The sequence below is a fragment of the Gracilinanus agilis genome, chromosome 2 (genome assembly GCF_016433145.1).
Source record: "Gracilinanus agilis isolate LMUSP501 chromosome 2, AgileGrace, whole genome shotgun sequence".
Classification (NCBI taxonomy): domain Eukaryota; kingdom Metazoa; phylum Chordata; class Mammalia; order Didelphimorphia; family Didelphidae; genus Gracilinanus; species Gracilinanus agilis.
Window position 1 is genome coordinate 661,463,500 of NC_058131.1, and position 72,089 is coordinate 661,535,588.

A 72,089-nucleotide genomic window follows, 5' to 3' on the forward strand; every position below is an offset into this window, starting at 1 on the left:
CTGCAAATGCCCTTCAGAGTAGTGTTAGTGGTGGTTTGGGCAATAGTATATGGCCTGGAGCAGAATAGTAATTTAAGAGTCATAAATTTGGCAGTTTTTCTTCCCTTTCTGAATAGCCAAATAGATGGTGCAAAAGTCAATAGCATAGGGCAGCTGGGTAGCTCAGTGGATTGAGAGCCAGGCCTAGAGACGGGAGGTCCTAGGTTCAAATCCGGCCTCAGACACTTCCCAGCTGTGTGACCCTGGGCAAGTCACTTGACCCCCGTTGCCCACCCTTACCACTCTTCCACCTATGAGCTAATACACAGAAGTTAAGGGTTTAAAAACCAAAAAAAAAAAAAAAAAAAAAAAAAAAAAAAAAAAAAGTCAATAGCATAGTTAATACTCTTTCATCTCAGAACTGTCTTGGAATAGTTTGTATTAGATTGAATTGAGGACCTGTGATATAAAGGATGGTAGTGTAAGAGTCTTTTAGTATTATTATTCTTTTTCCTCTTAGTCTTCCCAAATAGATCAGAGTGGATGGATTGCTGATATTATGGTCCTTTGTCATTTCTCATAAAGTCTACCTTGTTATAAAGTCTTTCCATTAATCTTGTTTTGCTTTAATTTCATTTGTATCTTTTATTGCACTTAAAGTAGTTTTAGAGGGGAACTGATTTCAGATGGAGTCTTTCATGTCTATCTTTTCCTCCCAAGATTTTCAAGAAAGGATTTATCATAAGTGAGCTTATTTTTGTTCAGTCATTCAATTGTGTCTGATTCTTTGTCATCCCCTGGACCATAGATATCTATGAAGTTTTGTTGGCCAAGATACTGGAGTGGTTTACCATCTCCTTTTCCAGTGGAGTTAGTGGATCTTTTTTATCAGGTAATAAAAGAAAGATTAAGTGAATTGCTCAGAGTCACACAGCTAGTAAATAACTGGGTTTGGATTTAATCTTGGGTCTTCCTGACTGTAGGCCAAGCACTCCAGCCTTTGAACCATTTAGCTGTCTCCCTTAAGTGAGCAATTCGTGATCTATGAATGCATTTTGTAATGCATATAATATATTTTGTATGCAATGAATTATTGTTACTACTATTAGAGAATTAACTAGTACTAAATATCACCTCTGTTAAATATATTTCATTGTTCTTCAATAGTTAACACAATTTTTTCCCAAAAGGTTATGAGTTTTTTCTCTATCACAAAGTCTGAAAAAGATGATCACTTTCAATATCTCCAGTAGTGATTCCCAACCTTTTTGCAATAGTAATACTCTATCATTGTTAGTTCTGTTTTGTGACATACACTTTTATGTTATTTAATACATATTCAAATTTTTAGTTTTAGAGAATTAAAATTCATTTTCTCTGACAATTAAATAAAATAGTTGGAGATACCATTGTAAAACCTTATCTAAAATGAAATGTCAAAATTTCAAATGATATATTTGAATAATTTGTGATTTCTTATTATTTACTTTTATTTTCCTTAAAATCGAGGCATAAAGACATGTTGCTTAACTTGGGTGGGGATAAGGTAAGGGGATATGTGCTTACATATTTTGTTCTTTTATATTTCTAAAGACTGAGACTATTTAAAAAATAAATTTGCTTATTTCATTGTCCACTCATTTTCTTTTGCTCTTTATTCTTAATTTTTAAAAAAATTACTGTGATTTAATTGACATAGTGAATTTTCTACTTTCAATGAGGAAACCAGCTGCCAATGAAGATCAGAACCCGGTCTGCAATTTACAATCTTAGGGTGTTTCCTGGAGTTTTTGAGAAATTAAGACTTGCCAGAGGTCACAAATCTAGTCTGTGGCAGAAGTATTTGAACCCTGGTCTTCCTAACTTTGAGGCCAGCATTTTATCCACTATGGTCTACTTCTCTTAGCTTCTAAAACAAATTGAAGATTCAAGTGAAGGTTAACTCTGCAGGTAAGCAATAATTAAACACCAAAAAAAAAAAAAAAAAAAACAAAACCCACAACTGAACAGAACAATAAACAAAAAAGTCTTTTTGGTTAACTGGAAACTCATAGCACCTTATTGACACAAAACATTAATGTTTTACTTATATGAAACACACTTTTAAAAGATCGAAAGATGTTGAGATACTGTACTGACCCTGAGATTTTGGAGGGATTCCAAGTATTCTTCTGTTTGATTTTTTTAAAAAAAGGAAAGAGAGAAGAAAAGAAAAGAAGAAAAAGCATGGTATGTACATATACTTCTACCTAGTAGAGGAATAATTCTGTCCTAGATGAAAATCTAGTCATATTGCTTATTGCTAGCTAAGCTCAAGTTTTGGGGCTTTGGTGCTCTATTTCAGGGATTTAACAGTTATAAATATAATAATGATGAATCCCCAAGTTCCTATTTGTTCTGAATTTTTCAGAATGCCTTTTCAGCATTCCTTTCCTTGCAACCGTATCTCTTTTCAGCTTTGCTTTTCTCTTCTTTAAGATCATGATCATAATTGCTGAATAATTTTATTTCTCAATTTCATCCATCTTTTATTTAATCTCGTTGGGTTCCATATTACTTTGAAGGCATAATCCAATTTATTGTTTGGGGGGGAAATGATATCTTTTCCTCAGGATACGAAAAAGGAAGGGGAGTTTTCTGAAGCAGAGAAGCAGACCAGCAACAGTAAGACTGGCTCATGTCTGATTGTTTTGACAGGAGAGGGGATTTGTTTGGATCATGCAGAACTGACATGAAATGTAAAATATCTAATGAGGATTTGTACAAACTTTATGTTCTGATGGGGTTCAGGGATCAGTCATCCAGAAGATTGGAACAATTTTTATAAGTTGTTACTAAATCTTCTTAGAAATTTGTTTTTACCAGATATGAATGTTTTGTGTTTAGCATTTTGTCTGTGTAGAGGCACCTAAGTAGCACAGTGGATATAGTACTGGGCCTGGGTCAATAAGACTTATCTTCCTGAGTTGAAATCTGGTCTCAGGTACTTCCTAACTGTGTGACCCTGGCCAAGTCACTTCACCCTGTTAGTTTTCTCAGCTGTGAAATGAGATGGAGAAGAAAATGGCAAATCCCTCCAGTATCTTTTGTCACGAAAACCTCAGATGAGTTCATAAAGAGTTGAACCACGACAGAAGGAAATAAATATTCATTCCACTACTGATTCATGTATATATTGACTATCTTTCTATTCTCTGTTTTGCAGAAATCCTAGACATCAGTTTAATCCTAAACTTTAATTCATTTGTGATTGATCGCTGGGATAGGGACCAGAGGAGTCAGAATGAGTGAGATGCTTACAGAACATCTAAATAAATAGACAAATGCAAATTAAAACAACCTTGTGGTACCACCTTATATATCCATTAAGCTACGAAGGATGGCAAAAGATTTTGGGAAACATTTTTGCAGGAGCTATGGGAAGAAATGAACAATAATTCCCTGCTGGTGGAATTGTAGATCAAATAAACTAAAAGTTGGAATCATGCAAGAAAAGTAACACAATTTTTCATACCATTTGATGCAGATGCCAATACTGGGAGTATATACTATGGAGGTTATTGCTACTAAGAAAAAACCTAGGGAGCAGCTGGGTAGCTCAGTGGATTGAGAGCCAGGCCTAGAGATGGGAGTCCTAGGTTCAAATCTGGCCTCAGACACTTCCCAGCTGTGTGACCCTGGGCAAGTCACTTGACCCCCATTGCCTACCATTACCAATACACAGTATTGACTCCAAGAAAGAAGGTAAGGGTTTTAAAAAAAAAAAGAAAAAAAAAAGAAAAAGCCTATGTGTAAAAAAATGATCATAACATCATCATTTGTGACAACCAAAAACATGAAAATAAAGTGTGTGCACAACGAATGAAGAATAAATGGTAGAATATGAATAATAAAGGAATGAGAACATTAATTAATTAATAGAATTTTAACTTAAAATTAAAGGAAATGAAAAATATGAAATGTCAAAATAATGAATTCAGAGAAACATGGGGAAACACGTGATGGTATGAAGTGAAGAAGATGGAGTAGAAAAAAATGATATATGTAAAGATTGCAACAGTGTAAGCAGTCAGCAATTAGAGACAACAACACCGTTCAAATATAGTGGCCCATAGTAATGCTGCACTATTGAAGTTAAAGGGTACATGCCTTGTTTTGGGTAATAGTAAAAATGTGTTTTTTTCCCCCCCAGAACTGTACTTTATAAGGGGATTTCTTTGAGCACTTGTTGAGAAGTGTCTGTTGTATCCAAAAAAAAAGATAGATTTAATGAAAAAATTGTAAATGGGAAGTTTGGGAGGGGTATATGTTTTGGGTAGAAGAAGCTAGACACATAAAAAGAAGCAATAGAATGGCTCTTCTTTATCATAGTTTTCTTTTTCTAATTTTTTTTTTAAACCCTTGCCTTCTGCCTTAGAATCAATACTATGTATTGGTTCCAAGTCAAAAGAGCAGTAAGGGCTAGAGCTAGGAACACACCTGGGTTTAGGTGTAACCTCTGACATTTACTTAATTGTAGACTTAGACTTGCCCAGGGTCACACATCTGGGAATTGGCTGAGGCCAGATTTGAATCCATGTGCTCCCATCTCCATTCCTGTTGCTTTATCCCCTGAGCCACCTAGCTGTACCACCCTGCTTGGTTTTAAAATCCTTCTGTATCTGGTTCTACCTTTCCTGTCAAACTTTATTTCCTGCTACTGCCGAATATGTAATCTATTCTCCAATCAGCCCAGTTTTCAAACTCTTTGAATTAGGAAGGCTCTGTTGTGTAGTAGAGAATGTGCCAGAGTAGGATTCAGGAAGACCTGAGTTCAAGTTTAGCCTCTGATTTAGGTGTTTGATCATGGTCAAGGCACCTCTGAAACCTCATTTGCTTTATCTATAAAATGGGCATAGTAATTCCTGCAGTACTTATCTTAAAGTCAAATATCTATGTAAACTGATATCCCACAGAAATGATAAGATTATTCTAATGTCTGTTTTTGGAACCATGTGGTTCTCTAGGGGGATCTAGCAGATATGGAGGCTTCCTGTTTAGGGAAATGAGTCTCAGTCTATGTGTATAGTCTTTCTCCTCTCCATATTTTTCCTATCTCTGGATTTCTCCATCCCTCTTCCCCCCTTTTAAAGGTGAGGTCTGCCAGTGTAGCTCAGATATTACCTTTTTAGCAATCATTGACTGAGCAGGTATTAACCTGTGAACTTCATCCAGATGAGCTTAACTGAGTGGTCTTCAGGACACTTTGTTAAAGACAACAACAAAGGATTTGTAAATGCCAAAACAAAGGTTTCATCTGCTCTAATTTAAAAAAAAAATTATCAAGGAGTTACTCCTGACCAGAAATTAACCCTCTCCTGGGGAAATAAGGAGACGTAAGAGGAATTGATTTATTTCTCACTACTCCCCAATACGTAGTTTTCTGGGCCAGTAAGTATAATTCTCCTCACTATCTTCTTTTTTAGGAAGGCAATGTGCCATAATGGATAGTGTCCAGGAATTGGAATCAGGAGCACCTGGGTTCAGATCTAGTCTCTGACATTTACTAAGTCATAGTTGGAAGTTACCTAATGGACCTCACTTTGCAATTAATGTTTCCTTTGTAAATTTTTTTAATCTCATTTAAGACAGTAAGTATATATCTTTTGGCAACGATTCTTAACCTGAGACCTGTACGCTTGCTTTAAAAGATATTTTGTTAACTGTATTTCAGTAGAATTGGCTTTCTTTGTAATCCTATTTTATTCTCTGCACTTAAAAACACTGTCCTGAGAAGGGGTGGATAGGCTTCACAGCCTTCTAAAGGAGACTCTGGTCCCCTCAAAAATTCAAGAACTCCTAGGCTGGAGTGAACTTTGCCCTAAAGCTATAGGTTCTGAGTTATCTGTGATGTTTGCATTACTTTTAAAGTCAAGTTTATTCCAAGAGCCATGAATGGGATGTCAAAGTTGAACGCTGCTGCTCCATAGAAATAAAATTTATAGCAATCCTTTAAAATTAGGTTGCACTTGGGTAATCACTGAGGGATAGTGGGACAATTCATGCATAAGGGAGAGTTGTTTATATTTGTTAAAATCAATTAGGAGATTAGAATACTTTTGGGTTCTCATCCCAAAGAGACATCCTGGTTTCCAGAGCAACTTCTATCAGCTCCTTCCTGAAGGAGGCAAAGGGCTGATTCTTTGGGAATTTCTCTAGGTCTCTAGATTGGATGAAAATGAACACTACAACAGAAAGGAATCCTGGACATTTAATAATCTGTCCATCGATTATGAATTATGTAAAATATTTTTGGACCTTTTTAGATTATTGACCTTTGCCATTCTCCCTTTGGGATAACAAATTCAATAAATGATTGGTGTTGGCTGTGTCTATACACATTTGCATTTATGTTATATGTTAAAACATGGAAACACTGCTTACTGCCTTGGTATATTTCAGGATCTTTGGATTGGTTGTGGCAGGTGCTCTTCAGGATCCCCAACCTCTTCTAGGGATGTGCCATGGTTGTGACTAAAGTTTTATATAATATACGGGGAAAATCTTAAGTATCTGGGATTGAACCTATCAAAACACACACAGGACTTACATAAATAACACTATAAATATATGATTCTATGTTCACTTAATTTATTTATAGTTTCCCTCTTTATATTCAAGTCTTTCACCCATTCTGAATTTATCTTAGTGTAGGGTGTGAGATGTTGATCTAAACCTAATCTCTCCCATATTGTTTTCCAATTTTCCCAGCAGTTTTTGTCAAATAGTGGATTTTTGTCCCCAAAGTTGGGCTCTTTGGGTTTATCATACACTGTCACTTACCCCAAGTCTATTCCACTGATCCTCCCTTCTCAAAAGGACCACACCAATGCAACTATCAATAATATGGAAATAGGTCTTGATAGATGACACATGTTAAAACCAGTGGAAATGCACATTGGCTATGGGAGGGGGGGATTTGGAGGGGTGAAGGGGAAAGTAAGAACATAAATCATGTAACCATGGAAAATTTTTCTAAAAAATAAAAAAATAATTAAAAATAAAATAAAACTATAAATTTTTTTTTTAATTGAAAAATTTTTTTTTCATATTTAGCTGAAAGAAAAAAGATCTAAAAAATTGGTGAGACAATTGATAATGAATGCTAGGTCAATATGAGAATAATGACACTATTGAATTTACTCTTTAGATCTAATAAATTCTTGTTGTAGAGGAGTCATTTCAGTTATGTCCAACAATTCATAATCCCCATCTGGGGTTTTATTGGCAAAGATATTGGGATGGTTAGCCATTTCTTTCTTCAACTCAGGAAACTGAGACAAACAGGATTAAATGACTTTTCCCAATTAACAAAGATAGTAAGACCAAGGCTAGATTTGAACTCATCTTCCTGACTCCAAGCCTGGCACTTTATACATGTGCCACCTAGCTTCTCATTAAACAAGATACAAATGGATATTTTAGATAATTAGTTGAAATAGTAACAAAACTTAGAAGATATTTCAACTCTCTTAGTGGGAGTTCTTGGTATAGGAACCCACACAGATTACAACTAGGATTTAGTACATAAGTCACAGGACACCCAGATATTAAATGATTTGCTTGAGGATACATAGCTAGTACCAGAGGCAAAATCTGGGGATGTTCTGACCCCAGCTCCAGCAATCTACCCATTATGCCAATCATGACATGATAAACATAATCCCTCCACACTACACTATGCCTGGTTGGTGACTTTAGTTTGGGCTGTGCGTTTCCAAGTTGCTGGATTTCTTTGGGATAGATACAGGAGTATATTAAGGAAGAAGTGGCTGAAGACTTTGAAGGGGCTTATGGGATTATTGATTTAGAATTGAAAGGGATCTTGGAGGCCAACTCTTAGGAGCTCATTGATTGTTACTAACCCTTCCCACTTTACAAATGAGTACCTCAGGGTAAAAGAGGAAGTAATTCTCTAAGGTCACAAAGTTAAGTGCCTGGCACTGCTACTGGTAGGGCTCATCCTAGACAAAAGTTCTGCTTCTATCAAACAGACTGCCTAACCATCCCCAGAATAGGTCTTTGGAGTCTGGAAGTCGACCAATATTTGCATTTGGGCAATGGATCCCCAATGACTAAGGAAAACTTCTCTGGGGTAGTCATTGAGTAGTTTTCCCAATGGAAACATTTGTCAAATAATCAATTAGTCAATAAACAAACATTTGATTGGTGCTAATGTTAGATATCTAGATGGGTTCAGTCAGCCATTTTACAGATCGAGATTACTTTGTCCTGACACTTCATTTTCACAAGTCTTAGTGTGGCCTGGATTTTGCTTCTTGGTGAGAGTGTTTCACTGTTTCCCCCACCAAAATTAAGTTGTATTTACTTTATATATTTTATACTTACATGAATGCATGTCATTTCCCATATGTAAGCTCTCTGAGGGTAAGAACCATTTCTTTTTGTGTGTAATATATATATTCATTTTTAAATTTAAATTTATTAATCTATTTGTTTGTTATACCAAAACTCCAAGGTAACTCCTTTTTTCTCCCCCTTCCTCTCATCAGAGAAGGCATTATTAATAAGAGTATGTATATATGTAGATTTAAAACCAGGCCCTACCTATCTCCATCCATCAGTTCTTTCTCTGGAAGCAGATATACACAAGTCATTCTTCAAACAATATTTCTGTTGCTATATACCATATTCTTCTGGTTCTGTTCAATTCACTCATCACAACTTCATATAGGTCTTTCTATGCTGTCTTAAAATTAGCCTGCTCATCTTTTCCTACATCACAGCAGCATTTCATCATAGTCATATGCCACAACTCATTCAGTCATTCCCCAACTTTTGGATATCCTCTTCATCCCCAACTTCTTTTCACCACAAAAAGAGCCACTATAAATATATTAGAACATATAAGTTTCCCTCTTTTTTGCCCAGTCACCCTAGGAAGCAAACCCATTTAGTGGTAATACTGAGAAAAAAAGGCACACATGGCTTCATGATTCCCTCGGCACAACACCAGATCCATCTCCAAAATGACTGGATCCATTCAATGTTCCACCAACAGTATATGTGTCCCCATTCCTCCTCATCCCCTCCATTTTTGTATTTATATCCTTAGGACTTAGCTTAGTGTTTGGTCCCTCCCATTAGAAGCTTCTCTCAAGTTACCCTGTATCTACTTTATACATCTTTTATGTACCTATTTATTTAAATACTGACTTTCTCAGAAGCAATAGCTGACCTTAAAACCAGAAAGGCCTGAATTCAAGTCCTGTCTCAGACACAAACTGGCTTTGTAACCTTGGACAAGTTTACCTAACCTCCCAGGGGTACAAGGCAATTTTCCTAAGACTGGAAGAAAGAAATTTAATTAAGCAACTCCTTGCTCATATTAGTTTAAGAATCCTTTTAGTCTGATACCTTGTAACTGTGTGATTTGTAGTAAGAATTTAGTAGCAGACAAGAGTCTGTGTATGTAACTGGATTAAGAATATAGTTGCAGTTTAATAACTAAATTATAATTTTAAGTGTGTGTATTGTTAAAGTAAATTTTAAGTGTATGTTATCATATTAATCATAAGTAAGCTATTATATTAATCTTAAACATGTGAATCCATTTTATAATGTACTTTATATCAAATCAGTTCATGTAAGAAGTTACAGGGACCAAAGGTCATGGAGACCTGGAGATCCAGAAATGATCCTGGAGACCTCTTGGAAACCTCTTGCGGAGGGGACAGATACAGAACTATAAAAGTGGTTGTGTTTTGCAACTTGGGGTCTGAGGTTTTCAACTGGCAATGTCTGGCCCTGTGATTTCTCTGCCACAATAAAGCCAGATCTTTGTCCAGAAGGGTCTCCTAGCCTCCTTTAAAAAAAAAAAAAAAAAAAAAAAAAAGCAAGACTGAGAAAGTGTTGATTTGCATTGCTATAGGGAATTTCTTTGCCAATTTCTGATATATAGCAGTGATGGTGAACCTATGGCACATGTGCCAAAAAGGGCACATAGAGCTCTCTCTGTGGTCATGCCTGCAGTCACCCTATAGCAATCCTGGTATACATTAATCTTGATATTATTTTAAGAGTGCTCAAAAAACTGTCTGTTGTATTGCTTTTGATTGATTTCTGTAACCTTAACCTTGCCAGATTCTTAGCCCTTCCCTAAGGCTACACTCTGGAAGACTGGTCAATCTCCTTATTTTACCTAAAATAATCAATTAACATATGTATCAAACAACTGTAGATGCCTTAGGCCATATTGAACTCCTGATCTGGGTATTGTCTTAGAATCCTGCAGTTTGTATCTGGTAATGATTACCTCATAATGTTAATGTATCAGACCACTTGGCTCTCCCCTTCCCCCAGTACTGTTGTAATCCCAATAAAAGTAGCTATATGGCAGCTGAGAGGGAAGCTCTGAACCATGGAAGTTCTTGACCATCAGAGCTCCTAACCATGGAAGCTCTTGTCCACCAGAGCTTACTCACTGTCTGACTACCTTATGTCAGAATTTTCTTTGTCTGCTTGTCTTTATTCTCTCCTTATGTTCTCTTTCCATTAGTCCTTTACTCGTAACCCATTTTCTCTCAGTCCTTGATTCCTCTTTCTGAGTATCCTCCGCACTAGGAATCTTCGTGGAGCCGCTGGATGTGGATTGGCACCAGAGAGGAAGATTGCAGTGCAGGGCTTGGGACGGTCAACAGACCTCAAGTGGCCTTTGGGTGAGTCGCTGACTACTAGAAAATGGGTCAGAAACTTTCTTCTCACACTGGTTACATACGATCGATAAAATATTTAGAACAGAGACAAGGATATAGAGTAACAGAAGCTAAACTTCAGGCATTAGTTAAGGTAATTTTGCAATGTTTTCCTGAGTTCCCAGAAGTAGGAGTACTCAATGTACGACAGTGGGACCAAATTGGACAGACTTTAAGAAAAGCACAAAAAAAGGGACTTAAAGTCATGCCATCAGTTTGGCTAACTTGGAAGATCATTTGGACAGCATTAGAGGCAGAAACCATTCAAGATTCTTTGTCCCAACCTGCCTCTCTGTTAGACTTTCCTTCTAACCTGAATTCGATCTATCTTGCTCCACCCATCCCTCTGATGACTTCTTTTCCTTCCCAGAATTAAGTAGACTCTCAGCTTGACCTTCTCCTGGAATCATCTCCTGAGCTCCAGCCTTCAAAGGCTGATGCTCCCATTTTGATTACTGCTTCCACACTTAGGCTTACTGATCCTCTACCTAAACTAACCACTCCACTTTCATTCTTTCCTGCTGACTCTATCCCTCCACCATATTACTCAGAGTCTCTTAGTGCGGATAGGCTTCCTGACACTCCGCTTATTCCTTCCCCACCTTACCCAACTTCCCCTGACTCTGATGAGCTGACTAGGGCTCAGCTCACACCTTCTCCTCCTCCTCCACTCAGTACTAACTGCAGGGTTACAACCAGCCTAACCCTAGAAGAGAAAGCAGAGAAATCAGCTTCTCCAACAGAAATTAGAGATAATCCTGAGAATGCAGAAGTAAGCTTAGAAAAGCATAAAGATGTTGAATTCCAAACTCTTCAAGCTCTCAGGAATGGTGTCATTCAGTATGTAATGCAGCTCACTACACCATGTTGCTGATAGCCGAGATTAGCCAGCAATCTCTACCACCAGATTTTTGGTATGAATTAGCTGGATCTGTGCTTAATGCCAAAGATTTCATAATATGGAAGTTATTGTTTCAGGAATTATGTGAGGAACAAGCTAGAATCAACAAAAAACACCATGTAAATATTATCTATGATGAATTAACTGGCACAGGTAAATTCAGAAGTCTTAATAGGCAATTGTTATATTCAGAACAAACCTTTAATCCAATTGGACTAGCTGCTGAAAGAGCATGGCAAACTGTAACTACAAAACGCAATACTACAGATTTCTTTGAGGAGACAATTCCTCACCAAGAGGCTATAAAAGCATGGCAAGACATACAAACTTTAGACCACAAGAATCTGATGGCAGATCGATTTAAAAAGACAAAATGTGTCTGTTTTGCCTGGCACACAGCTGGACATTTTACATGATCCTGTCCCAATTAAAGTTGAAGTGGTCTTGTAGCAATCCAGGTATACATTAATTGTGATATTATTTTAAGAAGTATTCAAAAAAAACTTAACTCTTATACTGCTAATGATTGATCTCGGTAATCTTGAGTCAAATTGCCAAATCCCTAGCCCTTCCCTAAGGCTACACCCCAGAAGAGAGTCAGTTATCTCAGTCTCCTTACTTTTCCTTCAATGATCAATTAACATAGGTATCAAACATCAGTAGATGCCTTAGGCCATATCCAATCTGGATCCTGATCTTAGCTCTACTTATTGTTTTAGGTTTTGGCAGTTTGCATTTTATGATGATTACCTCATAATGTTAATGTATCAGGCCACTGGCCTCTCCCCTTCCCCCCCATACTATTGTAACCCCAATAAAAGTGACAAGACATCAGTTGGCAAGAGAGCTCTTAACCATCAGAGCTCCTAACCATGAAGCTCTTGACCATCAGAGCTTACTCGCTGTCTGTCTACCTTGTACCAAAACTTTCTGTGTCTGTGTGTCTTTATTCTCGCCTTATGTTCTCTTTCCATTAATCCTTAACCCATAACCCATTTTCACTCAGTCCTTGGTTCCCCTTTCTAAGTGTCCAACCCACTAGGAATCTTCGTGAAGCTGCTGGACGGCTTCAGGTCTCAAATTTTTCAAAGAGTGTCCCAAAGTACAGCATTGGGCCCCACCATGTCTCCCAAGAACACAGGCTAGGACAGCCACAACCAAACAGCATTTAAACTGTTTGGGGGGCCACCCTTGAGCCCCTTAAAAATTCAGGGCACCAGAGATAAGTCTTTGATTCCCAAAAATTTAAACCAGGCCGAAATTTTACTCTGACACAAAAGGCAAATGGCTTCATGTTATCATTGGAAATCATTGCATATGAAAAGGGGATCTGGGTGACTGCTGTTAAGTTTACTCCACCCAGATTCAGATTTTAAGAATTTGGGAAGGTTAAGGTTCAGTTTAACTCAAGGTTACAGAAATCAATCATAAGCAATACAAGAGTCAGTTTTTGAGCACTATTAAAATAATATCAAGATTAATGTATACCTGGATTGCTACACACCCACCAGAGTTGGTTACTAGAAAGCCAGAGAAACTTAGGGTAGAGCTGTTCCCTTCCCCTTTCCATGGCCCTGCAGTTTTTCCTCATTTCACCTGCCCTTCTACCCAGCAGCCCCATGAGAGTGCTTCCTCTCTCCCCTGTCTAGGGTAAAGGGCAGTGTTTGGGGATGAGGAGCGGGGCATGGCATGGCACTCAGTTTCAGGGCAGGCAGGCACAGCATTCAGTCTGGGGATAGGTTGGGGGTCAGGCCCGGCACTCCATCTCTAAAAGGTTTGCCATCACTGCCCTATAGTGATGAAATCACTAAATTAGTCTTCATCTTTATCCTATCCTCTTCCATTAGAATGTAATAGGAAGAGACTGTTTTTGTTTTTGCATTTATAGCACTTAGCATAGCATCTGATGCATAGTTAGGCACCTAAGAAATGCCATTTTTTTTTTTTGAATCCTGACCAGTGCTTGTGGCAGTTTGCTAACCAAGTAGAGGTTGAGGGTGGAGTCAGAAATGGAAAAAAAGATCAAACTCAGAAACTCACAACAAAAATATACAAAGGGCACAAATAGGGAGAGTTGCTGGTGAAAAGCTAGGTCTGAATTTTAGGCTCTGTGAGTTCAATGCCAGGAGAAAAACAGGGAGTCAAGCTAGACATATTTCATTTGGTTGTATTCAAAGGCACATATAAGTCTTAAACCCAGTTGGGTGCTGACTGATTCCATCCTTCTAAATTATTCACAACATTGTTAGCTGAAGAACCCATTCCTTTCACTGCCTTTATTCTCCTCCATGGAAGTTAGTGCAGAACAGAAAATTAAGTAATTCTAAGGGAGGAGTTAGAGAAGTGAAGGTTAAAGTGGCAGCTCATGGAGTCAAAGTTGGTAAGTATGGAGACAAAATAAATCAAGAATGAGGAGAGATGGATCCAGAGAATAGGGATAAGGGCCTAGAAATCCTGCTGAGGAAAGACTGATGAAAAGGTATAAAGTAAGTGAGAGTGGATAAAAGGAAAAAGTAGGAGTTTTTTTTTCCCCCTTTCAGAATTCATATTTATGTATTTATTTTTAACCTGGTTGTTATAAGTATTTCATATGTCACCATTTTTTCCATTAAAAAAATGAGCCACATTCTTCCCTTCTTTCTCTCCCCTCTCCCTCCCTGAAATGGCAAGCAATCTGATATAGATTTTACATATGTAACAATGGAAAACATTTTTCCTTATTACTCATTTTTGTGGAAGAGAACTCAAAACTAAAAAAAGAATGAAGAAAGAGCGAAATATGGTATATTTTGGTCTGTATTCAGACTCCATCAGTTCTTACTCTGGAGGTAGATGGCTTTTTTTTTTTTTTTAAACACTTACCTTCTGTCTGGGAACCAATACACAGTATTGGTTCCAAGGCAGAAGAGCCTTAAGGGCTAGATAATGCAGGCTAAGTGACTTGCCTAAGGTCACACAGCTAGGAACTATTGGAGGCCAAATTTAAACTCAGGACCTCCCATCTCCAGGCCTGGCTCTAAAACCATTGAGCTACCTGGCTGCTCTCTGTGGATGGCATATTTTATCATGAACTTTTGCGGATTGTTTTGGATCACTTTATTGCTAAAAATAGTTGTCATTCAGAACTGTACATCATCCAATACTGCTGCTACTGTGTACAATGTCCTTCAGGTTCTGCTCACTTTATTTTGTACCAGTTCATATAAGCCTTCCCATTTTTTTCTAAAATCTTCTCATCATTTATTATAATAAAACAATAGTATTCTATTATAACCATATACCACAGTTTGTCATTACCCAATTATTTGACATCCCCTCACTTTCCAATTTTCTTTTCTACCACAAAAAGAGCTACCATAAAAATTTTTGTATAAATAGGTCCTTTCCTCTCCTATCCCTGCCTTTTAAAATCTTTATTTGGATACAGACTTAGTAGTGGCATTGCTGGATCAAAATGTATTTGACAGGTTTAAAGCTCTTTGGGCATAGTTTCAAATTGTTCTCTAGAATGATCAGTTCACAACTCCACCAACAATGCATTAGTGTCCCAATTTTCCTACATTCCCTCCAATATTTATAAGTTCCTTTTCTGTCATATGAACCAATCTGATATGTGTGAGGAGGTATCTCAGTTATTTAAATTTGCATTTCTCTGATAAAGAGTGTTTCAGAGCATTCTTTTCTCATGGCTATAGATAGCCTTGATTTCTTCATCAGAAAACTAACTGTTCATATCCTTTGGCTATTTATTAATTGGAGAATGCCTTGTATTTTTATAAATTTGACTCAGTTATCTATATATTTGAGAAATGAGGCCTTTATCAGAGATACTTATTATAAGAGGTTCCCCCCAGCTTTAGGAGTTTGTTTTTAGAAATTAGAATTTTAAAATTCCATACCTTAGAAAGGAAACAAATCTGAGAGATAATGAGGTCTCTTGAGTGATTATGGCAGAGATCAAGAAAGAGGTTATTGAAGTTGAGTAGACTGAGGAGTGAGCAGAGCAGGTTATTGGAAGGGATTCAACATGAATACTGAAATCCTCAAGGGCATGAATAGGGGATGATATAGAAAAGAAAACCATAGACAAGATGCTAAAGTCAGTATGAAGTTGAAAAGTGAAATGGGTGGACAGAAGGTGTTTTTTTTTTTTTTAAATCACCAATACAAAAATCAGATATCACTGAGGGGTAGTATAGAGGAATGATCTGAAAGTGGCCATCAGGAGGAAGGATTTATGTTCATTTTTTTCTTAGATTTGAGTTGGGGGAAGTAGAAGAAGGAATGGCCTCTAGTGAAAAGAGTAGGAAGGGATATGGTATACATAACAGAGTCATTCATTCTGAATATAAACATTTCCTTAAAAAAAACTCTACTGTTTTTATCTTATTTTTATTCTGAACTCTACAAACTAAAATAAAATTAATATTTCTATAAACAATTGTAACCATGAAATAACCTATGAGGGAGTTTCCTAATCTACAAAATGGTTATTTTTCAGTTGCATGTGTCCAACTCTTCATGTCCAACCCCTGCTTTGGGGTTTTGTTGGAAAAGATACTGGATTGGTTTGCCACTTCCTTCTCCAGTTCATTTTACAGATGAGGAAGCTGAGGCAATTAGGATTAAGTGATTTGCCCAGGGTCACACAGCTAAAAAATATTCAAAATCAGATTTGAACTCAGGTCTTCCTGACTCCAGGTCTGGTGGTACAACACTACAAATAAAAATGGTTACCTCATTTGGAATTTTCTTGGCAAAGATACTGGAGCAGTTTGCCATTTCCTTCTCCATCTCATTTTATGGACAACACAAATATTGAACTGATAACACTAATATATAACCAGAAGAAAGTCTCCCTAGCATTTGATGGTTTGTGTGTGGAAGACTTCTGGGAGTGCAAGGGTTTGAATTGCACAGGATTAAAAAGTATAGGTAGGACTATAATCTGTACCAGTGGAGGGAGTATTGACACTAAGACAATCTCATATTCAACTTGACAAACATTTATTAGGTATCTGCTATATGTAAGGCCCTGGGGACCCAAGAATAAAAATAAACCAGGTCCTTCTCTCAAAGATATAAATATACTTATAAGGAAATGTTGGATCTATAACATTCAGTTGGCTTGTTGACCCTGGAAGGTAAAGTTTATCCAGCAAAACAGAAAATACTGACTTCTTGAGTTTCTATCATGTTAGTTCAGTTATAATTCAGTACAAAGGAGACCAAGTTCATTAAGTGCCCCTATTTGTAGGAAAAAAACTAGATTTGCAAAAGTGGATTTGCACTAGTTTTTACTTGTATTGTAAATGTATACTGTTGGTTGAAAGCAGAATGAGGGAATAGAGTGTGAATAGATCAGTGCAACATATCCCCACAACTCTAAGAATAGCCCAAAGTATATTCCTTATTCATGTAGATCCTTAATAGCATCATTGAAAATGTGGATCAGTAAGAGATCATGAGGATCGGATTATGTCTTTTAAACATTATATTGTCAGTATCACCTAGAGTTGCAGTATACAAAAATAATATATATTGGTTAAAAAATTAATATCATCTCTTAAATTAGGATATGCTAAACAAAAGACAAAATTTCAGGAACTGATTGTTGTTTACTCATTTTTAGTCATGTCTGACTCTTTGTCATCCCATTTGGGGTTTTCCTGGCAAAGATACTGGAGTGGTTTGTTATTTCCCTCTCCAGCTCATTTTATAAATGAAGAAACTGAGGCAAGCAAAGAGAAGTGACTTGTCCAAGGTTACATAGTTTACAAGTTTCTGGAACTGGACGGAGCATTAAAAGAAGGCAAACCCAGTATATGAGTAATTTAAATTGGAATTATCATCCATGATGATCGCAAACAAGTCTGAATTTCCTAGGAAACACTTTTTTTCATTTTCTTTAGCCTTTCCTATTCACTTTTCTCCAGGAGACAGCATGAAACCTGAGATCTAAGGAAGAGTAAGGGAGGGGGTGGCCTGGGATTACCCTTCCATGCCCTGGAGTGGTTACAGTTCCTTAATGAAGTCCCAATAGAGGGTGAGAGGTCTTTGAATACCTTTTTAAAGGATCACTTTCCTATGCACTGGCATCATAAGATTCTAGCATTCAGAGAAGTTGTGTGGCCCAGTGAGTGGAATGCTAAGCTTGAAGTTCAGAAAACTCAAATTCAAATCCAGCTCCTGGCATTAATTAACTGTGTGATAATGGGCAAGTTGCTTAATTGAGCTCCAGATTGCTTATCTTTAAAAGAGAGCCAACCATCCCAGGGTATCACCAGTCTCTCAGGCTTGTAAGGAGTCTCAACTGAGAATGTCTACAAAGCACTTTGCAAACATCCATAAAATGGCAGTTGTCAATATCATCTAGAGGTAGAAGGGACCTGAAGAGAGCAATAATTTACACACAGGGATTCCTAACTAGATAAATATTAGGGAAGGGACATGGGAACTTTTTGGGAAAAAAATTGCATCTTTATTCTCAACTAACCTTTTGTTTCTTTCATAATCCCATGTATTGTGTTTCATACATATAAAAACATGATTTTCAGAGGCGGTCCTTAGCTTTCACCTGACTGCAAAATAGGTCTCTCTATGACACACAAAACATTTGAAAATTGCTGATTGAATCCAAACCTCTCATTTTATGTTTGAAGAAACTGAGACCCATTTGAAATGATGTGCCTGGAGTTAAATAGGGACTAGCATAGTTTCAATGAATTTTTCCCCTCTTTTTATATAACAAATGATAGTTGTCTTCTAATGCTGTTTTAAGCAACTTAAAAAGGGGGCTATTCTACTGCTTATGTTGTCCTTGCAAAAGAGAGAATAATGAGAACACTGATTTGCTTCATTCTAACTCCTAGATAATTGTTCACCAGTTCAACTTTGTTTTAAAACAAGTTTTAATTGTTTAATGGATTAAAAAAATACAAATAAAACCACCAACTGAGGGAGGAACTGGGGTCTACAGTCCAAATTAAACATTAGCCCACTATACCTCCTGTTTGAAACAAATGTACGCAGAAGAAATTTGCCAAAGCACATTGATGATGAAACATTTTAGGTGTAAACAATGTGAATCCCAATATACTGATAATACCAAAGGTTATCTCATGTCCTAATGTGATTCTCCTTTCATATCTAGCTCCTGCCATTGGTCTTCTTGTCTCTTTTTACTAATCCCACCCTTAAAAGAGCTCTCTCCTTGCTAAATATTGCTAAATAAAAATGCAAGGTCCCATTGCTTAACCTCTGGGGATTGTTGCCTACATTTGGTTTTATTTCATTGCTGGTAGTAAAGTCTCTAAATGTGGTTTTTATTGCTGAGCAATTAGCAAAAACAACAATGTGCTGGTTGTTGTTTTTGGGACTGGAATTCAAGCCAAAAGGGAATGGTAATTTTTTATAACTTAAAAATACGTGTATATTGAAGACACATATACATATAGTCATCATGGTTCCTGGTCATAGTTTTCACATTTTGCTATTTTTGCAGTGTTTGACATTAGGTTTTGGTTGATCTCTTGTTCTCCCTTGGTGGAGGAAGTCTATTTCTCCATCTATCCCAATGTTCCTTTTAACATGATTTAATTTTATTTTATTGCATCAAATTAAAGAAGAATCTAAACATACTTGAAATGCAATGAAAAATGAGAGAGCCTTGCTCTTAGGAGTATATTATCTTCTTACCTGTAAATATGGTTCATTTATTTTGGTCATCTAAGATTCTAGTAAGAATGAACAGTATGAACAAGGATTCTCTAGAAGTTCTTAAATTTAAGGTATTATACATTTAAATATCATATCTCTATCCTGAAGGCTCTGGGAAAATTTTACTCTCCCACAACTGAAATGCTCCAGGAATGATTTTTCACTTTTAAAATACTTTCTTCAAAAAGAAAACTAGTTTTCTCTGTTGTAACTTTGGAGAAAATTGATTTAGTTAACAGTTCATTTTGTCATTAATATAACAACCCAATAGAGGCTGAAATACCTTTTCTAATAATTAGTGTGGGCAAAAAAGAGTTGAAAACAAAGAAGAGTCATACTTTCTTTATAAAATGAAACCGTGTTAAAATTGTACTTCAACAACAAAAAACCAAAGGCAGAATTTAGCTTTGGCTTTCTTTTAGTGATAAGCTCAAAAAGATAGATACAAATGAAGTCCATACTGGACAAAAAAAATATTTAAAAAGAAATTCTGAAAAGAAACATAAGATGAACTTTTGACAACAAAGATGTTATGCTACAGTCCCTCCCCCATCTCAAAACCAATTATTGGTCTCTTACATTTCTCTAGTAAATAGTTTGATTCCACATTTTTCTATTTTCATGCAACAACAGTACACATGTGAAAACATTCCCATCCTTTCAAGGGGGATGTTAAAATTGGAGCAATCCATAGATTCCTAATGGAGATAATAAATGATCCCATAGGTTTTTCCCTTCTGCAAAAACATGGGGCTTTTTGGAGGGCAGTGTTGAAGTTTATGCTGAGAGTGATCAGAGTTTATAGAAATTCCCTCAAAGAAAAAAGGCTCCCCTCTCCTCCCAGCAAATGGACTCCTCCAATTTTCTCACATGATTATTCAGGCACTTTCACTTTTCCATATATAGGAGCAACTAGAACTAAAGATCCAATCAGCCAGAGACTTGGATAGGGGGAAGAGGCACATGCTCATTCAGTTCACTCATTCAGTTTCTCACACATCCTTGTTCTACTCACTCTTGCTTACAGCTCTACAGGCAGAGGCAGCCTCCTAGATAGAAACAGCTCTGGTGGGGAGGAAAAATTCCTTTTGACTTCCAAAGGAAACCTGGGTGCAATCAATCAGAACCTTCAAGCGTCCCTTTGAAGAAACTTACAGGGAAAGTGTTGCAACATGAATGGACCTGTGGATGGCTTGTGTGACCATTCTCTGAGTGAAGAAGGTGCTTTCATGTTCACTTCGGAATCTGTAGGAGAAGGGCATCCTGGTAAGTTAGCTTGTGTGAGAGTGGCTTCACAACGTTGTCACTAGCAACTAGTGACATGGAATGGAAGATGTGGGTGGTTGCCCAAAGAAGAATCCAGTTAGTGTTGACAATGGCATTGAAGAGGGCTGCTCATATTAGTCTGTATTACTTTTGTGATTATTTCTCTAAAAAGAAACAAACTGGAACAGCTAGACAATATAGCAGGTAGCGCCTTGGATGAGGAATCAGGAAGACTTGAATTTGAATCCTGCCTTATGCATTTATTAATTATGTGGCCAGGGGCAAGTTACTTAACATCTGGTTTCCTTATCTGTTAAATAAGGATAATATATTGGCATCAACCTACCTGGGCTGTTATGAAGATAAAATGATAGTATATGTAAGTATTTTGTCCCCCTTAGAGCACTATATAAATCTAATATTATTAGCATCCATAATAATAACTCTATCAATAAGAGTGGATTGAGTTTAAACTCCACATTATTGCAGCCTTAAAAAAAAAATAAGACATTGTCCATAGAAAGGTTGAACTCTCAGCTACCAAAATAGAAGCATAAAATAACAGGGCACAAAACAACAGTGTATTTAGCCTCACTATCATCTTATTTTATACATTTTTTTAAGAAAGGAAATGCATGGAGTTGCTTGTACTGGTAATGCAAAGTTAATTAGCTGAATGTAAATGCATTCTCTTAGGACATCTTAAATTATATATTTTTTAAAATGTTGAATGATCACCTGCCACCAACCTGCAGCTTGAGTCAACAGAAAATGTTCCCTCAAACAAGGGCATGGGTCACTGAGTTTTCCATGTTAAGTGAATGTACTTTAGAAAGAAAGAAATCCTATCAAGTGTTTGTTATTTAGGAAATGTGAAGGGAAAAAAAATTGCCTGGAAAGAGAATTATTTGCTTTCCTGCTCCTGCAAAGACATATAAAAAATGAACTTGGGCTGAGAAATCATCATTCTTGACAGTTGTAACCATGACCAAGTTCATAGGATCAAAGATTTGGAAGCAAAGAGACCTTTGAGATCGTAGGACTGCAGGCTTCGAGCTGGAAAGGACTTAGAGATCAGCTAGTCCCATCTCCTCATTTTACAGATGAGAAGACAAGCTCAGAAAGTGAAGTAACTTCTTTGACACCAGGAAATCAATTTAGCAAAGGCTGTATTTAAACCCCAGGTCTGTAACTCAGAAGCCAATTGTCTATACTTTATGCCATGCTTTCCCAATAATTCGATATGGCATTGTAGATTGAGTCATGGACCTGCTTTTAGGAAGAACCAGGTTCAAATTTCACCCCTGACACTTATTAGCTGTGTGATCAATAGCAAATCACTTTACTTCTGATGTGACCAATAATACCTATAGTAGATAACTTACAGAGTTACTGAGAATCTCATATGAAATTATCTCTATAAAGTGCTTTGCTAGCCTGAAGGCATTACTGAAATTCCAGGTGTTGCTGGACTCTGGCATTATTCTTGTGTAGACTTTATAAATGCAGAGAGAGCAGAAACTTCAGGTGTATTTTGGAGTTTTGCATAAGGTTTTTTCTTTCAACTAACATGACAAGTCATTTTGGCAACCCTCAACTCCATGGATCTAGCATATGCTTAAGTACTTCACAGGAGTTCTGTTGATCATTTGAAATGTATTGCAACATAACACGTTTACTCAAATCAAACAAACTTAATCTAGTAAATACTTGTTATCGGTTATATCTTCTACTCTCCTAGTCTGTTTCCTGACAATTAAGAGATTCTGATTCTCTTGTCCTAGGGGAAAACTCAGGACCTTGGGTATCCAGTGATGAGTTTGGGCTTTCAAGAAGACCATGACTATATAAGCCTAATATGTTGAATAGCTGACAAATGAAAAACTCAGTAAATTAATTAGTGATTTTGCTTATAGAGTATCACATTTTAGATGGATTCCTATTCATTATCTTCCTTCACTAACAATTCATTAAATTATTGTTTTAATTTTTCCATTATATGAGAATAGTCACATGCCACCAATTCTGGGGAAATTTAACATGTATCATATTTGAGGTAAGGTAGTTTTGAGTCATTAAATACCTGAAAGCAGCAGAGAGTAGCTCCTTATTATCACTGAATAATTGTACATAAACGTGTTGTTAAGAATATAATAAAAGAGGGGTATAAGGAAAGGAGGTAGAACGGGCATGTCCTGGGAGTCCCTGCTCTCAATGGGGACAGCCAACATTCTCTAGTTCATCCATCAAGAGATCTAGAAGAGGGGGAAGTTAGGTGGCTCAGTGCATTGAGAGCCACACCCTGAGATGGGAGGTCCTGGATTTAAAGTTGACTTAAGATACTTCCTAGCTATGTGACCCTGGGTGAGAGACTTAACCCCCACAGCCTAGCCATTACGACTCTTCTGCTTTGGAACTAATACAAAGTATTGATTCTAAGATGGAAGGTAAGGGTTTTAAAAAGAAAAAGATCTCGAAGAAAGCCCCAACATAGTGAGTAGATCCCCCAGAGCAAGAGTAACAGAAGATCAGCAAGAATGGATGGATGGACTATGATTTTAGTGGTTACAGTGAGTGCCCATACCAATGAGATCACAGCTCCATGGATATATCATTGAAAGTTCAAAGTAATAACTAAAAAAGTTAAAATTTTAATTTATTTCAAAATAGATTATTTAAAAAATAATATAAACAATTTCATCTTACTATACTTGGTACTAGAGAGAAATCAAGACTGCAACATTTATACTGAAACTTCAGATTATAATTATGGTATTATTATCTCTACAATAATTAACAAAGCCAATAAAAATAAACACAAATAGAATATATCTACCTTTCATCCCCTTCATTAAACCATAGTCAAAACTCTGTTCAACTCGTCAAGTCTTTACTATCTTGTGTCACTCATTTGGCATTCTTATACATCCTTTTTAAAATCCAAGACAACTCCAAAGGACTCATGATGAAAAAGGCTATCCAGGGCCCTAGAAGGAACCGATGGAGTATGAATGCAAATTGAAGCAGACCATTCTTCACTTTATTTTCGTCATGAGTTTTTGTTCTTATGTAAGTGATATGTGTCTTCTTTCATGACATGATGTATGTGGAAATGTGTGACACATGATAGTATATGTATAACCTATATCATATTACCTGCAGTGGAGGGGAGGAAGAAGGGAAGAAGGGAGAGAACATGGATTGCAAAATGTCAGAAAATGATTGGTAAAAATTGTATCTACAAGTAATTGGGAAAAAATAACTAAAAAGGCACATGTTGATCTCTACAGATAGATTACAAGCTATTTAAGTGTAGTAATTATGTCTTACTTATATTAGGAGCTTAATAAATATTAACTTATCTTATACCCTTCTTTAGATTGTATAGGAGGAGCAATAGTTCTTTAGTACCAAAAAAGTTGTTACTTCTCAGCAATGGAATCTACTGCTTATTTAGACCTCCAAAGGAGGTGTAATGCCAGACTTGTGTCCCTCTGAAAGATTCCTGGGTAGGGATTAGCACATTATAAACCATCCATAAAGGATGATTGTAATAACTAACAGCTGGAAACTTATTTACCTTGAAGGCAATATGGAAAAGGAATTAGTTATTATTCCTTTGAAAAAGAGTATCGGTATAAATGATAAAGGCATAACCACAATTATAATATGAACTAATTTATGTATTGAGAGATCATCATTTAAAATTATATGAGAATGAAAACTACTCACATTTATTCAGCAAGCCTGGAAAATAGGTAATAAACTATTGTCATCTCCCATTTAAAAGACTGAGAACCGTTAGAGGTTAAGTGACTTGTCCATGGTCACACAGCTAGTAAATATTTGAGGGGTAAATTCAAACCCAGGTCTACTGACTCCAAGTCCAAAATGATTAGCATCATGAGACATTGGCTCCTTTGCCATTTTGACTGTGTTAATATTTATAGGGAGAAAAAGAAGGTAGTTAGCAAGGACTATCACCATTATTTATTGTAGCTTGCTCTCTAGTAATAATCACAATTGAAATTATAGCTAGAATTTCTTTACATATATCTTATTATAAAAGTGCTTTATACATATCTTATTTTATTCTCACAATCCTGGTAGGTAGATGCTATTGTTAACTTCATTTTACAGATGATGAAACTCAGGAAAACAGGTTAAGGGTCATGCAGCTAGTCTGAGAATGAATTTGAGTGCACGTCTTCCTGACTCCGAGTACAGCATTCTATTCACTGTGTACTCACTTGAACTTTCTTCATGAAGACCAGGAACACATTCTTTAACTAATCCTCAAACTTAGTCAACCTTTAAGTTTAGAGCATTTTGCTGAAGTTGGTATTATATACAAATGTGTTCTGTCATGCCTTAGATGTGTCCTCTAACATACCAGATATTTTTATTCTTCGATTCCTCATTGTGGCATGGAAGGAATTCAGAGTTCTCAATGGCTATGCTATCAAGATAGTTCTGTCAGAGTTTTTTTACCAAGCTGGAAAAGCTCTAATATGGATCTCGGACTATCTGTCTCCAGGACCAGATTAGTTAAATTTTAAGAGGTTCAACCGCATGCTCTCAGCTATACAGTGATAACATTTTTCAGCTTCACCAATTCTTAAAGAATAGCTATTATGTTATAAAGGGGTTGAAACCTATTCACGTGGAGGGAATATCAGGTAAAAAAAAAAAACAAATTTCATCAGATTTCTGAAGTACTATTGTTTCTATTTGTTTAGAACTCCTTTGGCCTCTAATTGGATATTTGTGAAAAGTAGACTGAATTATTGAGTTTGGTTGGAGCATGCTCACAGAGTATGTAATTTTGATTGCTATCTCCCATGAGTATTTGGTACCCAAGCTCTTGTTTGTCATAAGGAAAGGCTCCTTTTTTGGCTAACCATTGATGACCAACATAAGTAGAGGTAGGCTTTGCTTCCCTACTCACCTGCCTCAATAGACCATTAGGAAACGAGCATACAATCTTTATTCATTGTCAATCATGATAGAGAACCTAGGAGATACTGGCCAACTTTGAGATGATCTCAGTGTCCAGGACTAGGCTTCTTCTCCATTAGCTTGTCCTGTTCTGTGTATCCTCAATGACACTTAGTAGGTACACAGAGTGAATGTATGCCAAATGTTTTTGACTGATTGTCCCATTTATGGAGGTTCAAAGATACCCTGAGGTGTTTAAAGCACCTGGCAATAGAATATAAGGTTGCTTAAAAGGAAGGATTGTTTTATTACTTTTATTATGACTTGAAAATCCCCAGAATCTAACATACTGCTTTACATATAGTAGACATCTAATAGACATTTGCTGAACTGAACTTTAGTGATTATACCCTTTCTTCAGTCAACTGCAATTTTGGCTACCTCTTCTGTATGTACGAACGTATGCCCAGTTGTGGTAATTTAACAACATGAGATTTTGTTTCCTGTTTCTAATCCCTCTCATGTAAATGACAAGGTAGCAGATCCTGTAGTGCTTCATTAAAATTGTCGTTGAGGTTATTCATTCCAATCTATCATTATATGGTTGATATGTAGCCCATCACAGGCTCTCCAGGTTCTACCTTTTGGTAGTTGCTCTGTGTATTAAAGCAAGATTAAGAATTTTGAAAACAATTTGCCAGTGTGAGTTGTGAAATGTTGGATGTATAGTTTAATGTAACACTTAAAGCACTGGAGAGTGAAAGTATCCCAGATATGTATCTCTTTTAGTTTCATTAAAAAAATCCCAGAGAGGAAAATATTTGTATATATGATTAGCTTTCTATTTCTAGAGTAGTGGGTTATTTTATGTAGTAGAAAATACTAAGAAAAATTCTATTTGATTTGGGAATGTATGACATAATAATGTTTTGGCAGATTTACCATCCCAATTAAATTCAGTTACCCAGTTCCCAGAGTGATATTGTTTATGTAAATAATTGAAAATCTCTTATAGGTGTGGATATTAAAAACAATAGAAGCAAAAAATGTTATAAGCAAACTCCCACTGGTAAATGAACCTGGGATATGCAAAAAAACTTTAGTAATGCCAGGTAAATATCACATAAAATAATGGAGGGGAAATGGAAAAAAGGCAACATTATAAACACATTTCAAGTTTGTTATCTATTCGAACCAGAGCCTAATTCAATTCAGATACAGTAACTCTGGTTTCATGGCTACGTTCTTAGCAGTTTCTCAGTAGAATTAATAGTATTCACACAATTGTGTCTTCCTCTTCTTGGTAATTATTCCTTCCTGGAGAAATAGAGGGAGGAGTGATTTAAAGAATTGATCCTTGTAGCTAATTTGAAATTTGAACTTGACATCTGAGACTGTATCTGTAAGTTCCAAATGTTTTTTATTCCTAGTGTTATGAATCATCTCAGATTGTTCTGAAATAAGTAATAAGATGATTTTTTTCCCTGACATTTTCCTCAAACATTATGCTCTTCAAGATGTGAATAGGGGTTCATGGGAAAATCTTATATTTTTTTCTAAAAAAATTTATTTACATAAATAAAATATACAAATATATATAAATATAAAATAATCTAGATATCATATATGATGGAATATGGTATTTTTGGTATGAAAATGATGTTAATTTACTCATCTGATCTCCCCATGTGCCAAAGCAATTCCATATTCTTTGAACAGCATTGTGATTTTGTTGGTATGTGTGAGACTCTGAATTGCTCTATGGCCAGATTAGTTTGGGAAATGCAGCTCTGGAGTCCCTCTTTACAAATAGCCTTGTTGTTGAAGGCATCCAAAGTAAATCTAAAGAGAACAAATGACAAACTGTGGACTAGAGTTCTCTTTTATCAATTGCAGCTAGTATAAGATAGGGGCATTTAGTGAATTATTCATTCCATTAAAACCAAAGAGGATATATATCACCTGGGAAGGCTAGAGAATTTCTTATGAAAATATCTTGAATGGAAATACTGATCAGATCAGATCTTGGTCACTTTCGTTTTAGCACTTACTTCTACTAAAATGCAACATTTTGAACCTAGTGAATTTAATCTTTTTAAAATTAAAATTTATTTTTGTTTGCTACATTAAAATACCCAGTTAATTCCCTCCCTCTCCCCCTGTCCCCATTAGAAAAGGCATCATTTGACAAAAAAAGATATATGCATATATAAAACTATGTCTTACTTGTTTCTATTTATCTGTTCTTTCTCTGGAGGTAGACATAGACAAATCATTTTTCAAACAATATTTCTGTTTCTGTATGTTGTATTCTCTTTGTTCTGCTCAATTCACTCTTTTTTTTTTAAACCCTTGTACTTCGGTGTATTGTCTCATAGGTGGAAGAGTGGTAAGGGTGGGGAATGGGGGTCAAGTGACTTGCCCAGGGTTACACAGCTGGGAAGTGGCTGAGGCCGGGTTTGAACCTAGGACCTCCTGTCTCTAGGCCTGACTCTCACTCCACTGAGCTACCCAGCTGCCTTCAATTCACTCTTCATAATTTCATGTAGGTCTTTCTATGTTTTCCCAACATTAACCTGCTCATCATTAAACAAACAAAAAGCCCAGCCTGTAGTCCAATCAGATTTCATTGCCCTAGCTTCAACCTGTTACTGCTGAAGTTCTTTAAGTGCTCAAGTGTCTGCTTCTAGGACTTTTCCAGTTGTGCTCTCAGGAATTAAGGAATATATGTTGATGGATGAAAACATTATTAGAAGAACATTTGTGAATTGCCCTGAGGGTCTTGAAGTAACTGTTTTTGGCATGGGTTTTTCTCTACAGGAAATTCCAGGATTAGGACAAAAATCTACATTACCCCAAAGCTGAAGAAGGAGAGGAGAAATGCTAAAAACAATATTTGAAATGATTTCTCATGTCATCAATACTCAACATTGTAATCTCGCCTTTAATAGCTAACTATATATATTTATTTAATCTAGTCATATATTATATAATTACTATTTCATACTCATACTTTCCTCCTTCTTCCAGATAAGATCTGTGATCAGATCAGTGATGCTGTGCTGGATGCCCATCTCAGACAAGACCCAAATGCCAAAGTTGCTTGTGGTAAGAATCACAAAATCAGATGATTTTAGAATTGGAAGGAACTTCAAAGACCATCTAGATCAGTGATTTCCAAAGTGGGTGCCACTGCCCCCTGGTGGGTACTGCAGTGATCCAGGGAGGAGGTGATGGCCACAAGTGCATTTGGGAGCTGTGAATAACTGTGATAATATGTGACAGGGGGCGCTAAGTAATATTTTTTCTGGAAAGGGGGTGATAGGCCAAAAAAGTTTGGGAACCACTGATCTAGATCATCCCATAGCTGAGCAAGAGTTCTCTCTACAATGTAGCTAGGAAGTGATTATCAACCCTTTTCTTGAAGACTCTAGTGAGTGTGTGTGTGTATGTGTGTGTGTGTGTGTGTGTGTGTTTGTGTACTACCTCTCAAAACAGCCTATTCTACTTCTATATTGCTCTAATTTTTTTTTTTTTTGCTTTTTTTTTTGCTTTAAATCAAGTCTCGGTCTACATTTCTACAATTTTGACCTTTAGTTCTTATTTCTGCAAGGTGCTATGGTAGAAAGAATATTGGGTCTGGAGTCAGGGAGACCATGGTTCAAATACAACATTAGATATTTACTAGCTATGTGAACCTCAACAACACATAATCTCTATTCCCTGTTTTTCCCAACCCAACCTCATATAGTATACTTATGAAAACCTGAACTCTTCTGGTCATTTTTCTCTGGATGTTTGTTGGCTTATCAGTATCATTCCTAAAATATTGTACCCATAACAACTTAATTTTTCCAGATCTTGCAGAAAGAGCAGAGTATGATGGGATCACCACTTTCATAATCTTCAATGTTATGTCTCTCAATACAAGATGTAGAAATGATCTTTTTGACAGTTACATCACACCATCAACCCATATCATTCTTACTTATATGTTTGAGATAACTTTTTTTAACCTCAGTGAAAAAATCTTTAAAATTTTTTTTTATTTTATTAGATTAAGCCTAACATCTTAGCCTCCCAAGGACTTTTTGGATGCCCTTTCTGCCATCAATTGATAGTAACTGCTTCTAGTTTTATGCCATGATGCAAATGGAATAGGGGCCCTATCTCTTCTGGGTTACATGAAAAATTTTATTTTCTTCTTTTAGAGATTTAAATATCCAAATGAGTATTGAGTTGTGCTTCTATGCCTCTTGGGACAGTCAATAAGCATTTATAAGTTCTTCCTAGGGGCTAGGCACAGTCCTGAAGGATAGATTAAAATTGTTAGAGGTGAAAGGGACCTTAGAAATAATCTTGTTCAACCCTTTCATTTCATTTTATTTTAAAATCCTTTACTTTCTGTTTTAGAATTGTTTCTAGGTATTGGTTCCAAGGCAGAAGAGAGGTAAGGGCTAAACCGTTGGGTTTGAGTGACTTGCCCAAAGTCACATAGCTAGGAAGTGTCTGGGGCCAGATTTGAACCCAAGACTTCTCTGTCCCTGGCTCTCTATCCACCGAGCCACCTAGCTATCCCCAATCTTTTTCATTTTAAAGGTAAGGAACTTGAATCTTGGAGTTGTATCTAAGTCACATGCCAAATTAGGAGCAGAGCTAGGACTAGAATCCAAATAGCCTGTCTCCTAAATCCAATGTCTTTCAGTGGCCCATTTTTTTTTACATCTCTAATAGGTCAAAATCATTATGCCAATCATTAGTTTTATCTTTTTGTTTTGTAGAAGTTTCTTGATGCTTGATATTTCTTAGCAGTCCTAAATGGGTTTCTTCTCTGGGAGAGTAATGCCTCACATAACCTTTCTCTAATCTTGGTCACAATTAGAAAGTCCAAGAGAAATTTGTCTTATTGGAAACAAGGCAGACTATCTTCACCAAAGGGGAATACTCATACAGATTTGGGGCCTCCTGCAGAAAGTTATCAGGCAGTGACTAGGAACAAACAAAACTTTTAAAGCCTTCATTATATCAAGAATGGTATTAACATAGATATCTCCCTTGTTTAACTTTTCCCCTCTTTGGATTTCTAATTCATGATAACATTTAATAGAAGAGAAATTTTCTAAGGGATTATTATTTTGGCACTACTGTGTTGGTTAAAGTTAAATGATATTATAATTAATTGATTCTCCCATATATGTCATAATATCCCCTTGTGGTTCCTTATTAAGCCAGTATGGACCAAAGTACTTTACTGTTTAATTAACTCAGAGGCACCATCTAAATTTCATTCTCATCATTAGCATCCTCTATCAGCATTTCTTAGACCTGTATAAGGTGCACGATTCTTCATCTTGATGTTAAGGGGATGCTCTTTTCCCATATTCTTTTGATTTTAACAAGACACAGGATTATGATGATAGATTTATAGAATTTTTGAGGAGAAAATTTTTAGAGATCAATCTTGTCTCACTCCATCAATTTATAGGTAATGAAACTAAGATTCAGAGAAGTCATAGGTTGTAAGATTAAGCGATGGAAAGGACATCAGAAACTCTCTTGTCCAACTCCTTTATTTCACAGATAGGGAAATTGAGACCCAGGGAGGGTGAGTGATTCTTTTTTTTAAAGTCATGAAGGCAGAAGTGTCAGGTAGGATCTGATCTAGGTCTTCAGACTCTCAAGACTCTTTCTATAAATTACTTTCCTAAGGTCACAGGCTCATTTGGTCTATTCTTGAACTAATTTCATAGTACATGTACAAAGCATAGCCTGACCAAAGGGGGCAGTCTGATCCCAAGACCACCCACATTCTGCAAGAGTTGGAAGAGGTATTATGGGCCACTGCCAGCTCTTTGGTGGGAAGGGGATTTTGGACAGAAACTGTGTTGTATGGTAACATAGAGCACTGGAGGATAATGAAGGGAATTGCAGGATGGTTTCTGTGAGGAAAACACATCCTCTCTTTTCATATCAGTGACCTGGGACAAAGCCCCAGTCACCCCCTCTGAGTTACAGCTTTGTCATCCAGTCTTCTTAAGATTTTCCAATGTCTCTTTGAGGCTCATGCCAGGCAGTGTGGAGCTTTTGCTACCTTGAAATGTGGGTCCTGACTTTTCTTCCCTTCTCTCATTCACAGAAACTGTCTGCAAAACCGGGATGGTCCTACTCTGTGGGGAAATCACTTCAGTTGCCATGGTAGATTATCAGCGTGTTGTTCGAGATGCCATTAAACATATAGGCTATGATGATTCAGCCAAAGGTAGGAAAGAAAGCATCGTGACCAAAAAGCACATTTGTTTTGATCGTATCTCTGTCATGGATGAGAGCAGATTTTTGGAGGCTGTTCAGATGCCTTTATGGGTGAAACAAATTCACTGTCCATCTCATAGGAATTCAAGGATGAGGTCAAAGGCCATGCCAGAAAAAGATGAGCCCAGATAGCTATGGCCTCATGTCTCCATCTTGACAAAAAGCACAGAGAAGAGAAACTGCCTGTAGGTAAATACCCCCGAATATCCTAGATAAATAGATTTCAACATTTAGACACAATTAGACTTAAACACTAGCTGTTTGACTCTGGGCAAGTCACTTAACCCTATTTGCCTTGGTGTCTTCATCTGTAAAATGGGGCGGAGAAATAAATGACAAACAACTCCAGTATCTTTGTCAAGAAAATTCCATATGGGGTCATGAAGAGTTGGATCCGACTGAAAATGGCTGAACAACAACAGACTTAGATGAAAACACATTTCTGTTTAGGCTGTCTGTTATGGGATCATTCAACTCCACTGGTGGGTGACCTTAATAGTCAAAATATCTTATTTAAACAACTGAATAGCCTAGTCTTTGGAAGCACAAACATCACCTCTGAACATTGTTCTTCAGCAGGACCCTGTACTTTGACTTTCTAAGTGCTTTCCAAGATTAGCCTGCTGTTGCAAATATCGTAGAGTGAAAAATCGAATGATTAATTAGAAAATTATACTCGGTGAAAATATCAGGAGCCTGAAGGTGAATGGCTAATATTGGGCATCTTATAAGGGTAGGTATGCTTGAAATAGCAGTAAAGCTAGAAATGAGAGCAACATGACTCTTGAAATAGTGGCAAATACTATATGGCTTTGTGTACACTTCCCACATGCATTTGAGACCACTTGGCCAAGACTGGCATAAGAAATATGCAGTGACATATAGAGACATGATATGCTATTGCTTGCCCTCTCAATGGATAGGGGAAGGAGAGAATTAGGAATCCGAAATAAAAGAAAACTGGAAATAAATAAATAATAAATTGAAAAAAAAAATAATTGAAAAGAGGGAGGGAAAAAAAAGAACACATAGAAGAAACCAGATGGAAGAGAGGAGGACCTGGTTCAAGTCTTACTTCTTACACATACTAACCGTATGACCATGGGCAAGAAATTTCCCTTCTCTGGGCGTCAAGAAGCCCTCTAACATTTTATGTTATAGAAAAGGCCTTTTCTTTATTAAGTTTCTTTCCACTTGAGCTATACCAGTGGTTCCCAAACTTTTTTGGCCTACCGCCCCCTTTCCAGAAAAAATATTACTTAGCCCTGTGGAAATTTTTAAAAAATTTAATAGCAATTAATAGGAAAGTTAAATGCACCTGTGGCCATCACCACTCCCTGGATTGCTGTAGCATTCACCAGGGGGCATTGGCACCCACTTTGAGAATCACTGATCTATACTTTGATGAAATCCCAGAGATAGTCCTCTCCCTCCAAAAGCCCCCCAAAAACATAATGTCACAATAATACCCAATATATATACATACATATGTACATAATAATATATAATATATATATATATAAAATATTAGCATCCATAAGTGACTTGCCCAGGGTCACACAGCTAGGAAGTGTCTGAGGCCAGGTTTGAGCCCAGGTCCTCCCAATTCTGGGTCTGGCTCTCTATCTACTGAGCTACTTCACTTCCCCATATAATCTTATTTTTAAAAACATGTTATTTATTTTTATAATCAAAATTTATTTTTGAGTTTTAAATTCTCTTCCTCCCATGCACCCCTCCCACACCTACTGAGAAGACTATATGATACCTATTATACATGTGAAATCATGCAAAAGAAATGTCCATAACAGCCATATCCCCCAAAACCAAAAAAATTAAATTAAATGAAATAAGAAAATTCTACTTCAATTTGCCCTCAGAGTTCATAAATTTCATCTCTGGAGGTTGACAGCATTTTCCCTCATGAATCTTTTGGTATTGTCTTGGATCAGTGTCTTGATCAGAGTATTTAAGTCATATTTTTGTCTATATCAGAGTCATCTGTACCTACCTCAAGTTCCAGGTCCTCAGTGAAAACTTATACCACCAGAACTTGCACTGATTTCTCTCTGTTCTGAACTTACAGTTTATAAGTTTATTTAGGGTGCCATAAAACTTAGAACTTAATTATAATATTTTATTGTTTGTTGTTGTTTAAAATGTTTGACAGTCTTGAGTCCCCAGATAGATTTTAAATTTCTTTAGGACAAGGGCCACTTTAAAAATGTTTTGTTGTTCAGTTGTGTCTGATTCTTTGTGACCCCATTTGGGATTTTCCTGGCAATGATACTGGAGTGGTTTGCCATTTCCTCCTCCAGCTCATTGTACAGATGAAGAACAGAAGCAAATGGGTCACACAGCTAGTTAGTGTCTGAGGCTGGATTTGAATTCATGGAGCTGAGTCTTCCCTATTACAAGCCACTGTGCCACCTAGCTGCCCTTATTTTATTTTTTTACTATTACGTAAAGTATTTAGGGTTCCTTACTTATGTTTGAATTTCTCAAACTCATTTTTTTTTAAACTCTTACCTTCCATCTTAGAATCAGTACTGTGTATTGGTTCTAAGGCAGAAGAGTGATGAGGGCTAGGCAATGGGTGTTAAGTGACTTCCCCAGGGTCACACAACTAGGAAGTGTCTGAATTCAGATTTGAACTCTGGGCCTTACTCTCAATCCATTGAGTCACCCAGCTGCCCCCCCAAACTCAATTTTTAAGGGAAAATTGGCTTAGCCTAAGGACAGGAACCTGAAGTCAGGAAGACTCATCTTAATGAATTCAAATCTGGGCTCAGACATCTATTGGTTTTATGACCCTGAGCAAGTCACTTAACTCTATTTGCCTCTCTTTTTTCATCTGTAAAATGAACTGGAGAAGAAAAGCACTCTGCCAAGAAAACCCCAGAAAGGGGATATGAAGAGTCTGAAGGAAAAAAATCCTGAAAAACAACAAAGGTTTAGCCTAATGCACAGGCTATTATATTGACAATTATCCTTCTCAGCCAGAGTGATTGCTGGTCATTGAATTTGCTGATTGTTATTCTATGTTGCAGCCATTAGTCCTAGTTTCATCTGTAAATTATAACATATTATCAGGGTCACACTCATGATAACCTGGCAAGATATGGTTGGTACACACACACAAAATATAGTTTTACACATTGAAAACTTGAGAAGCGAAGTAAGTTCTACAAATAATTGTTGAGCACTTACTGTATGCAAGGCAGGATGTTATGTGCTGGGAGGAATGCGAAAGTGAGTGATAGTACTTGCTCATAGGAATCATACTATATAAGAAGTAGGATAAAAGAAACCCACAAATACCAATCGTTTGGAGCAGAATAAGAAAAGAGATAGAGCATCACATTAGGGGATTAATATTGGATAACAGTAAGTATTGAATAACAGTAGAGGCCAGAGTCACTGGATCCCTGTGGGTAATATAGCATAAGAAACTTGGAAAGGTAGGACAAGACCCGCTTTTGAAGGGCTGTAAAAATAAATAGGATTTTATATTTGATACTATTAGAGATCCTAATAGGGAGCCAGTGGGGTTGGTTGAATGGTGTTGAGTGGAATGGGGGCAGAATCAAACATGTACTTTAGAAAGATCAATTTGACAGCTGAGTGAAGAATGGACTGGAGTGGAGAGAGATTTGAGGCATGGAGACCCACCAGCAGTCTATTGTAATAGTCCTGGTATGAGGAGATGAGGACCTGTACCAGGTCATTCAATGTTAGAAGAGAGAAGGGAGGCTATTTGAGAGATGTTATAAAGGTATGCATAAGTCATGAGACTTTATTGGCAAGAGATCTTAGAACCATCTGGTGGGATAAGCATCAAAGACCTGATGGCATTTAGCCTCTGCCTTTTAGGATGGATAGGGAGAAGACAGCATGTAAATAATTAGGTATACAAAATACACATGAGATATATTTCTATCTCTGGTGTATACTATGAATATATGTGTGTGTGTATAGAGAGAGACAGACAGAGAGAGAAAGAGAAGAGAAGAGGAGCGAGAGATAGAGAGAGACAGAGACAAAGAGAGGGAAGAGAGAGAAAGAGAAAGAAAAAGAGAGAGAGAGACAGAGAGAGAGAATCTTAGAGGAAGGTACTAGGAGATGTGGTACTGGGAAAGAAAGAGAGAGAGAGAGAAAGAGAGGAGAAAAGAAGAGAGAGAGAGAGAGAGAAAGAGATAGAGGAAGAGAGAGAAAGAGAGAGAAAGAGAAAGAGAAAAGGAGAGAGACAGAGAGAGAGACAGAGAGAGAGAGAATCTTAGAGGAAGGTACTAGGAGATGTGGTACTGGGAAAGATCTTTTGTAGGATTTGGGATTAGAATTCAATCTTAAAGAAAGCCAGGGAAACTACTAAGAGATGGAGATGAGGAGATGGAACATTTCAGGCATTGAAGACAGTCATACCAAAGATATAGGAGATGAAGTGTTCTGTTCAAGGTCTAGAACGCAGGCCAGTGTAGCTAGACTGTAGAGGACATGGAGAGAATCAAGCATAGGAGTTTTCCACCCTGACTCTGGCAAAGTCAAGTGTCTGGTTCATCTGCTTTCAGGGAAAAAAAAGTCACTGCACTATTTTAGATAATAATTATATTCTGTTACCAGGTTTCCTTGTACTGACATAACTTTACAGTAATTTGAATTTGGGGGCACCCTACAGAAATATCTTTAAGTATAGGAGGCTGCTTGTGATAATGGACACTGTGCTAAGTCTGGAATTGAGAAGTCATGGAGTTGAGAATGTGTAACTTGAGTTGCTGGGGACATAGATTAAAAAAAAATCCTGCCCACGATAAAATACTTTGTAGGTGTGCACACTGTCTCCCAAATAGAATTTAATGATTTTTTTCTCTTTCCCCCTTTACACCAATATCATTGGTTGGCTGAAATATCGATTTTGGGTGGTTTTTATTGGTTGTATTACCCTGGCAAGTTTGATTCTGATCTAAGATTCATCCAGACAATAATATTGGTGGGAAAGAGGTAGAAGACAGGAAGCAAATTCTACTTTGGGTAGACAGGAGATTATAGGAATGCTTGAAGATGTAAAACTAGCTCTTGAATACTTTTGTTCTCCAATGAAGCAACATAGCTTTGGGTCAAGTTAGCAGCAGTTTAGGAATGTGGAAGCAAATCAGATACTTCACAATTCTTAGACTGTTGCTTAATGTCTCTATTGACTACTCTTTTTTTTTTTTTTAAGCCCTTATCTTTGATCTTAGAATCAATACATTGTATTGGTTCTAAGACAGAAGAGGGGTAAGGACTAAGCAATGGAAATTAAGTGACTTGCCCAGAGTCACACTAGGAAGTATATGAGGTCACATTTGAATCTGGGACCTTCCATCTCTTGGCCTGGCTCTCAATCCACTAATTGCTCTCTCTATTGACTAATCTTAAGTAAGTGAGGTTGAGGAGAGGAGAGGACACCTTTCTTACTCTATGCTGGGTATACTTGAATGAGACAATACCCCCAAACACTCAGCTATCTCCTTGATTGAGCATGGTAAACAAGGGAATTATAGAATCATAGGAACATCTATTTAGAGCTAGAAGAGAGCTTGGAGACCAATAGAATTATTTGAAAGATGAGGAAATTGAGGCACAAAGAAAATAAGTGGCTTGCCCGAAATTACAAGAGCTAATAGCCCAGGTAGAATTGGAACCAACTTTTTGTGATTCTACATTTATGAGCTCATATATCACAGACCATCCTAGATCATAGATTTAGAGCTTGGAAAGACCTCAGAGATGATATAATCAAACCTTCTCATTTTATAGATGAGGAAACTGAGGCCCAGGAAGGCTAAGAGAAATGTTTTAAAGTATTTCTCTCAACTATGCTAGCTCTTAGGACTATTCCTACATGACATCTCTTCAAGGAACACGCTGTTCAAAATTATTTAAAACTTTCCTAAAGTGCCAAGTGGGCATGTTTTACTAATCAGAACTTTCAACACGCTCTACCAAGAAAGTCACTTGATTTTAGCTTATCCAGAACTTAGTCAAGAAAGACTCTTTGTCTTTATAAAGATAGTTCCCAGAAGGGGTTTCCCCTAGAAATGGTAAAAAATGAGGAGAGTGAGAGAATAGCTCCAAAGTTCATTGTATTTCCTCGTGAGCCTGTCTTACTGTAGCAGATGGCTCATAGACTGTTGTCCATGACAGCTAAGTGGCACAGACCACTGGGCATGGAGCCAGGAAGTCAGCTTTACACACTTTCTAACTCTGTGACTCTGGCCAAGTCCCTTAACTTCTGTCTGCCTCAGTTTCTTAAACTATAAAGTGAGGGTAATAACAGGACCTGCCTCCCAGGGTTGTTGTGAGGAACAAATGAAATAATTCATATTTATAGTATTTATTAAAGTTAATAATATTTGTAATCCAAACACATATTGACCATTTAATAAATGTTCGTTTCTATCCTGTGGCACCTGGGCAGCTATGTGGCTCTGTGTGTTGTTTACTGCTGCACACAGGTGCTAGAGTTTCTATTTGATCATCATCTGGCATTGTGGATATTTCTGGAAATCTCTGGCTGTCGCAGTCAGGCAGAAAGCCATATTCTGTGGTTCTGCAGTATGTTTATTACTTTATTTGGCCACTGTCCTTTCTTTTCATGCATTGCAGCTCCTTCTATTTCTGTCCCACAGGCTTCAGTCTTGAAAAGGAAAAAAAGTATAGTTGATGCTTTTTGTTATTACGGAAATATGACCCTTCCTCAGGAATTGAGCCATTTTTGGTAACAAAGAACAACAGTTAAGCAAAATAACCTGGTATTTTTGATGACCCTTTCTGCTGAGAGGATCATAGATCTGGGTTAGAAGGGAGCTAGAGAGTTATTTAGCCTGACCCCTTCACTTTACAGATAAGGAAATGGAGAGCCAGAGAGGCAAGTGACTTCTCCAAGGTAACACTCTCCAAGGTCAGTGTCAGAGGTGACATTTGAGCCTAGGTTTTCTGACTATAGCAAATTCCACTTTCACAGTATTACTGCTAATGAACAGCAGGAAGGTACAATTAGATCTCATTATCTGTTCTCTGGGACAGAGTCACATAGAACCCCTCAGAGTTTCTACTTTGCTCTTAGCTCTTCCATGAAGCAAGTCCATTGATGAGTGAATTCCTGAAGAATGGAACAGTCTTTTGCCAGCCTTTGCCTTTGATTGGTCCTCCCATGTAGGTCTCTGTAGCAAAAGACTCTGTCCACAACCGTATGATTGTTTGGCTCTTCAGAACATGTATCTACCATTTTTTTCTGTCCATATACAAAATCCATGGCTGATACTGTGTGTGTGAAGAGGTTCTCGCTAGAAGGAGGAGCCAGCCACCCGGGGAAGGAGTTTCTCTTGGCTTTAATTTTGATTTATTCTTGTTTTAGGCATCTTGAGGCCACCCTGAGCCCTATACTTTTTATGGAGTTGCTTGGATTAGACCAGTTCTCAGTATTCAGAACATCATAATAACTAAGGGGGAATAAGCCTCTGGCTCTGAAATGGCATTTTTGGTTGGTTGTATAGAATTCCAGCCACGACAGATGGAAATATTTCATGGGATAAATGAGATTTCTCTGGGAGTTTTGTGTCATTTTAGGATCAAATAGCTACACATTTACCATTGAGATAATCTCATCTACCACTCCAGTCCCTCCTTACTTTATAAGTAAGGAAGCCGAGACTCCTGTACGTGATGGGATTGTCTCAAGGTTATATAGACGATGGTCTTTGGCTGAGCTGGGACTGGAATCTAGCTCTCCTGTCTCCTCTCAGGATCCCTCAGTGCTCTTTTTTGGGGCTCCTTTATGTAGCAAAACTGGACAGATTACACTTTCTATTCTGTGACTTTGACTCTTTCAAGCTTTTTCCTCTTTTCTTAACAGGCAAGTAGATGGTAATAGCAACAACAGCAACAGCAAAACAACAATAGTTCTAGAGCCTTCCCATTCTGTTGATTATCCCCAGTTTTACTCACAGATATCTTGATTGTAACTAGATGTTAAATTGTGAACTCCTTAAGGACAGAGCCTGTCTTTTGCCCATTTTGGACCCCCCTCTTTCCCAGTACTCAGCACAGTACCTGGCACATAGTAGGTGCTTAAAAATTGTTTGTTGACTGACTAGCTAGTGTTTTCATTTTTGCAAAGCTCTTTACAATATGATTTCATTTTACCTGCGCTATGAGCCTGGAAGATAGATACTATTATTATCTCTGGTTGGTTATAAGTTTCTTAGTTTTGATTAATTTTAGATTGTGCCTAACTTTATCGTAAATAAATGAATCAGAGAGAGGATATAAGTGAGGAAAATATAATAAAAAAACCCCTTACATTCCATCTTAGAATCAATACTATATATGTTGGTCCTAAGCCAGAAGAGCAGGATGGTTAGGCAATGGGGGTTAAATGACTTGCCCACAGTCATACAGTAGGAAGTGTCTGAAGCCAGATTTGAACTTAGGACCTCCCATCTCTAGGCTTGGCTCTTCATCCACTAAGCCTCCTAGCTTTCCTGAACATATAAAATAATAATAAAAAAAGGAACCCAGACCAGGATTGGGAATTGAACAAAACCATGTGTTCACCTGGGAAGCAGGACTCTGTCCAGCTCACCTGGGAATTATGTATAAGCTTATATTTGCTTTTCCTCTCTTGTAGGTTTTGACTTCAAGACCTGCAATGTGCTGGTAGCACTGGAACAACAATCTCCAGATATTGCCCAGTGTGTCCATTTAGACAGAAATGAAGAAGATGTTGGTGCTGGGGACCAGGTAACTAGACATCATTCACCTCAGCAAAGCCATAATTCAGGTCTCCTTAGTCAGTTACTCTCTGTGTCCATTCCAGGGAAGAAATGGTCACCATTTGCAGAATATCTTAGTAATTTGGATTTCTTATCTATTGGCATCAAATGAGGTTTGCTTTTGCTATGTTCTTATTTCTATCCAGTTACAAATTGTGGGTCAAGGCCAGTATGTTACAAGATCAACAACATTTCCTGAGCCTTATTCCTCCACCCCTATCTACTCAAATAAAGTTCTCCCATTGATTTCCAAGTTGCCTAAGGACTTTGGAAGAACCTTCAGGCTTTGTATAAGAGGATATTACTACTTCTTTTCAGTTCTCTTTGTTCTCTCTCAAAGAAGAATTGATTTATTATGTGGTATTAGCGGTTGGATGGTGGGTGGCAATTAATGTGAAAATGGTCTAATGGACAGTCAACTGTGAGTAACTTTTTTTTTTGGTCGTCTTTCAATATTATATTTTTTCCCAATTACAGGTAAAAACAATTTTTTGTTTTTGTTTGAAAACTAAGGTTTTCTAAAATTTTGAGTTCCAAATTGAGAGAGTAATGGTAAGTAATACAAAATAAGCTTAATGAATAATAAAAGGCCAGTATAACCACCAAGGGCCCATGCTTTGTATACATTTTATGATCATATATAAAACACAAGTCTGAGATGCAAGAGTGTACTGAAATCAATGCCTAATTACTACTGAGAACCAATTGTTAAATTTTCAGTGTGAACAGGCAAATGCTACAAATCAGGACTTGATTTATTTTCTTGTTGACTAGACTTGAGAAAGTGCTGAAGAGAATGTGAAAAATGCAGATTAAGCTAAAAATGTGTTGTGTATCCTTCCCCCCCTCCCCTCCCCAGATAGTTGTTTTTAAAATTTAAATGTTTACCAAAGGGGAAGCTAGGTGGCTTAGTGGATTTAGAGCCAGGGGGTTCTGGGTTCAAATTTGACCTCAGATATTTCCTGGCTCTATGACCCTGGGCAAATCATTTAACCTCTATTGCCTAGTCCTTATTGCTTCTCTGCCTTGGAACCAATTCACAGTATTGATTCTAAGACAGAAGGCAAGGGTTTAAAAAAAACATTTGCCAACTTCTTATTATAGAGCATGAGAAACTCATAAACTCACAGGAAATATATGATTTCTCTATAGGGAAGGCAGTGTGGTATAGTAGGATGCATGTTCGAGTCAGTAGAGACCTAGATTTGAATTATGTCTTAGATATTTACTAGTTGGATGAAATGGGAAAAAGTCATAGACTCTCTGAGACTCAGTTTCCTCCTCTATAAAATGGGGATAATAACACATCCCTTATAGGCTGTTGTGAGGGTCAAGCGAGAGAATGTATAGAAAGTGCTTTGCAAATGAAGATGATAATTCACATAGTATGGTGAATGGAAAGCTTGACTTTCAGGAAGACCAACATTCATAGTCCTGCTCCTGGCTGATGCTGCCTTTTGTAACCCTGGGGAAGTCACTTAATTTCTCAGAACTACAAACAACTCTGTAAGACTATAAGTTGAAGAAAAGGTTCCAACCTGCATCAGCAAAGGGAGTTTCACCATCTGGCCATCAATCTTTGGTGGAATTGCAAAACAATGAGCAAATGGTTTAACTCAGAAGAGACATTTCATTCCAGAAGTAATCAATTCAGAATCATAAATTAGATCAAATCTGAAACTCACGTGTTTGACATAGTTTCTATGATAAATCTTCAGACTTATTGTTAGGAAAACTATATTGGGTGTGTTCTGGTAATTAATGCCTAATACAGGGCTTAGAACACCATATACTATATCTGTAACTGTGGGTTCACTGGAAGGCTGATCTGGAATAGTGAGTCTGGTCAGAGGAGAATCAGGAGAAAGCAATGCTAGAAAAATCTGAAAAGGAAAGACTTTTTTTTTTTTTTTAAATTTTTAAACCCTTGTACTTCGGTGTATTGTCTCATAGGTGGAAGATTGGTAAGGGTGGGCAATGGGGGTCAAGTGACTTGCCCAGAGTCACACAGCTGGGAAGTGGCTGAGGTCAGGTTTGAACCTAGGACCTCCCGTCTCTAGGCCTAACTCTCACTCCACTGAGCTACCCAGCTGCCCCCAAAGGAAAGACTTTTTAAGGGATATGATCAGCAGTTTCAGACATTGCAGAGAAAGCAAGAAGGATGAGAAATAAGAAAAGGAACCTATATCAAATAAATAAGGGATCTTTGGTGACCTTGCAGAGCAGTTTCTAAGGAATAGTGGGATCAGAAACCAGATTACAAAGGGTTAAGAGGTGATGGGGAGATGAGAAAGTGGAGACAATGAGAATAAATAGCCTTTTTTTCTTGGAGGAAAGATAGACGGAAAAGAGAACAGAGTTGTATGAAGAGCTATTTTAAAATTAGATAATGAAGAAGAAAATATTAGTTCACACACATTCTTTTTTCAGACTGAAATTTGGATGTTTGGAATATTATATACTTAGTTCTGAAAGTATAAATGAGAAGGAATGGGGACATAATGTCACAGCAAAATACCATAGATAAAAATGCTTTCCAACTGGTAGTGAGTCTGACTCATAAAGTTTAAATTGAAATGGAATGCAATTGAAGAGCTTTTAAGTGTAAACTAGAGGATGCATAATAGGCTGTGAGTCTCTAACTGAATTTAGATTCTAAATTAGTTATTATTTCTGTTCCTGTTAGGACTGGATAAATGGCACACCATCTAGGTTTGAGTTTCTTCCTCAGAATCTTGTTTCTTAGGTTCATAACTAATCCATGCCCATTTATTGTGTTTCCAGTTGATCAATTTCTCATCCATCTCATGGATGTTTGTTAATGTCCAAAATAAAAAATCCTTTTGTAATTTTATTATAAAACAGAATTAACATTTCACAAGTCTAATGGAATTTCAGATAAACAAAAACCAGCTTAGAGAGTTAAATTCAGAGTTCAAGGAGTTCAAATGTTGTGGCATGCATTTATTTTTTTAACTTTCATCTGCACTTGTGTGTTTATAGACATAAATGGCTCTAAATTTAAATTTGGTTGGTTTGAAAGTGAATGAATTCTTAGGTTTTTGAAATGAGAAGCTCCTTCTTTTAATAAATACTATGTCTGTTAATTCAATTATTTCTTTTTCATCTAGTTATTAACCATGGTTTACACTTAAAAGAACCTAATGACCCCCTAAGAATATGCCTTTCTTTGTCACTTATCTTGAGAATGAGATCATTTTGGCAAGACTTGTTAAGGCACCTGAGAAAAGGTTGCAGCTGAAGCAAACAATCAGAGAAATTTAAGAACCAACCAACCCAGGGTATGGCAAATATATTTGGAACGCTAATCTCAAATGTTCTTTCTCCTCTCCCTTTATTTCCTTCTTGATGTAGGGTTTGATGTTTGGCTATGCCACAGACGAGACAGAAGAATGTATGCCTCTAACCATTATACTTGCTCATAAACTCAATGCCCGCATGGCAGATCTGAGACGCACAGGAGTTCTCCCTTGGCTAAGACCTGACTCTAAAACTCAAGTAAGTTTTCCTTTGATTCTTTATAGAAGGACATGGAATAAAAGCCTCAACAATCTGAGACTCTTCATAAATTTTGATAGGATCAACATGGTGCCCTCAGAGACACAAAGATTAATTTTTAATGCCATTTCATTATAAAATGAACAATTATCTCCAAACATGACTAATTTCAGGGTATAAATAATAGAAAGCTGGCCCCAGAAGGTTAGGGCAGTCTTTTGGACTCTCCTGAAATGAGATGATGGTGGTGGTGTGTGTGTGTGTGTGTGTGTGTGTGTGTGAATGAGATGTCAGAGCCCTTATGATATAATTATACCAGGCCACCCTAGAGAGGATGAGGATGGGGAGAAACAGGAATAGAATAGTGAGATACTTTCCAGAGAACCTTCATCCATGTTGGCTTCAGTCATATTAGTTCTAATAATAGCTAACATTTATGTATCAATTACATGGAATTTTCGAAGTATTTAAGTATGCTTTTTCACTTGATTCTCTAAACAGCCCTGAAAGGTAGATGCTATTATTATCCTCATTTTACAGATGAAGCTTGAGGGGCATTAAGTGACATACTCAGGGTCACATAGTTAGTAAGATTATGAGAAAAGATTTAAATTTGAATCTGTTTGATTCAAAGTCTAGAGTTCTATCCCCCATACACCTTGTTGCCAAACTAGACAATAAATTAGAGGAGGAAGCTGTGGAATCAGGGGCAGGGGGATAACTCTTATGAGAAAGGTAGGATTCCCCATTTTACAGCTAAGTTAGGGGACAGACTTCATGGAGGTATGGACAGAGATCAATCTGCCTCTATTTAGTGTGGTTGCATTGACTGACTTCCAGGATGAACAACAGGGAGTTAGCAGCAGGAGAGGATTAGGATTAGATCCCTCATTGTGGGATCTTCATGGTAGAAGGTGGGTATCAGGATAGGAGTGGCTCCCTGCTGTTACAGTGGCCCTGAATATCCCCAAAAGAGATGAGAGGAGCTAAGAAAGTAATTAAGAATGTGGTAGTGGGAAAGAATCCCAACTGTAACATAGGTTAATATCTGTAGAAGACTTAAGAGCATCTGGGATGACTGAGATATCATCACAGCTACCTAAATGTTGGCACCACAGACTCCCTAATCACGAATCCCAGTTTCTTTTCTACATCTTCTTTCTCTGTTATTTCTCTGTAGTACATACTATTGACCACTTCTTTCTTAGAACTTTCTTTGTCCTCCAAGACACTACTCTATCCTTTTCTTATCTCTGACTATTCTTTCTCACTCCTTCCTTGGTTCTCTTTCCTCTTTTAGAACTATAATCTTTGTAATATTTTTTACTCACATTCAACATTTTGGAGTGATCTTGGATATAATTCTCTACTTTCTCTTGATATTCAGTTAATCACTAAATGTTAGCAATTTACTCTTTGCAATGAGTCTCATATTCACCCCTTTCTTTACATTGCCACTGCCATGATTCGGATTGTAGCCCTTGCTAATTTACTCTTATTTCACTTTCCAAATTAGTCTTCTGATAGTCAATCTCATCTTCTGCCAGGCAACTAAGTGGTATAATGAGAAAGACTTGAGATTTAATCCTGCCTCAGTCATTTACTAGCTACCTGGGCAAATCATTTAAACCCTCTGTGTCTCAGTTTCATAGTCTGTAAAATAAGAAAGTTGGACTCAATGGCCGATAACAGTGATGGGCAAACTTTTAAAAGAGGGGGCCAAAGGAAAGGAAATGCTCATCTGTCAGTCTGTTTCTAAGGCAACTCTTTTGAAGTTTCATTGTATTGTATCCTACTCATGGTATTTGTCAGATTAGGAATAATGTCACAGCCAGATGGAACATTTCAGGGGGCCAGTGGCCATAATTTGCCCATCACTGGCCTATCAGATCATTTCTGGTTTTAAGCCTATGATCCTATGATTCCCTTTAACCCATTTTACACATAGTCATCATATTAAATTCCCTAAAGTATGACTTTCATGATTTCATTTTTCTGATCAAAAATTTTTAGTGGTTCCCTCATTCCCATTAGATAAAATCCAAATGATTTAGTTGGGCAGTCAAGCTGTTAGGCAATGAATCCAAATCTACCTTCCAAATATGATGATCTGTTCCTCCTCACAGACCTTCCTCTCTATCACTCCATCTCTTGAACATGCCTTTGTTCAAACTCTTTTTTCTGGCTGAAAGGTCTTGCCTTCTTTTGTCTGTCTATTGAATTCTTACCTATTCTTCAGGGTTTAAGCCCCCCTTTCTTGATGAAGCCTCTTCTGACCAGAGCTGTCCAGACCACTGTAATCTTTGCCTCTTTTGTCTTGCTATGCCATTCAAATTTTTTTTTTTGATAAAATGATTCTTATACGTGTGCTGCCTTGCATTTTAGGCATTTTGCATGTATATGTATGCTCATAAAATATTTGTGTAATAGATACATACTCATTTCAGCAATCAGATCAAAAGCTTTTTGAGAGAAGAGATTAAGTCTTAGATTTCTTTTTTATCAACCATAATACCTGGTCCAGAGTTCTGCATATTATACAACTCAATAAACACTTTGGATCTGATCTTATGCCTCAGCAACAGGAGCTTAGTCACCTTGCCTCTGGGGAGAATTTTGAGGGTGAACTTTTAACCGATTGCTGCAATGAACATCAGGGTACATGCTGCTTAAGAAAAGAGAGAGGATGATGTCTTCCATTTTCTTTAGTTATCGACATGAAATCTTGGCTAGAGATTGCGTCAGCAGTGGAGGATTCTAAAAACTGCTATTCTCGAGATCCTTCTCTTTGGGAGAGTAACACAGGAGTAGAGATTGGGGCAAGAAATTTCAAACACATTGGTTCTGTTTTATTGTACCAAGTAAAATCAATACGTAGATGTTGTCTGAACTTATTTGTATATAGTCTGTGTCCAGATATTTAAATAGAGTGGCATTCACAGAAAAGGAAGCCCTGGAATTACACTGTAAGGAAATAAGATGAATCACCTGAGTTTTCCCTTTTCTTGGGCAATGGATGGAAAATGAAATCTATACTTGCAGTGCATTTAATAGAAGGGGGTTACCTATTTTACTTGGTTAAGAAATAAAATTATCTCCTTTGCTCCTATGCTAAGAAATGGAATGTTCCTGGATCTAGAAAGGAATGAGAGGGCAAACATTCATCCAAAGCTAAGTTCTTACACTCCCCTGAAGGCATGAAGGATTGGCATATACATTTTTTTTTCTGGTCTGGTCTTGCAAGGTCTGCTTGCCTTTTCAATCATTTTCATCACAACTGACTCATCATTCAGTATTTAGGATAGGACATTTTCCAAACATTTCTGAAAGGGGATTTCTCAGGCAGTGAGAACTTGTCTACCAATATTCCAGGTAACTCTCTGAGCTTTTTTTCTTTGGTCCTATTCCCAAAAGTGTTTCCATTTTCAATCAAGAATTTTTTTGAAGTAACAAGTCTGAAGTCATGAAGACAATGTTTAAATAATACCCACAATCTGTGTGACCTTGGGCAAGTCACTTAGCCTCCCTGGGTCTCAGTTTCCTTCTCTGTAAAATGATTTGATGGTCTCTGCGGTCCCTTCCAGCTCTGGAGATATGATTTTACAATAAGTTCTTATATCTGAACAGCATTTTGCAACTTATTATTAATGATCAGATGATAGCAGGAATGACTAATGGCACTCACAGTTTTTTCACTGGGCCATTATAGCAATTACATTTATTCTTCACAATGCCAATTATTAATTACCCTTACTTCCTTTTTCACTCTTACTTTCACTTGCTTCAAGGGTCTAACATGAAGCTCCATAGAGCCTGGTTTGTAGGACTACCGTTTGTCTATTCCTCTCATGTTTAGAGAAACAGATTTTTTTTTCTGGCAATACTTTTATTTTTTCTAGCTGTATTCCTTGTCGAATAAAGCTAGTAGACATATTTCTTTATCTAACTATGAAACAGCCACTAAAAATCCCAAGGCTATAAAGGCCATGCCAAAATCCTCATTGAATCATTGATTTTCATTTGGAAGGAATTTCAGTTAGTATCTCATCTGACCCTTTCATCTGAGAAATAATTAACTGAAGCCCAGAGGAATAAAGTGACTTGCCCACAGTCATACAGCTAGTAATGAGCACAAGTGAGATTTGAATTCAGGTCCTCTGACCTTAGACTCAGTCTTCTTTCCATTGTATCAAGTCTACTCAGACATGGAGAGTTTTATGTATGATTCTGCCTAAAGGCTGGAACACACACTTCTCCTTTTTCCAGTCTGAGGATTTGGGGATTGTGTACTTGTCACATAGAAATTCAAAGGATCATGCAATCATGATTTAGGTACCTTAGAAGTCACGCATTCCAACCTCCTCATTTTATGGATGAAGAAACAAAGTCCCAGAGTGCTGAAGGGACTTGCCCAATGCCACACAAGTAGTAAGTTGCCAGGCCAAGATTCAAACCCAGGTCCTCTGCCTTCAAATCGAACACTCTTTTAGTGCATTCCTACTTCTAAAAGGCAAACAATGGGCCGGGAGGTGCAGAAGAAGCTTTCAATATCTGGGAAACTTTTTAGTCATTTTATCTTTGTAAGTCAAGAAATCTTCACTCATAAAATCAATAGCTTCCAGCCTTGTCCCAGATCCAGTACCACCATTTCCATGAAGTCCTCCTGGCTACTCTAGTTTTTTTTGGTCTCCTGCCCATATGAACTGTTATAATTCTTATAATCTGTTTGGTGTCATTTAACATTTAGCTGTAGCCTATTGTTTCATGCATGTTCAATTTGTCTCACTAGCTTTTGGAGGGCAGCAGTCATTGTATTCCTTCATCTCTTCCAGTGTCTCATACTGAATCTAGTCTGAGCCTGTAGTGAGTGCTCACTCCCTGCTGTCTGATTGGTTGATATTTTATGTAACGGGGGCAGATTCTGCGCTACAAATTCCTCCTCCAAAAAGCTGCTTTCCCTTACATGGATAGTCCTGTAGACGAAATGGCTAGGATCAAGGCTGAGTATAGAATGTCAATAATTAAAGCGTAGGCATCAGCACCAGGTGAGAGATTTCCTTTTTGAAACTGGAGACTCCTAGAATCTTATGCTTAGATGGAAAGCCGAAGCTAAACATGAGCATGATAGTACTTTCATGATGATCAAATAATAGGATGGGGGTTTCTGTGGTTTCTCCCCCAAACCAAGCCACTGTCTGATCCCTCACGGAGGATATGTTTGTGTCTGGTTTTACTACAACTTATTAAGATCTATTTCTTGGGAGGCAGCTGGGTGGCTCAGTGGATAGAGACCAGGCCAAGAGATGTAGAGGTCCTGGGTTCAAATCTGAACTCAGACACTTCCTAGCTGTGTGATCCTGGGCAAGTCACTTAACCCCTATTTCCTAGCCCTTACTCTTCTTCTTTTTTTTTAACCCTTACTTTCCATCTTAGAATCAATACTGTGTATTGGCTTCAAGGCAGAAAAGCAGTAAGGGCTAGACACTGGGGGTTAAGTGACTTGCCCAGGGTCACACAACCAGGAAGTGTCTGAGGCAAGATTTGAACCCAGTACCTCCCATCTCTGGGCCTGGCCCTCAATCTAGTAAGCCACCTAGCTGTCTCCCCTCCTTACTACTCTTCTGCCTTGGAACACAATATCGATTCTAAGATGGAAGGTAATAGTTAAAAAAAAAAAGAACTATTTCTAAAAGTAGCTGGAGTAAAATATATAAGTTCTATCATCAGAAGTTTCCTGTCATATCCTATATTGTTTTCCTTTGTACCTGAAGAGGATCAGAATGACATCACAATGTTGGGGGTCAATGTACAATGTGTCTGATTATGGCTGATGAGGACAAAATGACCTGGAAGGCTCCAGCACAAACAGTCTGTATGAACATTTAGAATGGAGATGTCTCTAAATGGACACATCTAATCTCATCTCATCTTTGTACCATACACCAATCTGCCAGGAGGCCACCTTCCTTACCTGCTAAAGGGTCTTGGGCTTTGCCTCCCTTTTCTTCCCTAAAAAAGATGCTCAGATGATGGAGATTCTGATTTTTCCTGTGCTTTTGCCCATTCATCATGACTACCCAGTTCTCCACCAACTCCATACCTACCACATAGTGATGTGCACTCCTTGGACAGTATCTCCATAACTTTGTAATCCAGAGTTTCTGATAAACCCAGAGTATTTGGACTCAAGTATCAGGGAAGAACTAAGCTGTGAACATGCACACAGCAGATCATGCTTCATTTAAGTTGTCTAAAAGTCAGCCTGGATGAATTTTTAAAAAATCATCACTAAAAACAACAATAATAATTGGCATTTATATGGCACTTTAAGGTTTATAAAGCACTTTACAAATATTACTTTATTCACCCAACAACCCTGGTGGTAGGTACTATTATTCTCATTTTACAGATAAGGAAACTGAGGCAGATGTTTGCCAATGGTCAGACGGTTACTAAGCAGAAGGGTGATCACAAGTAATGGATAGTTCTGTCCACAACAAGTTAAAAGAGCCTACTTGTCCAGTAATATAGGATGGGTTCTGATCTGCATTATTGAAGAAAGTGCCCACCCTGAATAAAATCAATTCAATCCAAAAAGCATTCAGCTAGCATTCACGAAATAAGACTCTGTGATGGAATCCCCAATCTTTTTCTTCTAATGCAATCATGATAAAAAAGCTTAATGTTATGATTAAATAATAAACCTGCTCAAAGCCTTTCCAACTTGGGAGGACCTCAAAGAGCCCATTCTTTTCTTGTTTGGCTCTTGGGAACACTGGGTTATCTTCCTGCTGTAACAAAAAATGAGAGAAGCCAACCTTTGCATACTTAGCCTTCCTAATTTGTCATTCACTTAGCACCAGGATATAGCCTGGACCTCTGCTTACAACATGAAAGAAACAGGTGATGACCAACTTGTTTTTTTCCTCCATCCAGGTCACTGTCCAGTACATGCAGGACAATGGGGCCGTCATTCCAGTACGCATTCACACCATTGTGATCTCTGTGCAGCATAATGAGGACATCACATTGGAGGACATGCGCCAGGCTTTAAAGGACCAAGTGATCCGAGCTGTGGTGCCTTCAAAATATCTGGACGAAAAGACAATTTACCACTTGCAGCCCAGTGGGCGTTTTGTCATTGGAGGCCCACAGGTGCCTTATTTACCTTTACATCTTAGCATCCAAATCAGGCAGTAATTTACTTTGTTGATTTTTTTCCATAACAGAAATTGAACATTTGTTTTGTCCATCTGTCTCTCATCTCTCTGTCTGTCTGCCTTTCTTTATCTATCCATCCATCCATTTATATATCTACCTAGTCATCTGTCCATCTATCCATCCATCCATCCGTACATCCATCCATCCATCCATCCATCTACCTATCTATCTATTGATCTATCGATCTATGTCTGACTATCTATCTTCCTCCTGTCTGTCTGCCTGTTTATATCTATCCATCCAACCATTTATTTATATATCTAGTCATCCATTTATCTATCTACCTAATCATCCATCCATCCATCCATCATTTATTTGTCTATCTATCTATCTATCTATCTATCTATCTATCTATCTATCTACCTACCTATCTATCTAATCATACATCTATCTACCTATCTAGCCATCCATCCATTTATCTCTTTCTGATTAAATGAGATTATCTTTAAGTGCTTTGTAAACCTTCAAGCTATTATTCTTATAATAACTTATTTTGCAATGAATGAAAATCTATACCTTCTCTCTTCCACATTTAGCCTATGTTGGGAAAAAATAAAAACAACCTTTTTCTTTTTAAAACAAATTTTCATAGTCAAGAAAAACAAATTCCTGATATGGACATATTAAAAAAATAAGCTTTAATCTGTGCACTTTCCATCATCTCTCTTGTTGGGAGGTGGGTAGCATGTTTTTCATGTCCACGTGTATTTCTAAGGAGGCACAGGAGTTGATTTGAGGTGACACAGTGAGATCAGGCCCCAGATAAAGTTATGATTTATCTTGGCTGTTCTCTCTCTACTTTCTGGAATCTCAGGAACAAATCTATACCTTCTTCTACAAAAAACAAACAAACAAAACTCTTTATGTTCTTGAAGGCAGCACAAATGCCCTCTCAATCTCCCTTTCTCCAAACTAAAACATCTTTAGTTCTTTTAGTATCCTAGCTCCATTGTTTATGGACATGTGATTAAATCATTTAATTCTGTCAAGTTTTAGTTTTTCATCTGCCAAACAGAGATATTTTACTTACCTTACTGGATCTGTATCAGAAAAAAATGCTTTGTAAAAAGTTAAAGAGATATATGAACTTAATAATAATATGAACAGCTGACATTTTATATATACAGCTAATGTATACATATTTAGCTAGAGAACTTTAAGATTTGCAAAGTGCTTTACAATTTCCATCTCATTTGATTCTCATAACAATATTGGGAGGTAGATTTTATTATCATTCCTATTTTATAGATGAGGAAACTGAGAATCACACAACTAATAAGTGTCTGAGGCTAGATTGGACCTCAGGTCTTCCTGACTTCAGGACTAGTGTTCTACCAACTGTGCCTCCTTAGCTGCTCCTTAACTATTATTATATGTCACTAACTTAGAATGAGTCAGGGATAACAGCTGAACAGCCCACTACTACCCAGGCAATGTCAAGAGATCTGGAGGCAGGTATCTGTGGGACATCAGGTATATTGCAGAAGACTTAAAGGCATAATGGATATGAGTTATCCAGACTCAGAAATGTTATTCTTGTTTTCTCTCATGTCTGTCCTAGGGTGCTGCTCTTTGCTGGTAAAATGTTCCATTTATTTATGACAGCCTTGCATTTTTACCTTGAGGGGACTTATTTTTTCAGCAACTGGTATTCTATGACTCGAAATCATATAGTTCTAACCTAGTCAAAAAAATGTTTGTTAAGCGCCTACTTTGTGGTAGGCACTGCGCTAAGTATTAGGGATACAATTAATTTAAAAAAAAAAAGACAGTTCCTACCATTTGTAATCTAAAGGGGGAGACAACATCATACAAAGGGATACAGAAAAAGGAGAGAGAGGAGAGAAAAAAGAGGCAACATCTTGTTTGATTGAATTGGAACCAGGCAGAGGAGCAGATGCAGAGTGGAGGTTGCTGAGAGTCCAATTTCTTCCCTCTATAAAGGAAGGCATTGGGTGGTGTTTGGTACTCTGTCCTCCAGTGAGAGGGGAAAAGAGTGTCAATCAGACTTTGAGTTAGCAGCAGGGCTGGGATTTTAGAAATGATGGACATTTGCAGGTAGGGTTATCTGTTCTGTGGAGCTGAAACCAGGCAGAGCAGCAAATGCAAAGTGGAATTCTACCAGGAGAATATTGGTATGGGCCTTTGTTTAAAGGGAAACACCTGCCAACTTTTCTAATGGAAATCAGTTTTCTTTTTTTCCTTTTATTCCATCCTAGGCCCCATTCATTGTTCAATTTCACTGTTTGTCCGAGATCTAGTCATTGCTGGATGAACTCCATGGACTGCCTGTCCGGTTACCTAGGATGAGAGGCTTCCTATATTCCTCAGATGATCCTATATTTTCCACCCCATGCAGGGTTATGATTCATCAGTGCCATTTCCTTTCTCTGGGGATAGAGTATAGGGCTCAGAGTCAGGAAGACTCGATTTCAAATTCTACCTTAGATACTTACTGGCTGTGTGAACTTGGGCAAGTCACTTAACCTCTGTTTACCTCAGTTTCCTCTAGTATAAAATAGGGATAATAATAGTACCTTCCTCACAGGGTTATTGGAGAGGTCAAGTAAGATAATATTTTTAAAGGGCTTAGCACAGTGTCTGGCACATAGTAGGTGCTATATAATTGTGTTCCTTCTTCCCTTCCTCTTGTTTCCTCCTCCCCAGTACTCATGTATCCCTTTTACTTGTATAGTGTTGCATATGTTAAGTGTTAGGATACAATTAATAAAAAGAAAGACAGTTCCTGCCTTTAAGGATCTGATAATCTAAAGGAGGAGACAATATACAAAGGAAGGCAGGAAAAGGAGAGAGAGGAGAGAAACATCAGGGAGGAGGGTCTTTCCTATTCTCTCTAGAATTTTCTGGGGTGAAGATTTCTTAGCCATAGAAGCACAAGATCACACATTTAGGTAGGAAGGGGGCTCAGACACCAGTTAGTCCAACTCCTTCAATTTGCGAGTGAGGAAACTGAGAGCCAAGGAGATTAAAGAATTTGCCCAAATCACAAGGTGGTTAATGTCAGAGGTGAAATTTGAATCCCAGTCTATGGACTCCAGTGCCACTCTTTCTACTGTACCACATTTTCTTTTAACCCTTTAATTAAAACAATTTTACCCTTAAAAAATTTTTTTTAAAAACCCTTGCCTTCTACCTTAGAATCAATACTATGTACTGGTTCCAAGACAGAAGAGGGGTAAGGGCTAGGCTATAGGGGTTAAGTGACTTGCCCAGAGTCACACAGCTAGAAAGTATCTGAGGCCAGATTTAAACCTAGAGCCTCCCATCGCTAGGTGTGGCTCTCCATCCACTGAGCCATCTAGCCTCCACATTTCTTCACAATAAATAATGATGATAAGATAATAACAACAATAATTACGAATGTCTAGCATTTATATAGCACTTTAAGGTTTGCAAATAGACACAGTAATATGCAAATATAGTCAAGCAAACATTTTACAAAAAGTTTTACATATGCTATCTCATTTGATCTTCACAGCACTTTAAGTTAGATGCTATTAGTGTTCCCATTTTATATGAAGAAACTGAAGGGGAGGAGAGGTTAAGTGGGACTTGCCTGGGGTCACACCGTTAGTATTTGAGGAAAGAATTGAAATCTGTTCTTTCTGATCCGAGGCCAGCACTCTGTGCACTTGGCCATGTGGCTGCCTCATCACCACCATCATTGTTATTATGGCACCATCTTCTGCCAGGGTCAGGATCCTGTGTCTCATTCCTCCTTGTCCCTACTAAGGAGCTGGCTGGAAACTAGCACATTAGCTGATTCCGTTTTAAGCAGAAGAACAGCTCACCCTCCATGTTATCTGTAAAAGTCTTAAAGCTCTAAAGAAAAGAAGGAAGCTCTAAGTGTAAACAGCAATTAATGGCACGAGTGTCCTAGAGCAGGTGGCCTCCTCTAGGGTCACTTCAAATCTCATCCCAGCTATTCTCTCCGGTCCTGCACTTGCAGGATGCTGGCTGGCGAGAGGACTGATAGTGGGATAAACCTGCTCTGGGAAGGTGTTTGAAGCATCACTGACCTAATATCACCATCTAGTGGAGAATTCTCAGCACTAACTCTTTCTCTGCAGGGTTGGTTTTTTTCTCTGAGAATGATTTCATTAGCCATCATTCTCCTTCACTACAGATTAGAATACTGAGGCTCAAAGAGGAGACATGACTTAATTACGGTCACACAGCTAAATAGAGGCAATTTCTCTCCTGAGTTCTGACCCATCAGTGGTCACAGCGTAGGGAAATGAAACTGCCATATGTTTTGGTGAGCTCCTCGAGGGCAGGGACTATCTTTTGCCTCTTTTTTTTTTTTTTTTTAATTTTTTAATTTCTAGAACTTAGTTTCATGCCTGGCACATAGTAGATACTTAATAGATACTGACTGATTTTTGGATGCCATTGTTCGTTATTTCTCAATCCCAAAATGCTCAGCATGAAAAGCCATCATATAACTCTTGTTCTTGCCTTTCTGCAGGGGGATGCAGGAGTCACTGGCCGGAAGATCATTGTGGATACTTATGGAGGCTGGGGGGCTCATGGGGGAGGAGCCTTCTCTGGGAAAGACTATACCAAAGTGGACCGCTCTGCAGCCTATGCAGCCCGCTGGGTGGCAAAATCCCTAGTGAAAGCCAAATTGTGTCGGAGAGTTCTTGTGCAAGTATGTGGACATTTTCCCCCTTCTTCCCCACCTGTTCCCACCCCCCAATACTTTTTCTACTTCAGGTGTCAGTTTGTGATTAAAATCTGTGATTTCTGAGATGCTAAAGATTATGGTTACTTCCCATAAATCTTCGATCTGCAGAGTTCCATCTCACCCATTGCTACCCTTTTATATGTTGCTCTTAAAAAAAAAGGGAGAAGTCTTTTTTTTTTTTCCAAACCTTTACCTTCCCTCTTGGAGTCAATACTGTGTATTGTCTCCAAGGCAGAAGAGTGATAAGGGTAGGCAATGGGGGTCAAGTGACTTGCCCAGGGTCACACAGCTGGGAAGTGTCTGAGGCAGGATTTGAACCTAGGACCTCCCATCTCTAGGCCTGGCTCTCAAACCACTGAGCTACGCAGCTGCCCCTGGGGAGAAGACTTTTTAAAGATGACTTCATTTCTGCAGCGAGGGTATCAAATTCAGCAGAATTTGTTGCTGAGTGTGACTAGCTTTAAGGTAGTGGAGAGATGCTTTAGGTTTTCTGCTTTTATAATGGATTATGGATTATAGAGAGGAGTGGCAGAGGTAAAATTAGGTGGAGACAACTGATGATTTGTTCCAGGGTGCCAACATTTCAAGATTCTCATAGAACTCCATCGCACTCCATCAGAAAACTATAACTGAGATGGGCACCTATTTAGTATCACTGGTTAAAGTAGGAAGCTAATAATGGCTCACTTCCTTTCCCTGGCCCCCTCTGCAGCAGAATATTTGTGGCTTAAAATCTTCTCCCTTTGGTCTGAGATATATCCCAAAGGCGTCTCTTCCACCTTAACCTCAGTTGAATTTATTTTTAAGTTGATTTAAGAGCATCTTTTATGTTGCTTACCTTAGCTGCTAGAACTGCTAGTTACGATTTTGGGGATGGTTAGAGACTTGGCTAATCTGTCTCTTGTGTCCCATCTCCTTATGAAGGTTTCTTATGCAATTGGTGTGGCTGAGCCTCTCTCAATTTCCCTGTTCACCTATGGAACCTCCAAAAAGACAGAGAAAGAGCTGTTGGATGTGGTGAACAAGAATTTCGATCTTCGTCCTGGAGTCATTGTCAGGTAATGGTGTAATAGTTGTAAAGTGCCAATGTGGGCACACACACACACACACACGTGTGCACACACACATACTTCTTTTTAAAAATTAAAAAAAAAATTAAAAATCCTTACCTTCTGTCTTAGAGTCAATACTATGTATTGGATCCAAGGCAGAAGAATGGTAAGGGCTAGGCAATGGGGGTAAAGTGACTTGCCCAGGATCACACAGCTAGGAAGTGTCTGAAGCCAAATTTGAACTTAGAACTTCCCATCTCTAGGCCTGGCTCTCAATCCACTGAGTTACCCAGCTTATCCCCCACCCCACCCCCATACTTCTAAAGGAGCAATAAGCATTCCTTTTTTCCTTTTCTTTTCCTTTTTTATAAACCCTTCTCTTCTATCTTAGAATCAATAAGTTTTGGTTCCAAAGCAGAAGAGCCTTAAAGGCTAGGCAATTAGTGTTAAGTGATTTGCCAAGGGTCACACATTTGAGCCCAAGACCTCCCATGTCCAGGCCTGACTTTATCCACTGAGTCACCCAGTTTCCCCATCATTTCCCTTTTTCTAATCTACATTTATTGCCTCACTCCATGACTCATTCACTAAAGAGGAAACAAGACAGAGGGTTTTCTTCCTATGATTCTTGGAGGAAGAGGGAGAACAGAAAGGCTGGCTCTTAAGAATTAGTGGAGGGTAGCTGGGTGGCTCAGTGGATTGAGAGCCAGCCTACAGATGGGAGATCCTAGGTTCAAATCTGGCCTCAGACACTTCCCAGCTGGGTGACCCTGGGCAAGTCACTTGACCCCCATTGCCTACCCTTACCACTCTTCTGCCTTGGAACCAATACACAGCATTGTTTCTAAGATGGAAGGTAAGGGTTTAAAAAAAAAAAAAGAAAACTTCAAGAAGGCTCAAAGAACATGTGGATAGGAATGATCTGTGGTGCCAGGTAGGCTGGAGTCATGTTGTGGAAGACCTCTCCAACCTGAGAAAATTGGTAGTTTTTCCTAGTGGTAATAAAGAACCATTGAAGATCCTTGAGCAAGATGTGACATGGTCATGGAAAATGGCAGAGCATGGCCTAGGGAATAATAATATCAAGTCATTTTCTATTGTGGTGGCATACCCACATCTTCTAACCAAGAGTTTTCATGACATTCCAAATCTCAAACTCTCTATAATAATAGCATTAATGTATATTTTTTAGTGTTTTAGAGTTTGATTTATATTTATTAACTTATTTGATCCCCACCATCCTGTGAGACAAGTGCTATTTTGATATATAGAATGAAAGTATTTCCTGTTCTTAGTTGTCTTATGTTCATAACGTCTGATTCATAGAGGACAGTTCTCTCTTTCCAATTCTTGAATAACAGAACATTTTCTTTCCTTTTGTTGAAACCTCAGGGACCTTGATTTGAAGAGGCCAATTTATCAGAAGACAGCATGCTATGGCCATTTTGGAAGAAGCGAATTTCCCTGGGAAGTTCCGAAAGATCTCAAATTTTAATGTTGGCAGGAACCAGTCTCTTGAAGAAAACATGATAGGATTCCACATTCCAAGATGGCCTCGGATTTCTACTCCCTGTGACCACTCTATATTCAGATCAGAGAGCTACTCAATACTGACAGACTAATTATTTCTATAGAAATTAGTTCTGTTTTGGTCCACTGCCCTGAGATATTAGCCAAGTCAGGCCTATCTTTAGCATGTTGTCACCATCAGAAGGCCTGGCATAATTCATCCGTCTGGTGTTGCTGTTTGTAAAGGCAATAATGATTTACTCTCAACTCTTGACTCTGACCCAGAACAATATAATTTCAAGGAGAGGCATATATCCAAGCTTCATAGATATGCCAGTCACAGCTCTTATTTCTTTATCACCCAGGGTACAGTGGTGGTAGTGGGGTTTGGAATTGGGGAAGTCTAGGGTCCAGGTTTATTTCTCTTACAGTGGCATCCTGGGTTCTTTGTAGATCATTCTCCCCTATTTGCTATGTGTCAATGCCAAGATTTCCCAAATGGACCAACAACCCAAAGATTTGACCTTCTATTTGCAAGATAATCCCGACATCAGAAAATTCTTACCTGGGGGCCCCTAGACCTCCAAAGGGGTCCATGAATAGATTTCAGGGTGGGGGAGGTGAATTTAGCTGAGAAAACCCCTCAAGTCTTTATTTTTCATGAACTTCTAACTGAAATATGCCATTTTCTATACTTATTTAAAGATACTATTCTGAGAAGGTCCCTAGACATTACCAGACACTGCTCAAGGGGCAGTTAAGAATATCTGAATGATACCAAAAAGTTCTTATCTAGGGAAGAAGTGTGATGCAATGAAGAGATACTTGGATTTGGAACCAGAAGTCCTGGGTTCAAATCTTGACTTTACCATGGTATCTAGGTGACCTTAGGTAGAGTTCTTAACTCTTCTGGGTCTCAACTGTAGTATGAAATGAGGGCAGTTGGCCCTCTATGGTCCCAAATCTATAATCATATGAGCCTAAAGGCCGTATCTAATCCAGTTCAGGGTCATGCTTCTGAGGTCTCTGGGACTTTACTATTCAGCCCTGTCTTGGTGCTCTGGGCCAGGTTTCTATTAAGAAGCAGGCCTCATAGAAAAAAGCAGGTTTGAATGGTATCCTAGCCCAGTGCCTCACACATAGTAGGAGCTTAATAAGTGTTTATTGAATTGACTAGGAAGGACTTATCAGAAATGTGTCTACTTCTGTGACTGATTGAGAATCAATGATCTTCATGATTCAATATATAAAAAGAGACAGGGCCAGGAAGAGAAGCTAAGGAAGTTTTATTTCTGTCTCAGGAATATTTCAAACAAATCAGACAATGTGCCATCTAGTAAAGATACCCCAGAGGTTTTTCTTGGGGGAAGAGTAGAGAATAAGAACCGATGGGAAGCTATAAAAACTATATATAGACTAGAAAAATAAAAAATAAAAACACCCTGTTAATCAAGAAATCAATCTAATCAGGAGGCTGTGTGATATAGGGGCTAGCTCTCGGGCCCAATTTCCATGTAGCTGCTGCTGTTGTTAGGAAGATGAATCCTGAAAACTCATTTTGAAGAGACTTTATGTTCCCTGAAGAGGAGGTAGCAATGAAGCAAGTTCTTTACTAGAAAAATCACATCTAATAGGCACATAAGTGTTTTTCAAGTGAAGGACTGCCAAGCCCCAAACTGTGATTGTACTTTCATCTTCTTACCTGGTATTTTTAAAGACACATTGGAGAGAGACACTATTTTTTAATTAAATGCATTTATAGTTCATCGCTTACCATGAAATCATTGCTAACAGGCAAGCCCATTGTAAAGGTCAAGCTGATTTTTGAATGTACAACACTAAGCTACATAAAGTAGCAGATGTAATATACCTCAGTTCCCACTTATCCTGCTTATTGTAGCTGAAATCAGGGTGAAAAATAACAGCCACTGAAGAGAGTTCTGATTTGAGCCAAGGATTCCATGATGAGTCAGATAAGTCTCTCATCTCCAAACTTATTTCCCTGACACCCCATTGCTCTTATAGCTGTGAACTTACTTGCTTTCCAAAAATTCCAGCATCCTTTTGTCACTGATCACTAGTAATGTTCTGTCTTTTTAATTTCCCCTTGAATTTACCTAATGATTGATGTACTCTCTTAAAAAAATTTTTTTTTGGCCCCTGAGAAGTATATTGAACAAAACTTTTTTCAGACCAATAATTTCTAAGCATTTGCCAAAAATACTAGTGTTAGGCAACCTCCATAAGATGAGCCAACTGTCTACACTGATCATTGTTAGCAGGAAATGTGGCTTTTCTTTACTTTACTGAAAGGATTCTGATAGATGAAGTTCTACAGGCATAGAGGACCATTGGCTGGTGGAAGAGTGTCTTTGTACTTGTAGAATGCCAACTGAGCTTTATTTTTGCCTTATCCATGGAAGAATTTTGTCTGAACAAAGAAGGAAAAGCTCAATGTATTTAAAAACTTCTTGAATTAAAAGGTGATGCAGAAATGCCATACTAGAGCTTAATAATATTTTACCCAAAATGTCACTGTGCTTCTAACAGAGTATTAAACTTAAAGCCAGATTTGGCCTTGTTTAGGCTATACTGGTTAAGTGCCAACAGAGTAAGTGACCTGATTTTTGTTGACTCTTCCTCTCCAGAAATATAAAGAGCAAGTTCATTTGTGAGCCTATTTGCAATTCATTGATTTTTTTTTTTTTACTTTCTTGCTCCCCTCCCCAAAGATTTTTTCAAAGGAAAAGTATTTGTATGAAGCTAACTTCTTCCCTTCTCAATATTCAGCTCCTACTTGTTCTGTATATAATAAATAAAAATTCAAACAATATTAGTCTTGGGCTCAGTCTTTGCCATTTTTCAAAGTCTTCCAAAATGAGAGGATTTTTGGGGAAAGCAGAATAATAAGCAGGATTGCACTTTGAAATGGAAACAATGGGACCAGCTTCTGGAAACTAAAATTTTCTCTCTATTCACCATGTTTATTTTCATTTCCTCCCCCACCCCAGTATTTCCCCCACGTTTTACAGGTCATACTGGTTAACCATGAAATACGGGGTAAAGGCACTAAACCACATTTAGCATAATCTGTCTTCATATCACTGTATTTACACTGACAACCTGCTCACGACAGCTCACTGCTGAAAGGCATTGAAAATTGGAGAAAATGTGTAAAAGACATTTTATAACAAGGTCAGGTAAAGGAGAATAGGTGTTTGAACTTGTTAACTGCTAATTTCTTCTTCACTTTAGGCTCAGATTTAATCTTAATGCCAAAATATAAAATGTATGAGCAAATATATATCACTTCTCTCATTTTTCTAATATGAACAAGAATTCCAGCATATTAACTTGTGTATACCTTCCATAAAAAGATTCTTTGTATATTTGTGTATATAATCCATCCACCCACCCATCAATCTATCTATCTATCTATCTATCTATCTATCTATCTATCTATCTATCTTATCTACCATGTATATATATATATACACATACATACTATATCTATATCTATGGTTACATATAAACATTTGCATATTTTTTGGGGAAATGTACTGTAAAAGATGTTCAAAAAATTCTAATTCTCTTCCTCATATTTCCTTCTTCTCTTTTCCTTCCCCTCATTTCTTCCCATACTTTTCCTTTTCTTCTTCTTCATCCTCCTTTCTTCTCATTTTCCTCTGTATTTTCCTTCTCTCCTTCTCCCTTTCCTCTAGCTCTAAGAATCTGCAATTTGTTGGTGTATGCTCATCCACATAGACTGCAACTCTACTTTGCTCTAGTAACTCTTTCTTATGAATTACTATGGCTGAAAGATGTAATCACTTTGTGACCAACCTTGTGTTGAGCTAAACCACTGCACTTAGCTTGGCTGCTGCTTAGAAGATAGACATTGATGGAACAGCTGGGTGGTTCAGTGGATGGAGAGCCAGGCTAGAGATGGGAGGTCCTGGGTTCAAAATCTGCCCAAGGCACTTCCTAGATATGTGACCCTGGAAAGTCACTTAACTCCCATTGCCCAACCCTTAATAACCTTATGCCTAGGAACCAATACATAGTATTGATCCTAAGATGGATGGTAAAGGGTTTAAAAAAAAGAATATTGATATTGGGCCAAAGTGAATTCAGAAGGACCTGCTGGCTGGTCTCACAGTCTTCAAGAATCCAGGGCCACCTCTAGAACATGATGAGGCATTAGAGAGTTCTGGTGTGAACATATAGATATAACTATGTTTTTCCTCCTGAAGATCTGGAATCACCTTCTGTAGAGTGAGACAATGAGAATCCTTCCACCTCATTTCCTCCTGGGATGGGATCCCTTAATGAAGAAATTCCTAAATATCTCTCAGGTTTCTCAGATACCATTTAAGCACATCATGGTGCTCAGATCAATATATTATGTGGAAAGAATTTAATAAATTATTTTAGAGATATTTTCAGTTTTTATGAGATTTTGGGGGACTATTTTTAGAAAGGAAGTTGGCAACCATGAATATGAAATGAACCCTGAATTCTTGAAACTCATTGTTCCAGCAAAAGGCCTATATCCTTTTCTAGCTAGTCTGTGGTTTGTTCTAGAAGTAATATATGTTAGAGGCTTGACCTTTTATTCCTGCTTATAGACACATTTACCGAAAAATAAAACCCATCTTTTCTCCTTTTATTCATTGATCAACTCTTTCAAAGAGTAATTTACATTTGCCATCCCCTCTACTTCAACACTCTCCCTATTATACTACTGAAAGTTCTCTCTTTAATGGCCTCATTAACTATCAGGTACAATGGCAATCTCTCTTTATTCTCATTTGATTCAATTCAACAAACATTTATTAAGTGAGAGAGGCAATATGATGTATAGTTCATAGAGAGCTGGCCTCTGAATAAGGAGGGCTCGAGGTGCTACTTCTCTAAGAAGCTTTCTCAGATTTTAAGTTGCAGCAAAAGTGCCATCCCATACTGATAGGACTTTATTTAATATCCTCATGTTCATGAAATCCTTTATCCAGTTCCCATTCCTCTCTCTCTCTCTCTCCTTACTATTTTGGTAGGAGTAGGGGATACAAAGACAAAAGCAAGTCTTGCCCTCAAGGAGCAAGTAGAGAAACATATACATAAATAAGAAAATATTTAGTATATATAAAGGGGCTTTGGGAGAAAGAACACTATTAACTGAGGGAAATGGGGATAGATCTTATATGTGAGGTGGCATGGGAATTGAGAGAATGAGAGAATTCAAGAGGCTGGAGATGAGGAGGGAGAGCATTCCAGGTAGAGGGTTCATCAGATGCACACCCAACAAAATGGAATACTGAATATGAATAATAATAATAATAAGGGCAATCCAGTGCATGAAGGCAAATAATGTGAATTAAATCTGGAAAGAGAAACAAGATCCAGACCGTGAAGGACTTTATATAACAAAGAGTGTGGTTGGCATTTTATTTTTGGGGAATAAGGAGATAAATCTTCTTGAGCAGAAGAATGACACAGTCAGAGCAATTTAGGATAAATAATTTGGCAGTTGTTTGGAGCAAAGGTGTCAAAGTGATGGAATAAGTTTATTATTTTTTAAAAATATTTTTCCATGTTTCCATGATTCATTTTCTTTTCCTCCCTTCTCCTCCTTCTCCCCTCCCAGAGCTGATAAGCAATTCCACTGGGTTTTACAAATGTTATCACTTGATACCTATTTTGATGGAATAAGTTTAAAATGTGACTAGGTAAGGGACAGTTAGATAGCACAGTGGAAGAGTACCAGGCCTGGAGATGAGAGGTCCTGTGTTCAAATTTGGCCTCAGATATTTCCTAGCTTTATGACCCTGGGCAAGTCACATACCCCAATTGCCTAGTCTTCACTACTGTTTTGCCTTAGAATGGATACTTAGAAAGTGAGAGCTTAAGAAAAAATGTAACTGGGTAATGTTTAACAAAAAGAAATTAAAATACGATAATTAAATCAATTTGTAGTTTTCTGGATTTGAGAAGAGACAGATTCGAGGTAGGGAGACCAAGGAGAAAGAAGGCTTTTGCAATAACTTGGGCAAAAGATTATGAAGAATTGAACTAGTGTGGTGGCCAGATGAACAGAGAGAACCTGAATTTAAATTCCACACCAGAAACTTAGAAGCTCTAGTTTGTATATCCCTAAGAGTTCTGCCCATAGTGGTCAATTCAGGTTGAACTGTCTAGGTTGTGCTTTGGTGAATTAACCCAAAGGAAATGATTCAATTGCAGTGAATGAAGCTTTTGATGATGCCATTCTAAGGATATAGGTATATCGGTGGGAGTGCAAATAAGAAGTAGCAATTAGGAAGAAGTATTTCTGAGAGATTTCCTTAAAGGGAGGTTGGGAAGGGGCAGATAGGTGGTACAGTGGATAGAGAGCCAGGCCAGAAGTTGGGAGGACCTGGGTTCAAATGTGACCTCAGACATTTCCAAGCTGTGTAACTCTAGGCAAGTCACTTAACCCCATTTGCAGAGCCCTTGCTCTTCTGTCTTAGAGTTGTTACTAAAACAGAAAGTGAGTGTTTAGGAAAAAAAATAAACAAAGGAGGCCTGGAGACTATCATGTGAATGGGATGAGAGTAGAGGAGTGAGAAATGTGGGTCTATTGTTAATAGGTTATCACTTGTTTTGCTTAGGACCCCTGGAAATAAGGCTGTCTTATTACTTGTTCTGGCATCTTTCTGCATGTTTTAGTGTCTCACCCCCTGTAAATTCTTTGATTGTGGGGAAGAGAAGGTCAAATTCTGCCTTCATCACTTGCTAGGAGTGACCCTGGGCAGATCATTTCCATTTCTTCATTTGGATAGAGATTCTACCTTCCAGGGTCATTTTAAGGACCAAATGAGATAATGTTTGTAAAACGTTTAACAAAATATATATAAACACTATTTTGTCTCTGTATCCGTAGCCCTGTCACAATGCCCTGTATAATGGGGGCACTTGTAATTTAGATCAGTCTCTCTCTGTGGCTCCATCAACAAACATAGTCCTTGAAGATACTCTCAAAAGAAAATCAGAAAAAAGAAGGCAAAGCTATAAAAGGAATAAGAACAGAGTAATTATTAAGTACCTATTATGTGAAAGACACTGTTCTTGGTGCTGGACACATGAAGATAAAAAATAAAACAGGTCCTGACCACAAGGAGTTTAAACTCTAGTGAGCCGGGATGGGGATATGATACACCCAGATAAGGAAATACCAAGTTAAGAGGAGGGGGGAAGAGAAGAGAGCATTAATACATGAGGTGATTAGGAAGGAGGTAGTACTTGAGGTGAAGATGAAAGAAAAATAAGATTTAGGGAAGGAGAAATGAAGGAGTGTATTAGGCATGTGGGCCTTTGCCCTGCCTTTGTTGTCTAATCTAAAACAGTGACTGGTAAGTATTTGGGAGCATGAGAATGACCTGTGAGTTTGGCACAGGCAGAGTTTTGGAATCACCATCAAATCACCCAATACAGGTGGCCACATAATTGGCCTCTGCCTAGGGCCAGGCTACAGTTGAAGATCATAGACCAGGCAAAGAAGATAAAATGGGAATAACTATCTGTGTCTTTATGCAACTTTTAGTGTAGTCTGTGATTTCTGATTTAAGACTTATCAGCAATATTGCTGCCAAGGAGGGAGATATTTAATTCTGACTTGTTTTTTGTAGAGTTGCACTTCTGTCCCATAAGTTTATAGTTCATGTGGAATCTATGACATAGCTGAATGCTTGAAAAGTGAAGTTATTTTGACATTTCCTAATCTTTTCACATAAAAAGGGATCTGTGACATTGAAATTGCAGAGTGGAATTCTAGCTGCAAGATAGGGGGTCAAGCCACAGCTCAGAATTCCAGAGGGCCCCCCGAGAACTCTAGGTGAGGGGCAGTTTAAGGCAGTTAAAGGCAGTTGATTCCTGGGGTGGAAATGAGCAGGTCACTCTCTGTTTGCTGATCCCAGATCTTGGTGGCTCTGGAGGGCTTTAGGCTTAAATCTATATAAAGCCATTTTAGTTCTCTGCTGCCAAATCTGCTTTAGTTTGACCAGACCTTCGAACAACATCACAGTTGCCTCTAATTAATTATTTGGATCATAGGTGAAGATTATCTATAAAAGTTAGAGAGCTAATTAGCTAACCAAGATACCTTCCCCTCTGTGGGGAGGGGCTGCTTGGACATAACAGTTTAGGGCTTTCCAGACCTTACATATGCTCTTTAAATTTCCCTTCCTTCCCTTCCCCACATAACATTAAACCTTTCATCATTTGGGAGCTGTGTCTGGCTATATTCAGGGAGATACTCACAATTCCTCAAGCTGACTTCCTCCTGCCATGTAGCCCCCAAAGCAAGTCCTTTCCTCTGTGCCTGAAAGCTTCAAGACATCAAGCTTTTACTAATTTCTCCTACTCAAACCTGTGTGGAAATAGTTTAGAGAAAGTTAACATCTTTAGGAGATTTTGTCCTTCCTAGTTTCCTGACTGACCCCAGAAGATAACAGATCAACCTCCATTTTGTAACTGATTTTCTAACTGCCTAGTGGGAGGGTGGAAAGTGAAGGAGTACTCAGAAATATCATACCCTTCCCTTCCTCCCAAGCTTGTTAGTGGGAGTGGGTGAGACCTGCTTGCTTCAGACCACTGGTATATATATATACAGCTTCCCACTAACATAACTGTTTAAACAATATAAAAGATCCTGGGTGTTTGAGTTATCCAACAGATCCATAGGAGAGTAGGAAGTCTTCTTAAGAATCTAGAAGAACACAAGTTAATAAAATTCCTCTGCTAAGGCACTTCATGAAGTTAGGGCAGTTATCTGTCTCATAGATCTCATTTCTTTTTACTTCTCAATATAGACTTTTGCTTCTTCATTTCCCCCCACTCACATATAATCCTTTCCACCTATTTCCCATCCTAGCATTTATCTATTTTTTTAATGATTTGATCCACCCACAAACCTAATAACATATTGCTATCCATGGTTGACTATCTCTGGCTACTTACTTCTGGGAATTGACACTTCCAGGTCTTCTGGACCGGATAGGAATTAATATGTAACTACTGAGGTAGGTAACAACCTGCTCAGTCCTCATTCTTTCTATCTAGGATCTTTGGGATCTAAGCTGGGTCAAATGGCAATTCTGTATACAGAGATCAGAACACAGAAAAGAGATCAAGAACAAAATAACAACAAAAAATCAAACAACAAAACCAAGATGGCAAGGTACCAAAATGGTAACTGTTGCCAATAGTCTGAACAAAGGCATAGTTTCCTTTTCACCTTCTTTGAGAATGCCTGTTGGCCGCTTATGAAAGCTAGGAGAGCTGGAATTTCTGGGTTTGGGTTGAGACTAGGTCCCCATGCCACAGTTACAGAAGGGTATTGTGATAAAGCAAGATAGAGTAAGAAAAATCAAGTACCTTTTCATGGAAGTACAGATGTGAATCTTACTAATTGGAGTTAGGGATCAATTCCTTATCTGTCTGTGTTTCAACCATTTTGATGTTACTAACCCTATTAGGCTTCTCTGTGTTGTGGATTTGTGTGTGGCTATGTGTGTATGTGTTTGTGAAGAAGATTTGTATATCAGTTATACACAGCCTGAGGTTTAATGCCCAGAAAATGCTGAAGATCTAGATCAGTGGTTCCCAAACTTTTTTGGCCTACCGCCCCCTTTCCAGAAAAAATATTACTTAGTCCCCTGGAAATTAATTTTTTTTATTTTAATAGCAATTAATAGGAAAGATAAATGCACCTGTGGCCATCACTGCTCCCCTGGATCGCTGTAGCACCCACCAGGGGGCGGTGGCACCCACTTTGGGAATCACTGAGCTAGATGATGATGTTGCATACAAGGTAGGCATATATCTTTAACTTCTTTGATGTATACTTGAGTCAGAGATTGTAGGTCTCTTGGAATCATCCTCAGTTACTGGAATCATTTTGGAAAGCTAAGTATCTGTAAGTACTCTCAAGGCACTGTTGACTTTGCTGGGAAGTGATGAGGTCAATGGGAGACCTGTGGTCAGCCAAGAGATCGAAACTTTCATTCCTCTTGGACTCTGTGTAGAGACCTTGAATTTAATCTCAGGGCCCTTTCCCCTTAACTAATATTTGCCTCTACCTAGCCTTTTGTGAGCAGGAAGGTCATGTTTACAGAGTGTAACTCTTTCAGAAGAGGAGCAATTGAGGTCAAGAGAAAGCAATTTTTTTTAAAAACACATCTTCTGCTTAGAATCAATTCTAAGTATCTATTCCAAGGCAGAAGAAGGGTAAGGGCTAGGCATTTGAGATTAAGTGACTTGTCCAGGGTCACACAGTGAAGAAGTATCTAAGGCTAATTTTGAACTCCTGTCTCTAGGTCTGGCTCTCAAGTCACCTCGCTGCTCTATAGAAAGCAATACATTCTTAATTCTTTCAAGAAGTCCCTGTCCCACTTGCCTCCCAAAATATTTTTCTCAGTTTAGAAGACAGAACTCTTAAATGCTGTGCCCTAGAAGTGATGACTTTTCCCAAACAGATGTTTCTCTTTTTTTTCATTTCAGAGAAGAGTACGCCTCTCAGTGTTCTCAGGATTTTCACAATTTAGAGAAGTTATCTTAATCCTAGTCTGGGTCAGCCCTAGAGGGCTCACTCAATATGCATAGGGAAGCCTCATTTCTTGGAGTTGGGTCACATGAAACATCTGGATTCTGATCTTGAGAGGTAAAGAAAAAGGGGATGCTTGTCCCCCAACATGCTTTTCCTTCCAAGTTCAGATGCTTATTGCTTATTTGCTCCTTGAACAAGCTCCAAAGAAGCTTCTGTTCGTCTCTATTCCTTTTTTAGCACAATGGCTTGGGAGTGTGAAGACATTTGTAACTGTTTATTCCAACCTGCAGTGATATTTGGAAGTTCATTTGTGAATCAACCCATCTTGGAAAAATAGTCCATCCTATCGAAGAGTCAATGAGGAACTTTTAGCTAGAGCTTGCTTTTAGTTTTATGTTATTTTGGCCACTAGAGGGTAGAAGAGACTGAATTTTCATAGAGGTGCAACGTATTTTATTTCTAAACTTTCTTCCCGGTCTGAAAAGGACTTTTCCTCTCCCTATCAACCTCCTGCCTCTAGGAAAGCCTCTACTTATTCCAGCTATGGCATATTGTTATATGGAAACACTGACAGAGTGGATACAGCATTGGGCTTGGGGTCAAGAAGACATCAGTAAATCTTGTGTTCAAATTCCACTTCTGATACTTATGCCATCTTTAGCAAAGTGTCTCTCTCAGACTCATTTTCCCTATTTGAAAAAAAGGGTATAATAATGCCTGTAATATATATTTTACAGGATGTTGTTGTAAGGTATAGATTACTATGTAAACGTTTTGAAAAATTTAAAGTACTATATAAATAAATGCCAGTTATTTTATAAATTTGATTCCCTCAACTAAACACCCACTCAAGCCATATTCTCAATGTGGCAGAACCAATGTCTAAATAGCAAGGATGTCTTTTACAAGAATTCCCCGGGCTGCAGGTCAGGTACCTTGTAGGAGCTGAGGCACTGTCCTGATGAGAACGCTGTAACCATAGGTTGTAGCCCCGGTGGGGAGTGGATGCCGTTAGCGGAGGAGGTCATCCTCCCCCATCTCCTGCACCACTTTATCTTGCCAGGTATTATCATTATGGAAGGTAAAAGAGATATCAACAGTGAATCTCATTGTGACACCTTTGCAGCAAATGATGGCCTCATGTACCGGAGCTATACTTACATCACTAATGGTGACACCTTTGGATGTTGTTAAAATTCGTCTTCAAGTTCAGGACCACCAATATCCCAAAGCAATGTACTGGTATAACTTTGAAGTGCTTAAGAAGTGGCTTTGCAAAAGCTCTGGTAAAAGTGAGCCAACCTTTGCGATTAATTTTACTGCAGGGGCATTATCTGGTTCTATTGCATGTCGCAACTTTACCATTTGATGTAGTGAAAACACAAAAACAGACCCAACTTTGGAGATATGAAACTTCAAAAGGTTCACATGTCCTACCTACAACAGCATGGGACATAATGAAGTTAATCGTTGCTAAAAATGGAATTTCTGGATTATTTGTAGGACTAATTCCCCAATTAATTAAAGTTGCTCCTGTTTGTGCCATTATGATCAGTACATATGAATTTGGGAAGGCTTTTTTCCTTAAACAAAAACCTCAAAAAACAGGAATAATGTAATGCCGACTTTTGGGAGTTGAAATAATTATCATGGCCATATTATTAGCTGGAGAATTCTCAGAAATGTGGAAACTTCAGGTCTATATTGAAATCTCTTTTCTTTATTTTAAAAGAAGCATTAATCCCTCAATTATAATTATAATTCAAGAATTTTTTTTCTATTTTATTCTGTCTTTGGAAAAGTTTAAGAAAATTCTTTATTGGTTGTCCATAACTCATGTGAGAACATTAGAAAGGAAAAGAGAAAAGCTTGACAAGAAGGCATGAATTTTTTTTGAATTCAGTATTTTCCTTTGTTACCTATTGTCTGCTATGAGTCTGTGAACTATACCTAAACCATGATAGGAGTGGAGCTTTAAAGAGAAAAGTCTTTTGTGCAAATCTTAATCATGTACACAAATATTTATTTTTTATTGAAAATAGAAATAGCAGGCAGTTACCAAATAATGTCACCCTGGCACTTGCCAAATATTACCAATGTGTGTTTTTATTTTTAATTCTAATATTCCTGAGCTTTTGCTTGTTTGCGCCCCTATACATATTAGGATTTCTGCTGATAAACTATGATGATTTAAAAAAAAAAAAAGAATTCCCCAAACACTTTCATCTTTCATGGCTTACTTCATGCTGGGAATATCCCAGAGTTTGTTTCAAGATGAAACAAAAACCAAAAAAACCCCAACCCCTTCCACCAATGCACATTTTCAATTAGAAAAACATCTCTGTAAATTCGCCATACCTAATAATTGATATATTTCTTGAAAATTTGTTTACAAGGGTTTTTATAGGTTTTTCATAAACCTAAAGCTAATGGAGGATGCAAATGTTCCCACAACCTGAATGTCATGGCTATAATAGAGTGATCCCTAGGAATCTAATGTTTAAGCAGGCTGCTTTAGAATAGGAACATCTCTAAAGATGGGCTGTTTCTTTGATTGCCTTGGCAGAGGGTACAGAGAAATCCTTTACTGAATAGACTACTTTCCCCCTCTATTTGAGCAAGATTTGATTGGAACTTGAAACAAGTGGAATTCTTTTTATGGACCTGAAAATAATAAAGTCAGTTCACAGAGTCATAAAATCTTAGAATTGGAAGTGACCCAAGAAGTGATCTATTCCAATTCTCAGCCCAATGAATGAGTATCTTCTACATCTCACAAAATAAATCACTGTGCCATAAAGGGACATTATAAATGTCTG

The 72,089-nt window shown here is 37.8% G+C and overlaps 1 protein-coding gene and 1 long non-coding RNA gene across 2 annotated transcripts; both read left to right on the top strand.

Moving 5' to 3' along the window:
* The first annotated feature begins 2,131 nt into the window (after window positions 1-2,131).
* LOC123236396 lies at window positions 2,132-10,629 on the top strand. The gene is made up of 3 exons (XR_006505422.1): window positions 2,132-2,208; window positions 2,592-2,643; window positions 10,567-10,629. It is a non-coding gene; the product is annotated as an uncharacterized LOC123236396 (long non-coding RNA).
* A 9,683-nt stretch (window positions 10,630-20,312) lies between these two features.
* MAT1A (methionine adenosyltransferase 1A) lies at window positions 20,313-59,366 on the top strand. Its single transcript, XM_044665799.1, has 9 exons — window positions 20,313-20,619; window positions 28,588-28,665; window positions 31,694-31,816; window positions 40,535-40,647; window positions 44,055-44,198; window positions 51,135-51,353; window positions 55,909-56,091; window positions 57,052-57,185; window positions 58,572-59,366. Exons 1-9 carry the CDS (start codon window positions 20,526-20,528, stop codon window positions 58,672-58,674), a joined length of 1,191 nt encoding a protein of 396 aa, XP_044521734.1. The 5' UTR covers window positions 20,313-20,525; the 3' UTR covers window positions 58,675-59,366.
* The last annotated feature ends 12,723 nt before the right edge of the window (window positions 59,367-72,089 follow it).

Excerpts from the sequence above, each read along its gene's own strand:
- MAT1A (XM_044665799.1), top strand. The coding sequence starts at position 20,526 with ATGAATGGACCTGTGGATGGCTTGTGTGACCATTCTCTGAGTGAAGAA. Across the intron at positions 20,620-28,587 it reads TGTAGGAGAAGGGCATCCTG|ATAAGATCTGTGATCAGATC; the intron begins GTAAGTTAGCTT and ends TCCTTCTTCCAG. Across the intron at positions 40,648-44,054 it reads ATGTTGGTGCTGGGGACCAG|GGTTTGATGTTTGGCTATGC; the intron begins GTAACTAGACAT and ends TTCTTGATGTAG.